This window comes from Mercenaria mercenaria, chromosome 16 (assembly GCF_021730395.1).
Source record: "Mercenaria mercenaria strain notata chromosome 16, MADL_Memer_1, whole genome shotgun sequence".
Classification (NCBI taxonomy): Eukaryota; Metazoa; Mollusca; class Bivalvia; order Venerida; family Veneridae; genus Mercenaria; species Mercenaria mercenaria.
The window spans coordinates 49193112-49265200 of record NC_069376.1 but is presented as its reverse complement, the minus strand read 5'-3'; the positions used below and the strand labels follow the sequence as shown (position 1 = coordinate 49265200).

Sequence of the window (72089 nt, the reverse complement as noted above, 5' to 3'; positions counted from 1 at the left end):
CTCAAAAACTAATGCAGATATTGAATTGAAACTTCGCATGTCTTCGGGGTTATAAAACTAGTTGATAGCACCAAGTCCCATACCTCTGACCTTCATTTTGGCCAAATTATGTTCCCTTTTAATGCAGATATGGAATTGAAACTTAACATGTTTCTTCGGGATTATACAACTAGTTGATAGCATCAAGTCCCATAACTCTGATATGCATTTTGGTCAAATTATGTCCCCTTTGGAACTTAAAACTCTTTTGATATTTTACATTTCGGGTAATATTTTCCTGCTTCTGTGACAATATTTCGAATAGTCGAGCTTGGCTGTCTTACGGACAGCTCTTGTTTGTTTTAGTGTTTAATCGAAAATGTATTACACTGAGTAAACACTGTAAATGAATATTTTCATGAGTGACACAACCACAAGTGAAAATGTAAGTTATGTTTTTCATGAGTGAAATATATATTAGATTTTACACTGTCACTAAGAAATTTTCTATATATATTCTGTATTTCTACTGTTTTTTAACAAAATTATATCCAGTTTCTCAGTGTTATGTGCATTGTTATGTAAATATTTATGATCATTTTATTATTTCTATACATCTATACATTAACTGGGGAATATTTTGCAAGGAATTTATTACTTTGCATTCGAATGAAGTTCTGTACTAGTGAAGAATATAATTGAAATTTCAATGTTTGAAACAGTGAAATTTTCAATTTTATTTCACTGATAAGCATAAGTTAAAGTTCAGTATTTTAAAAGGGTCAACTGGAACGGTCTGTGTTGAGGAAGGTACTGCCAACTGTGAGGACAGTAATCAGGATAGAGCCAGTGCCGATGACAAAGATGAGAAGACGTATAAGCTTAGAGGAATGAGGAGGCTGAATGTAAGATGTGATCATACTTAGATTTATAAGGCATTGGTGTTTATATGAAAATCCAGTTTCATCGAATTAGTTCCTTTAATTTAGCAGAATCTCACAATTTTTGATAGAAATGACAATAATAAGTTTTAGATACATTCATTCCTTTGAAGGACGGATTACAGCAAACCGGAAGTGACTACTCAGTGTTACATGTGAAGTAGTCCAAAATGTAGTTCCATGCTATGGATGAAATCTGGTATAATGAGTAACATGAGGAGGTGACAGTTAAATTTTTGGCTTATGTTTATTGCTTATAGTATTGAGAATAGATCTAGACCATTTTCACTGTAAATTTCTTGGAATAAGTTTTATTTTTTGCGAAAAATGTCTACCTACGCGTAATTGCTAAACGGCTGTTTTCTTTGGGGCATTTTTAGAGGGTGATGTTTGTCAGAACAGATTATTTTTCTTATATACAACATAACATGTCAATATTTTTCTATTTTTGATAAGAAGACATGTTATACTAAATGCCCATATATGGTTTTCATATCATTGACATACTGTAAAGTGCTGAAAATGAGGTCTGAATGTTTTGTTATTAATATGAAATAAATAAGGAATTGAATTGGTAGAATGTAACCTATAAGTTGTGCAGGGGTAAAAATTGAAACTTATTTAGATGTGGCTGTAAATAGGCTTGTTTGGCCAGATTATGATAGAAATGACAATTTCAGTGCAATTTAGCAGAGAAAAAGAAGAAAAACTAAAAATATTTCAAAATCACTGTTTTGGGTGTATTTTTTTTTCAAAAAATGCATATTTATTGACTAAATATTGATAAGTTTTAGGTGTCAGGGGTGAGTTTGGGTATATTTTACAGTAACAGTGTATGATTTGAGTGCAGTTTATGGTAAAACTTGATAAAATATGGCAAAAATAAGCTCAAGCAAGGAAAAGTGGTCAAAAATGATGTCGCGACAGCTTTTTTTCAGGAAATTTGGCGCGCTAGCATGTTACTGAAAAAGCCATAAAACCTTGAAAATTGATTGTATCAAACTGAAACTGGTATTTTTTTCATGCATTTAGGTTACTGGTACAATTTAAGTGAAAATAACACATTTTGAGTATGAAAATTTTTCCTTTAAGGACGGATTACAGCAAACCGGAAGTGACTACTCAGTGTTACATGTGAAGTAGTCCAAAATATAGTTCCATGCTATGGATGAAATCTGGTATAATGAGTAACATGAGGAGGTGATAGTTAAATTTTTGGCTTATGTTTATTGCTTATAGTATTGAGAATAGATCTAGAACATTTTCATTGTAAATTTCTTGGAATAAGTTTTATTCTTTGCGAAAAATGTCTACCTACGCGTAATTGCTAAACGCCTGTTTTCTTGGGGGCATTTTTAGAGGGTGATGTTTGTCAGAACAGATTATTTTTCTTATATACAACATAACATGTCAATATTTTTCTATTTTTGATAAGAAGACATTTTATACTAAATGCCCATATATGGTTTTCATATCATTGAAATGCTGTAAAGTGCTGAAAATGAGGTCTGAATGTTTTGTTATTAATATGAAATAAATAAGGAATTGAATTGGTAGAATGTAACCTTTGAAGTACTTCATTGATATTTAAAATTTTAATCCAAAGAAAGTATGTTTCGTTACAGTCTTACTTTATTCTTCCTTATTTATGGTGGGATCATTAATGTCACAATGTATTATTTCTTGACAGTATTTTTGATGAGCTTTCTGTAGATTCCAGTGCTTTGATTTCAATTGCACTTGCACATAATGTTGCCAGGTGGCTAAGTAGTCTTAACAAATACCTTTTGAAGTGTGATTGAAGTAGTAGTAAGTCATTGGCTGCAAAGAAAGTTTCTTCATGAAGTGTTGTTATCTATCAGCAAATATGTGATTGACTGAATCAACTTAATGTTAGTGTAAACATAGTGCCTCAGTACCACCCTAGTTCATAAAACAGCATACAAAGGCAACACATATTATGAAAACAAATTTGGATAGTACAAAATTAATAACAACATGCTTTAACATAAGGCGACTAAAATGAAATGAGCAGCTTTTTCAGCAATAAGCCTTTGAAATAATTCGTTCTGCTCTATATTTCAGCGTAAAAGGTAAAGTTTTGTGTACCCTGAGGTGAGGGTTGAACTGAAAAAGATAAAACTGTATTGCTTGTGCCAGCAGACGAATGATAAGCAGTAAAAGTATTTCCTGTTGTGTCAGCAAAGTTGTTATTTTATTTAAACATAACACATTCAATACGGATTGACCCAGTTATATTAGTTATTAAGGTTGTGTGGCAATTGTAACTGCCAAACTGAGACTTTCAAGGGACAGTGTCTTGTTAACTTACTATTTAAGCTGGGTTGACAGAGACACTTGTGACATTAGGTGTCTTTTTAAAGAACACACCTTAAGTTGCATGACAGGGCATGGAACCATTATCTTCTAGTTTAATATGTGAACGCTGAAACCAACACATCACCGAGGTAAACATAATGTGGTTAGGTATGGTATCCAATTACGTTCTGTAATATAAAGTGCATAGCAGAAACCTTTTTTACGACTTCCAGCCAGTTTTGTACCTGTATACAATGTAGTCTTCATGTCATGGATATTTAGGATGTGAAAGTGCATTTCTGTTACAGGAGATTATGATTGATTTAAGATTTGCCATAAATCAAATTTTACAGTGTATTTGCTATGAATCAGCTCTTACTTGAAATGTGTAATGATTCAATTCTTACTTTGAAGTTTGTTGATCTGTTTCTCATTGTGCTTTCAGGAGATTTATGATATTCTGCGACTTTTATTTGGAGTGGTTCCATTTAGAATGTCTTGGTATAGAGAAAAAAGACATCCCAAAGAAAGGCATGCCCTTCATATGCAAACAATGTTCAGTCTTCTCTGTTCCTGATGTATTGAAGGTGGGTATAATTTGAAGTTAAATGCTTTCTTGTGTTTTAAATAAACAGAGACCAGCTACATAAATTATTCTTGGTTACACTGAGAGTGATAGTAAATACATTTAACATGTATTTTTAAACCATACCCTGTTTCACATAGACTTACTTGTATATAAAAAGGAAGTATTAAAAATCTGTTTGTCTAAAAAAACTCAAGCACTAGAGCTCCAGTATTTGTCATGCACCTTTGTGTAGTCATCCAAAATTTGTTTAAATCAAAAGGGGGCATTTGGCCTCTTTTGCGTGCTGCTATACCTAAAAACATATAACTTTTAAACAACTTCCTATTAACCACTTGATGGATCTTCACCAGACAAGGTGTGTAGTATCAATGGCATATGACTTACAACATATCTTAGAATAGCTTGTCATGACCATCCTCATCTTCCTTTTGAAGCAAGCTAATTTAAATGTAAATATGTGAATTAAATGCAATTTTTATGCATTTATATGGGTATAAACCACACTTTAACTTTCTGCAAATTTTGCAAGAATTTGCTAGCGCTGTTCATGGATTTGCAAGGATTTACACTTTTGTTTATACCTATAATAACAAAGAAGAAGCTTTTTTTTCTTAAGTACACAAAATATCATGCCCAAATACAATACATATTGGGAATGTCATTGATGGTATTAACGTCTGTTGGTTCGTCTGTCCAGAAGCATTATTCTTAACTGTACATTGCATTTACATTTCTTCATTTTTAAAGGCGTGTTTGTCATATATAGTGCTGTTCATTTAACAGCCTTCACCTGATGATGATGAAGAGGAAGAGGAGCTGGAGACCAACTTTTTCATAGATACAAACACGCTCTGCAAACATGTAAGCTCATTATTTTGTAGATTCTTTAATCTTAATACCTAATAATTAAAGTGACATTAAATGTAAATGCTCATGGTGGGTTTTTGTAACTCTGCATCATCAGTCATCCGTCAAACATTTATAAAAAAATCTTCCTTCAAAACCACTGGGTATATGTAAACAAAATGCACAGGAATGAACCTTAGGTGACACCCCTTTCAAAATTATTTCAAAGAATTGAATTCCATGCAGAAGTCTGTTGGCCTTGGGACCCAAAAGGAAAAACTTAAGAAATCTTACTGTCCAAAACCATAAGAGGTAGAGTCTTAAGATTTGGCATTTGACATCATCTTATGGTCCTCTATGAAAATTGTTCAAAATAAGCCCCCTGGATATAAAAGGCCCCGCCCTGTGGCAGGGTCTCAAGCTGTACATACATATAGACTTATGTTGGAAACAACTTAAAAATCTTCTGTGAAACCACTAGACCTAGGCCTTTGATATTTTGTCTGTAGCATTGTGCTGTGGTCCCCAGCTAAGACTGTTCAAATTATATGAAAAGATGCCACACCTCAGGGTTCAGAAGTTTTACCTAGAGTTATATAGGAAACAACTATAAAATCCTTCTTGTCTGAAATTGCAAGGCCTAGGCTTTTCATATTTTGTATGTTGCTTTGCCTGTTGTTTTGAAAGACTTTGAAGGCTTTGAATAGTTGACTATGCTGTCTACTGAGATATTGTTTTATTGATATAATGGTGTTCTTGTCGGTAATGTACAGTTTTAATCTCAATATTTTTTTCAGATGTCAGCAGCAGTAATCAGGGTGAAGTGCATTGTTAGCAATAAAAGCCAAAAGATGTACTTTCTTGATTTGTGTGCCAACCATTATTGTTAGTCTAATTTCTGAAATAAATATACAAGAGATAGTTGACATAAGATTCGGCATTTTCAGCTCACATGACACGATGGCTCATGTTGAGCTTTGTAACCGCTATATGTCCGTCAACCATTGTCAGTTGTCGATGTGCATTGTAAGTTGTCCATCCAACAACATTTTCTACAAAAATATTCTTGAAAATAACTGGCCAGAATTGCACCAGACAAAGCTGGAATGATCCTCGGGTGCCATCCTTTCAAATTTTTTTTAAAGGAATTGACTTCCAAGCAGAACTCATGTTGACATAGCAACTGGAAGGAAAAACTTTAAAAATCTTCTTGTCCAAAACCACATGGTATAGAGCCTTAACACTTAACATGTGACATCTTCTAATAGTCCTATATGAAAATTGTTTAAATTTTGACCCTAAGGTGAAGATGCCCTGCTCTAGAGGTCACAAGTTTTGCATGGACTTATATAACAAAAAAACCCTTTAAAAATCTTTTGTTTTAAAAACACAACACCTAAGACTTTGATGTTTGGTATGTATCATTGTCTTGTGGTCCTTCATCAAAATTGTTCCAATTATAACCCTGGGTAGAAAAGAGGCCCTGGCCCACGGGGCCTCAAATTTTACAAAGACTTATATAGGAAAAAACTATGAGAATATTCTTGCCAGAAGTGCAAAGTCTAGCCTTTTGATATTTGGTAAATGTTGTGTTTCCTTGTGATTCTCTAATCATATTGTTCAAATTTTGCCCGTGGGATGATATAAAACCCTTCCATATGGGTTCAAAATTGAACAAACATATAGGTAAAGAAATAAAAATATTATTTGAAAGTTCAAGGCCTAGTCCTTTGATGTTTGTTTGGTAGCATTGCCTTTTGGATCTCCAATAAGATTGTTCAAATTATGCACCAGCGGTGAAAGAGGCCCAATCCTGGGCCCTTCGGTTACATGAGTCATATAGGAATAAACTAAAAAAGTATCGGATCAACTGTTTCATTATGATTACCTGATGACCCGAAGCAATTACGGGGTCACTTGACCGTGACATTGACCTGTCTTGCTTTCATGTTCAGGATACAGCTAGGTAAATTTTGATAAGATGTATAGTTTTGCACACTGATCTTACAATTGACTTTCAGTGAACATGAATGTGATCTACTTTTCATAAATTGTGTCGGTGTGACTCTAAACCCAACAAAATGTTTTATGAAAGAAACCATGATTAATTTGATTTTAACCCGTACTGAATCAGAATGGCCTGTCAGTTTTACAATGGGGCAACTGGGTCCTATAGATACAGTTTATAATTTGCATATGCATTTTATTGTGCTTGACTTAAAGCTGTTTGAATAACAAACTTCTCTGTTCTTTATCTCAAGAGTAACAGAAAATATACCCTTGGTGGAGACCTTAAGAGATGGTTCATTACCAATTATTTAACAGTCAATGGCTTCAGACAATTTTCAAATTAAATCTAGTGATGTTTGATTGAGCAACTTTATTAATGTCCAAGAATTTTTATATTTCCAGGAAGGAACCATGGATGGCTCGGCATTTGTTGTACAGAAATGGAAAAATGACAAAGAGTAATGGCTATGGCTATGCGGTTTTTAGTCAGCGGGTAATTCATCAGCAATAGGGTCATGACATTTATAGTACAAGAATAACAAAGTGGCCAAATGTTGATCAGATTTTTAACACATTACATGCTAAGTATTTCCTCATGAAAACAGACTCATTATATCAATTACCTAGTTCACCAGTTTCTAAATTATTTTCTTTCCACAAGGACAAACAGGCTTATTGAAACAACCATCTTGTGGATGATATATATCTATGTTTACAACCTCGTGAGGAGCATTCCAAACTGAATTAAAACTGCATCTTTTATCTACTTTACATTTCAGGCTGTAGAGTGTGCCAGATTTTTTCTAAAGAAGATGTTCCTGAAAAACGAATACCGGTATTTTAAAATTGTTATAGCAGGAGGGGTACATTTATTATATCCCTAGATACAATGTATATGCAGGCTACATTGGATTCACATGTCATTTGGTCCGTCTGTCAATAGGCTGAACACAACTAAATCTAGCTCTTCTTTATTTCATATAAAATCCACTTACTTCATAACGGTTTTTCGACATTTTCTAGCATATCAGATTTTCAGAGACTTATATTCCCATAAAGAACGAGATCTCTACTTTATAAAAACAAAAAGAAAAGTGGGTATTAACTTTTATATAAGAAAACTACAGTTCGGTAAATACAACCTGCTGAATTTACTCCTTTTCGCTTCTTTCAATTTCTCTTTTCGAGACATTAAATTCTTACGCCGCCATTTTTACCCAGCATGCGATAGGAACATGCCGATTTCAAAAGAATGCAAAGTGATACATACTGAAACACGGTAGGGTAAAAGTAAGCACGTTGCTGTCGAGAAAATGCACTAGGAAAGGAAAAAAGATTAGTACTATTTATATTTGGATTACTTGTGACTAGACCTGCGGAGGCTTACTTTCCATTTGGTAGTGATGAGCCTCAATTTTCCTGTCTAATCCATATTTTCTTAACCAAAATGTTAACTTCGTTAGGAAGACTTGCTGAGTTCAAGATTAAACTTGGAGATCAAGTGTCACATACAAGAACTTGGTGTCTGCTCCATATCTTGTGAACTGCTTATAAGTTTTTCATAAAACTGGCATCAGTTTGTATTGCCTGCACAAAAAAGGTCACACTTAGAGGTCAAAGTTAAATAGGTTAAATTTGTGCTTGCTCCATATCATAACCACTGGAAGGATTTTCATAAAAATAGCATCATTTGCTAACCTCATCAAGAGGTATTGACTGGGAGACAAGGTCAAAATATAAGGTCATATTCGAAGAGATCAAAGGTCTTCATCACAACATTTTACTTCCACTTGTATATCAAAGCAGCATCTTGGTGTATTAATCGCCTTTAGTGAGAGTTCTAGTTAATTCAATATTCAGTGTCACAGGTTTAGATCTGTTGTCAAGAATAATACACATTATAAAATATTGTATTATTAAATCATTTAGTGTAGGCTATAAGCCGAAAGATTGTGCACATTTTAGAAGAGTTTTAGTTTTGTATGATTCTTGCATATTATATCATAATATTAAAATTCTGATGTAGAACCCATCGCCGCATGAAGTATTTAACAGAATATAGGCCGACTTTTATGAAACTTTACCAGTGGAGATTTTCATTTTACTTGTCATAACTTTTTTATTTTTTGTTTAATTCTAAAAATATTTTGTACAAATATTTGTCTTTTAGCTGCTGACGCGATAGATATATTTATTTGGTGTTTGTGGCAAAATTACTGGAGCGTGTCGAACTTTATTGATTTCAGCAACTCTGCATGTAAAACATGTATACATTGACCTACTTTGTAAAAATTCAGGTAAAGGATAAGGTTGGAGCCGTGCCAATTAGAATGGATATAAAAATGGATATAATGTCAATGTAGGAGTGATTAGATTGATCTGAAACTTTTTTAGTTGACATTTTCATTGCAATTTTCTCATACAATGTTCAGAAGCTTATGATAAAAACCATTGGACCGTGACAAATTGTATTCATTGCTAGTATGTCCGTATTTGTTTGTAAATATTGAAAAATACTTTAAAAAAAACATGCAGATGATAGCCAATAGGACGTTCATATGAAATAAGGCAAAGCTTGACGACTGTCACAAGGAAGCTATTTACTACTAAAAAAAAGCGGCACCAGGTTCTTGTGAAAGTATTTAAATAAGGAACGGAGGTAGTAATTCGCCGATTCTGCCTCTGTGGTCACGCCGAAAGTAGTCCATGTTAGTATATAGTGATATTTTCCCGCCTAGTAAATGTAATTTTCATGCCAGATATAAGCTGTATTGATACTTTATAGTAAAGAAGAATGTATGTGGATGATGTAAAGCTACGTTAAGTTTTATCGTTCAATGTTTGTGTAGAATCTGCTGGGTAGAATGAAAGTGAATGTAGGTACCTGCTGATGTCTTCCTACGCAATATTATTGTTTTATCATGTATTTCTGTCACGTGACCATGGTTTCATTGCATTATGGAAAACCCAATATTTTTGTTTTTTATTGTCTATAGACAGACCTTCAAGACAAAGGCTATCTCGCAAGAAGTGAAAGGCTGGACATGCTGACATAAATGCTATGCATTGTCATTTTACATTGAAAATAGTAGCAGAGACAGTACATTCTAACCTACAAAGAAACAAGAGATCACAGAGTGATCTTGGCGCCCACCAATGTGCCATTTTTGAGTGTTCCAAATTTCAAGACTTATTGACTAGCTCAAGGTCAAATTTCATTTCCGTACACAACACTGTGCATGTGGTCAATTTCAATGACAAAGTTCTTTGTACACAAAACTATGCACGTGTATCAAGTTTGAAGGCTGTAGTTTGAGAAATTTGAAAGTAGGTCACTAGGTCAATCTTAAGGTCAAAGTTTATTTCGGTACACAAAACTATGCAAGTGGTCCAAATTTGAAGGCTGTAGCTTGAGAAATGTAAAAGTAGGTCACTTGGTCAAAATCAAGGTCAAATTACACTTCAGAACACAAATCTATGCATGTGGTCCAAATTTAAAGCCTGTACCTTCAAAAATGTGAAAGTAGGTCACTAGGGTCACTATGTGGTCTAATGTGAAGGCTGTAGCTACAGAAATATGAAAGTAGGTCACTAGGTCAATGTAAAGGTCAAAGTTTATTTCGGTACACAAAACTATGCATGTGGTCCAAATTTGAAGGCTGTAGCTTGAGAAATGTAAAAGTAGGTCACTAGGTCAAAATCAAGGTCAAATTTCATTTCGGAAAACGAAACTATGCATGTGGTCCAAATTTGAAGCATGTACCTTCAAAAATGTGAAAGTAGGTCACTAGGTCAATGTCAAGGTCAACATTTTTTTCAGTGGACAAAACTATGCAAGTGGTCCAAATTTGAAGGCTGTAGTTACAGAAATGTGAAAGTAGGTCACTAGGTCAAAATCAAGGTCAACTCACGTCAAGGTTCATCTTGCCACTCAAAACCATACATGTGGTCCAAATTTGAATGTTGTAGGTTATTGACAAGAAGATTTTAAAAGCTTTTCCCTATATAAGTCTATATGAACCATGTGACCCCCAGGGTGGGGCCATATTTGACACTAGGGGGATAATTTGAACAATATTAGTAGAAGACCACTAGATGATGTCACATACAAAATATCAAAGCCCTAGGCCCTGTGGTTTTAAACAAGAGGTTTTTCAAAGTTTTTCCCTATATAAGTCTATGTAAACCATGTGACCCCCGGGGCGGGGCCATATTAGACCCTAGGGAAATAATTTGAATCATCTTGGTAGAGGACCACTAGATGATGCTTCATACCAAATATCAAAGGCCTAAGCTCTGTGGTTTTGGACAAGAAGATTTTCAAAGTTTTTCCTTATATAAATCTATGTAAATTATAGAAATAAACAAAGGGCCATAACTTACTAAAAAATTGTTGAACCAGTCTGATTTTCAGGGGGACACAACTAGGGTACCAAAACATCATTCTGACAAAGTTTGGTCAAAATCCCCCTGGTAGTTTCTGAGGAGATGCGATAACGAGAAATTGTTAACGAACGGAAGGACGACGGACCACGGACGCAGAGTGATTTGAATAGCCCACCATCTGATGATGGTGGGCTAAAAACCGTTGCCATTTCTTACAGGTACAAAGGTAGTAATTTGCTAGATATGTACCTGGAGAGTCGATTACACCGTGACGTTATTTGCCATCCGTCGCGTTTGTGGCATCCTTTTCCAATTTCATTCTAGAATATTTCTTTGAAAATGTTATCATTTTTTTTCATCTAGCTGGAAACTTTGATAAGTAATTGATAAGTAACGTATATTATTATTATCATTATTATTACACAGAGCGATCTGACCAGAGGGATAGAGTGAAAAAAGGCCCCCAGAAGAGAGAGAGAGAGAGATCTCTTTTAGATACAGGCCTGTCCGGCTACCTTAGCATAGCTCTTTGCGAATAGACAGAAAGTTTTAGAATCCATCAAATACATGAACGTTACTCGAGCTCTCTGTTGAATACGAATTTAAAGTATCTTTCTGTTGCGTTCTATGTATCTTTATCAGTTTCGTTTTGTCTCGTTGGGCGCATACCAAAACAACACATACACTTTCAAAATTTTATTATGGTGTGTTGGCGTGTGTGCCAGGTCGACACAAAGAAACGTGTTTCATAAACCGCGCGCAAGCCAATGCAACATCACCAAATATCCTAAATTAGCTATAGATAAACCAACGACAGCATTTACACCTGACGACATACTGAAATTATTACGTATATCGCAGAATATTTGAAGACAAGTTTCAGATGTTATTATCGACGAAATGAAATTGTTTAACAGGCTGAATACAAAAAAGACAAGTTTTAAATGAAAAGGTATACATCAGATGACATTTTCGCGGCAATGCTTTTCACATGTTTTATTCATGATTTTTTTATATAAAAGTATAGGTCATTTATTGACATTTTAATGCAATTAAGTTTGCCGAAACGGAGCGCAGCGTAGTGAAGGCAAAACTTAAAGCATTGGAATGTCAATAAGTGGATCTATAACCGACATGTAGTTAAAATGCCCCTTTTTGTCAACATCTCCGTCTCACATAGGGAACCCTTCTTTGAAATAACCTTTAATCAGTAGAAAGATATCCTAAAAGGCTTTTGAAAATTTGTACATAGTGACTTTTTGCAATATCTTATTAAAATCGGTTTCTGTTTTATTTTGCAAAGGTGATTTCGTGGATAAAAGTTTAAGATTTGAATTTGAATTTCCCTGGGAGGTTTGGCCAACATTGTCTGTACACAAAATCATGCGGGTGACGTAGATCTAATTATAAATACAGTAGACGACTCACTTATCGAGTAGTTTGTAGAACACAATATTACATTCTTATCCAATGAAAATATGATATGCAGGTTTAACTTTAGGCACGCTGGTTTATTTTAGATTATTAGAGGTTAATTGACCTCCGGTTTACATTTGAATTTAATGAACAATAGGAAAATTTATATATATATATAAATAGCAACAATTAGTGCACTTCCAGGTTTAAATCGTGGAGGTAATACAAAGAGTGAAAGGCGCAGAAAGGTAAAACTTGAACTACAAAAGTACAGCTTGCATTATAAAGATAAAAGAAGAAAGAACAACACAATTTGATATCATACTGATATAGACATATTGTTTCTTGAATGCAGTTCCTGTTTTGGCAGTTGCTCCGCTTCCTGAATGTGGGAAATCCATAGTAGGCGGAACAATGAATACTCTTTATTTTTGTACCACTTCAAGATTTTTCAGTTATGAAATAATATGAAAATAAGTTGGTTACATTGGATGAACAAGATGTTTGAACTATAATGTAAGGGTAAAGGTCTTGTTCATCATAGTGTCTTCCCTTTTGACAGGGCCAACCAATTTGGTTTATGAGACACCTTTATTGTGCGTACCAATTACCTCCCAACTCCTACCACTATACCAGGCGCCAGGCGGATAGAAGTCCGTAACCATTCATTTAACTAGATCGCGGCTCACAAACCGGCCCTTTCGGACAAACATCCCCCGGACGACCGCTCCCTATGGGGCTCGAACCTTCAACCTCCCGATCCCGAGGCGGACGCCTTAACCACCGTGAAACGGTGACCGATTATAAGTGACAATAACATATAAAGAACATGAAAACGTGAATAATACAAGGGCCATAACTCCCCACTAATCACCTGACAACTCGTTTTGTAGATTCTCATTGACACTTGTTTTAAATTTAGCTCAATATTTGCATGCATGGAGACAAATGTTTTGACATCTTCTTTTATAACAAGACATTTTAGACTTTGCATTTGCGGATACTACACGATTATTTTTGCTTTTGACTCCTGATTAACTTGAATTTCAAATGCCACGTGTATAATATTACTTTGTTTAATGGCTAAATCTTATTAAAATCATGTCCTGCAAACGATAAGCTTACATTAAGGGAACATCTTAAAGCTTTTGTAATGATGACAAACTTGTGGCTAATAATTATGTTTATATAATTTTAATATTTATTGTCCTTTATTCACATCTGACCTTGATCTGAAGGTTTAAACTTGTTATTGACCCTGAGGACAAATTGTTGGATATTTCTGAAGGAAAGAAAACTGAAATAACGGTGCTGAAGGCAAGAATATGATATTATGTCTCGGACATTGACAGCCTAATGACAATGTATAGAGACCGAAACTATTGGGACATTGTGCACTGAAAGGTTGACATACTGATTTCAAATCAAAATTAAGGCTCATTTACCAGTCATAAATGACCTGTAGATCAAATTTGATTTTAGACCAAAGCATTCTCTTGTTATTTGACAAAATATTTTTACTGTTCTAGGCCAATGTGACATTTTACTTTTGATCTACTGATCTCAAAATCAACAGGGGTCATCTGCTGGTCATGATCAACCACCCTATCAAGTTTCGTTAATTTCGTGATTCTAGCATCCAAGTCAGGATCAAGGACCAAGTTATAATCTCCTGTTATTAATAATAATAATAAAGCCTTATTTAATACCACAGTCACACATACGGCGCGGATATCTACGTTTATCTACGGATAGAAACGTAGTAATCCGTATCGATCCGTACGGATTGGTACGGATTGATACGAGTTACTACTTTAATATACGGCTCAGGTACGGATCGATATGGATTACTTAGTCCTCCACCAGGAAAACTGGTTAGGTTAACTGCCCGCCGTTACATGACTGAAATAATGTAGAAAAACGGCGTTAAACCCAAAACAAACAAACAAAACGGATTACTACGTTTCTATCAGTGACTAGACGTAGCTATCCGGGTCGTATGTGTGACTCGGTATAAAGTAAAACATATTTTAGCCGCGCCATGAGAAAACCAACATATTGCTTTTTTGCGACCAACATGGATCCAGACTAGTAGTCTGCGCATCCGCGGAGTCTGGTCAGGATCCATGTTATTCGCTTTCAAATCCTATTGCAATTATAGAAACCATATTAGTGAACAGCACGGATCCTGACCAGACTGCGCGGATGCGCATGCCTATGAATAATTAAACGGCAAATAAGTATCTATCAACAACAAGCTAGCTTTCTATTATAAAAGTGCACGTTTTAACCTCCAAAAAGTATAGAATCTATTCATTTTCCCGACCATCCACGAGATAAAATGCCATTTAATTGTTATGTTTATAAAAACAAACTAAATGCGCATTAACACTTACCTTATATACAGCAAAAATATCATACAAAAGGCAGCAAATCACTTTTGTGAAAACACTACTAGTTACAACAACTTTTCGTTACAAAAGCGCAAACAGAATGAAAAGAAGGAACTTTTGATATCAACGAAATACCACCCAATGCACAGATCTATATATAAAGCCTATAAAATACTAATAAAGAAGACATTTAGGTATCTTGATGTTAACATTTAAATTTATGTGCTCTTATGTTAAGGCCTCGGTTATAGTAGTAAATTAAGTTTTAGTGTCCTATCAATTTTATTTCATTTATTCTTGCTAAAATGTATAATAGTATACCATGGTATACATTAGCATAGATAACGTATATATAGAATTACACAATGTATTATGAGACTAACGACAGTAGTAGTAGTTACGATATTTAAAAACAAATCAATCAACAAATGAATAAATCAAAATATTTTTATCATTTTTTAACTGTACATACATCAACATTGGAAATGGTTTAATTTCTTTTGCCATGCTAATAATGCATTCATATAATCATTTTGTGGTAGAAAAAACAATGCTTTAATGAACTATTTCTACACTATATACATATATCTGTAAAGATGAATATAAACATATTTTTGTGGAAGTATTAATATAAGTAAATAATATAAGAAAGTAATATGTAAAGAATGCGTGCGTGCGTGCGTGCGTGAATAATCAAATTCAATAATATTCATCACTTGTCTTTTTCTTTTTAAACTGGCATATATTTATTCTGAACTTTAAATCGCAAAAAATATGTCTTTATAGGTATAAGAACCAGGGGTTGTTTCGTTTCAGCTTTGAAATTTCTTTCCTAAATATGATGGTTTATATAACTTTTGATATTAAAAAGATAAGATTTTAACATTTTGTCTGTAGCAAACGACCAGGTTTAACTTACAAAGCAGTCGACAAACTGAATTGTAACGATTTTATAAGGCTGTTCATCAGTCATACATTTAATTACGGCTGTAATGGTATCTAAGCTATTTCTAATCAAACACATTTGCAACACATTATGCTTCTTTAACCTTCCGAAATAAATAAAACATTGCTTCTTTCTGAAGTTTAAACGAGCGCCTGGCTTTCGGTTTTTGCAAACTTTCTTCAACTTGCTTACTATTTAATGGTTTGCCTTCAAGAGTATGGAAGTGTCCTGCAAACTCAGCTTTGTTGGTAAGAAACTGGCTTGTTTCGTTATCATACACTGCAACCAGTTCAAAGTCCGGTCTAAGAAATGTTGTTCGCGCATCAAAATGCGCATCAGAGACAAGAAAATAGCCACCTGGTTTAATATATTTTGAACATGGCTTCGACACAATACCTGCACAAGCTGATATCATTAAATCGAAGGAAGCCAATTTCTCGAAGCCTGAATCGAAATTTTGGCACAGAAACTTTATCTTAGTTTCTTCGCTATACATCTTGTTCTCTTTGACCCATTCAAGAACGCTGTCGTCATTGAAGACTGGTTTTAGTTTCTTGTTGACATCAACATAGACGACAAGTGGAAAGCAAAGAGAAGCAGTCAAGTGTTTGTCGCATCCGGGATACAGTACGTGTTTCGCCTTCGTGTACTGCTGTGTAGCTTGAAATATTGGAATATGCCAGTCGTCTAATCCTTTGTAAACTTTGAGAAACCATTTCAAATTTGCAGCCGATTTCTTTTTTGCACCAGAATTTGAATTGCCTGCACTTGATGCGTTGACTTTAACCGACTTCTCATAAGGTTTCTTTACATTTGTCTGTGTTGTTTTATACCTCTTAGATCTTTTCGTTTTCGGCATAATTTCTACTCTCAATACTGTAATGTAATAGAAATAATTAAGTATCAAATGATAGTCATTGAATTTCTAAAGTAATTTTACTTCAGCAAAATACATTCTCTATCATACATCATGTAGCTCTGCATTTACTGCCTAAGATTTTACCACGGCTGCGTGAGATCTTAGTACATGTGACCTTTGAATAAACGTCTTCTAAATCTTAACACAAGATCTTGAATTATAAACAAACTATTTTACTGTTAAGTATGTATCGATATTCACCGTAGAAGGAAGAAAGACAACTGGAGTATAGCTAGCCAATCAAGCGATACACTACATGCTCTCCCGTTGAAGTATTTGTAATATTATACACAAATAATAAATATTACCAAAATACACGTGTCTGTTTTTGCTTAGCTAGATAGGTAGCTTCTTCAACTGTTTTCCATGTGCTTCTCCCTTAGATCCTGAATTAAGAATCCACTTTACGAAACTGTTTTCGCATTTTACATTAGCGTTGTTTACATGTAGAATCCTTGGCGTTTATCCTTATGACCTTGAGCTAAAAATACATCCACGCATCAGCGCATTATATATAACTCTTAACTATATATATAGTAGTATTCTCCCTTGATACATTTGTAATACTAGCTAAATAATTGGTTATCGATTAGATTTAAATAAAAATGACCAATGTGAAAAAATAGCGCAATGGTTACGTAAACAAATAAATTGATACTACAATTCGTTTTTGTAAACATCATGTTTGGAAACATTAAAGATTGCGTTTTGTAACCTTAACTCCGGCTTCCATATTTTAGTGTTTATAGTATAAGAAAAACGTGAGCTCAAGCTAAGACAAGACATAATCTAAAAGTAGAAAGGTCATTTGTAAGTAGAGAAATTTTGGTGTGAACACGTATGACCTAGTAATCAAACTGTATATGGTGTCACTGACCATTTGAAAAAACAACATGAGATTGAGTACCACTTAAGCCATGTACTTTTATTACATATTTCGATATTTCGGCGAAATTTCTTTGTATCGTCTCTTAAGTTTAGTGTTATAAATCGTTTCCTAAAGTTATAGTTTCGTTTCCTGAAAAAGAGAAAAAGGTTTCCATGCAAAGCAAAGGTAATGAAAATAAATATTGATAAAAAAAACGTGTAAGATTTTCCGATTCGAATATACATGCGACTTTTGTAGCATGCAGGGCATGCTTATTTGATCTTCCATTAAAAAGTCCGTTGGATAATAATTGTCTTTTATAATGCTGCGGGTAGACTTTACCCCAACGATAACTTGATATCTACAAACATGACTATAAATAGATTAAAATGGAACACCGGGAATTGTACATTTTTCTAACATGTTAAAACCTAAATATTTCTAGTTTAAGTACCAATTACAAATTAGTTGAGAGGTAAAGCATACTGTCCATGTTAAACAGATCTTCGAAACTCAGCATCGGCATTTAATTTTTATTTCAGTTTTGCATAAAAAATTAGATTCCTTCATGTGCTCTGTGACAACACGACAGAGAAATATCTAAAGCCGATATGGCAGATTAGATTGTAGGTTTAGCATTATATCAAAAGTGATATTAATCAATTGCATCCACTTAAGCGAATAATGAACATAATATTATGTTATATCAAGATATATATATGCAAACACAAACCATCAAAGAAAGAAACGATAATATGAGATTCAAAAATAAAAAGGAATAAGAAAAAAAAATAAATCCTCAGAAAATTCGAACTCAAAAACGATTTGCTTATACCCAATATTATTGTTGTCTGCATTTTACCCGACTGAGCCATGTTGCCGTATACTTAGTGAATACTTGTAGTTAAAATGAACAAATACTAATATTTAATTGTCAGCTAATGTGCAAGCATTATGAATTGTTATTTTATCAACTTTTATGAAATGGACTCGTCCTCGCGTTTCGGCGGGAATCGTTATGATTCTCCACACCCACAGGCGCGGAGTATTTATGATGGCTTTTGTGAGTGCAGTGTGCAGTGTATGTCGTAAATGACGATTTATTTCCTTTCGATTTGCAAAATTTCAATTTTTCATTTTCATTGTCTGATCTGGCCCATAATAATGGCATCAGATTAAACGACTCAACGAGAAAAATAAGATTCACTAGAAAAAAGAAGCAGGAAAGGAATCAAAGAGCAGAGAAGAAAGCAATCTGTTGAAAGTTCCTTTTGTTTTCAGTTTGATGAATGCTCTAGAAAGAATGTTACCTTTTTCGTGTGTAATAATTTTATTTTTTTTATTTTATCTTAAAGGCCAAGGAAACCCCGACCATAGGTTAACTTGATATGAAAGTCACCCTAAAACCTTTCATAACGCTGAAAGAATTTTTAAAATCAGACCACTATTGAAAAAGATATGGCAGTTTGAAATATTAGAAAAGGGCTGATCATAGAGGTGGCCATTTTAGTAAGTTTATGATGTCATTTACACATTGCTGAATTCTTTATATAGCAAATAATTAATTTCATATGTTCTTGAGTGCAAGATGTAAAAAATGGTATATCTTTCAGTATAGCTGGAAAAAGTAGAGAAATTATTTTACAGAAATAAGTAAATACAATTCCAATACGTATTACGAAATTTAATAAATCCGCCATTTTTTTTTCTTACCATGGAAACAAAATGACCGCAATTTTGATAAAATATTTAAATGCTCATAACTTCCTCATTCTTAAATCGATTTTGAAAATTCTTTCACTTCTTTAAATGATATTAGAATTCCTAGCAGATGGATTTAACATATGAACAGCATTGATTTTTCCTTTAAGTATTGATTTTTTATATTGTAGGCATTGTTATTTGCCACATTTATTTCATATGATATGGGGTATAGGCCTTTTATTCCATTCGAAATTCCGGATTCTGCTTTGTAAAGTTAATTTATATGCTAATTTTTGAACCTTTTTATTGTGTTCCTTTTATTGGTACAGCATATAAGTAAGTTTTATACAACTTCTTCTGTATGATCATTTGTTAAGGAAATATATAATATATAGGAATTCTTGTACATTAGTTAAGGACTGTTGTATGTCGAGTATGTCGTAGTTCTATGTATTAAGTTTGTAATTCACTCTGCAGCTGTTTAAAGGTACAAGGCTGTCATCTTAATTTAGGCTTGCTTATGCCCATTCTCTTTGGGTAATCAACACTAAATTTATTACACAGTATGTACGGCTGGAACAATTATCAATAAACAGTGTCTTATTTTTATTTTTATATTTTGATTATTTTCTTTAATTAAGTATTTATGTGTTTAATGTTTCATATGTATGCATAATTATAGTCAAACCTTTTACAAATGTCACCTAATAATTATAAGGCAAAAACTGGCCTTTGAACCAACGTGACTTGCATTTTAAGGTACGCTTACTCTATGATCTCAATGTAGGTTTCTTACAGGCTGACATTTAGCAATATCAGAACAATGGTCTTTCTTGAGAGGTGTCTGATTGCACAACATTGACCGTTTGTCTTTCCAAAATACCAGTTGATCAGTATATGACTGATATATTGGTAAAAGTGTTCATAGTAGTGAACTGTTTAGTCAGTATTCATTGCTGCGTATTCAGAAGCTGTTCTCCTGAGGAGGAGGTGAAGAAAACAACAACAGCAACAAGAACAACAATACCCTCTAAGTAAATACACCAAAGTAATCGTCAATATATAACACTTTGGTTGTAATTTTCTTGTTTCTTTTAAACTGTGAGTTTTTCGCTCCTAGACGGATCACAATTATGTGTGTTGTGCTTCATACATTGTACATCCTAGTCATTCCTCATCATTTAACTTGAAAGTATCATATAGAGCCCACATTCCTGATTAGACATTTGCAAGAATAATGGTCTTGATAACATCTGAGCTAAGTTTGAAATATAGTCATTTCGGATGAACAACTACGTAAGTCTGAATTTAAGCATAATCTTTTGTAAACAATACATTTCATTCCATACACCGAAACTTAGAGGTCAATTTCGCATATGAGTCATGATCAGTCAATAATTAGGTCTCTAAATACAACAATCAAAATCCTGCTCACACTACAAAGGCAATGTTTTTTCTCCAACATTCATGAAACCGCCATCAGATTGTCTGTTTGACTAGGGTCTACAATAAAGACACAAGTTGTTCTATCAGTACAACGTACACTGCTATGTTTGTCGCGGAGTTTCCTTTTGCTGCATCTTGCCAAAACCTTCGTACTTGTTGGGGATTAGTACTTAGATTTTTAGGTCAGCGATTGTAGTTTTAATAATGGAGCCGTCCGTAATTTAGGTAATAGTAGAGAGTTTGAGATTTCAACCTTCGCCTTCCCCTTCAACGTCTCTCATATATATTTGGGGTAAAACGTCACCGATATGCGTGTATTTTATTTATATCAGACGTTGCTACTAAAGTTTTCCATGTAATATCAAGTAAGCCTAAGACTTCGCTTTATAACTATGTGAAATAAAAAGCTTAGTTTCAGGAATTCTGCTTATTAAGTTATTCGATTATCCATATGTATAACTGGACTAAATTTGATGCGAAACACGATCAACAAGTATAAGAATAATGAAGTTTTGTTTGGCTAATGATTTTAACTAAATACATTGAATTGAACCTGGAAGTATGAAGTTATCTTGACAACTGATTTTGAGAAACTTTGAGATTTTGTTCAAACTTTAACTTGTACGGCATATTTATGTCCTCAGGCGGTATTTATTATACCAGAAGGGCTTTTTTGTCGTAAGAAGTGAAGTTTTGAACGTCCGAAGATGTGATATCACGAAAGTCAAAACTTCAGTCTTTGTACATCTACTAGGTCCACATACTCAGTATCAAAGACTGAAATCTGGATGGAGGCACATGGCATGACAGTCATTTTACTTGAAAAATGAATGATAACACGCGATTATCATTTGGTGGAACATTTTATTTTAACTTCCAAATAAAACCAATCCGTTTCTGTCGGATACTTAATAAGACAATTGCGTTTGTGTGACAATTTTCGTCTCCACCTAGCAGTTCTTGACTGTTTCGCTAGACACATGGTGACTTGGCACGATTATATTGAACTGACTGAGAGTTTGGCATTATACAGAGTCAAACTGAGTGTCATGATGCCAAAACGTATGACATCACGAGAGTATCTTACATTTGTTTCAAATCGCTTTTTAAATGTATTCATAAATTGTGTATATTGGCTCATATTATCAACATATCTTTTAAAAGGTTAGATTTTCAACAGGTACAGTCTACAAGTAAAACGCGTCTTTTAAGGAATTCGATGTAAAAAGTACCAATTCAAAGTAAAAAAAAAACTTTAAGAAAAACTAGGAAATACTAGTCAACAGCCTTTTGTGTTTGCTTTATCTCATATACATTTTGTATTTAACTTAACTTCAAAGTATATCGAGAAATGCATTTGTAGTAGTTAGTGTCTCATGTTTTTGTTTAAAAAATATTAACTGCATCATCTTTCAAGAACACCGTCAACAATAGAATACGTTGATGTGATTATCATTTTTACTTCCTCTCATGTATAATTTACAATCGTGCATTGTATACTGACATCATTTTATATAAAATGATTTTTTTTTATGTAATCGCACTAATATCCATGCGATGATTATGTTAATTGAAATGTTTTTATTTAATTTTCATTTTTAAAACCTCTTGTAAAAGTCCTGCACTTTCGGACAATTGATTGCACGAGAAAAACGATCATAATTACAGATAAATTGAATGGGCAGATTAAGAGAAGTAACGGTTCATTCTAAAGTTTGAAATCTCAAGGAATTTTAATCGAACTTCAACTTCATACGTTTACTTCGCAAGAGACGCAGAAGGGGAAGGCGAAGGTTGAAATCTCAAACTCTCTATTATTCAATACGATACTGGTTGCAAAGTAAAACATGCTGGTCTCCGTAATCGGCAGAAGAGTCTATAAATTGAATTCTCAAACGTCAAAGTCAAACTATATATGTCAGTGCCTCCACTTTTTTGTGTACGTCAATACTTTTGATAAAATCGGTACTACAATTAAAGACCCACCATTACTTTGTGACCTACTCTTTGTTCTCACATGAAATTCGTGAAAATCATTCTTATAACACTGGTATAATACAGCTATACAGTACAAGATGACTGACAGACAATTTAGGCCCTCCCTGAATTAATGTATTTTTATATCTTTATCTGCAAAGTTAACTTGTATCAGTCAGTCTCTTTAGTATAGTTTTAAAAACATAGATAAATAAATGTCTCACCATGTAGAAACAAAGTAAGTTCTAAACCCAATGTAATACATCAAATACTGAGCATACTGCTATATTCATTCAGTAAAACACATTGTCTTTACCTAATATATGTCAATGTCAATATGTAAGGAGATACTTGTATTTCTCAAGGTTCTTTTTCATGCATGTCATGTATATAATTACCTTTATGGAAAAACAAACAAATATTGTTTTCCCGTGAAGCGTCTTTAAGTTTAACATGGTTAAGATTTACGGAAATTAAAAAAAAAGACTCGACTGACGCGCAACCCGAACCAATTCTTATAAAATTATCACCTTCCAAACTACTGTATACATGTTACCTCAGAGTTGTTTGTTTTCTCTAATTGTTATATAGGCTTTGAAAGCGAACAGCATGGATATTGACCAGACTGCGCGGATGTGAAGGTCGTGCCTGTTCAGATTAAACATTGGATTTAAACCACTGCTCTTGGATTTGACAGTATTCAACCAGAAACGAGATAACGAGGTACTCCGATTGAGATTGACATTGCATTTGTGAGTTTTCGTCATTTCTGTTGACTGTAATTTTACATGTAAATGAGTAAAACAGAGTTGGTAAAAATGGCCGTACTCACACAATTTTCATGATCATTATAGAAAAGTTTTACAAGCTGTCTGTAAATACATGTATACCACTTTTGTAGACCTCTGTATGTTACACAGTATTATTTGGAAGCGTGACAAAGAAATAGTTGAAAAGAGTATAAGATACGAAACATACCTCGCTTGCTCCATACAAAATATACCCACAGCTACTTTACATTTTTATGAACGGGCATTTGTTAAAATGTACCGACCAGGCGACAGGAAGTACACAGGAAGAAGTACGGAATAAATAGCATTTAACGTCCCATATTGTCTCTATTCATAGTACCTAACAGATGTCCTCCCGTTTGCTCGGACCAAATGACGAACGGACGGACATGCATGAATCCGATATAACCTCCTATACTTTGCTTCATGGGTTATAAAGGAACAAAAAGCTTGCCATGACCATGGCTGATGACTCAGTAACATGTGTAAGTGAATATATTATGTAAAACATAAGAACATAACGTGTGTTTGACAAATGAACTATGTGGTTTTTAGCTTTAAAGCATCTAATATAAACTTCCCAGCATTGAGACCATTTGTATCTGTTGAAAACAAGGATTTAACCATGTTATTTTCTGGCAATTTTGAAGAATCTATTCCATACATATTGTTGAAAAGAAGAAAACGTCATTTTTCGTACTATAAGTGAAAAATGAAAGTCTGTTTGCACGGGTTATGCCGTTGTAGCGACCAATGTCAATTTCACCTGGCAAAGTACCAGATCTTAACTGAGTAATAACAGACCAGCATCGTGATATTGCATTAAAAACTGAATTTTATATTACACTCTGCACTCACTAATGATGTTCCGGATTTTCAACGATGTTGTGATTAATCAAATGATGGGATATCTTGAATCAGTTGATTTGTGCTGCTTTCCCTGTGCATTCATTTACCATTTTGCTCTTAGCTGCTAACGTATCTTCAGGAATGACGTTGCTTACTATTCACAGTTTGTCTTCCTGTACGAAAATAGGACCCGTTTTACTGCTGTAAAACTATGTAAAAGACCTTACGTGCAAAATGACCAGAAATACAGTTGCAATTCATGGAGTTAAACACTCAAGTATCAAAAAGTACAGCTGTAAAAAATTTACAGTTGAAAGTTACAGCTGTACAACCGGCATGTCTTAAAATTATGCTGTAAATATAGATATTTAGGGAAACATGAGTATTATCAGCCATCTTTAATGCAATGGAATAAGTGTAATTGTTTCAACATCTAACATACTTGTGAAAGGATATGTATTAGCACAGACGTTAACTATTTACAATATATTTTAAGTTGATCAATTTAAAAGAAATATTTACAAGATTATGATATGTTTTCACGAAAAAGAGATTTTTATAAGCACGATCTAACGTATAGTTTCTACTTTGTAACTCTTTCGCAACTGCTATACTGTAAACATATTCCATATTGTTCTTTACTTTATAGGTTATATTTTAAATTGCCTTTTTATAGCAATGGCTAGCCTTTCTAGAGCGTTATAACTCATCGTAATATGTTTTACCTCTGCTTTTGTCTCCTAAAGTAATGCGCCTGTAATATCTCTACAGCTGTAATTTTTAGACATATTTACAGTTTAACTTTTTTATTTTTACAGCTGTTTTTTTTTTTGCAGTTGTATCTAATTTGCATAATTCGAACTGTTTTACAGTCGTTTTACAGCTATAAAGTGAAATATACAACTGTAAAATCAGTAGTATTAACATATAAACCTACAGGTGTAAATTTGAAATAATTATGACTGTGATTTTGAACAAAAAAAAACAGGTCTTTTACAGCTGTAAAAACTATTCATAGAATAGCTCAGAATTATGACTATGAACATTCCTCAAGTTTATTTCTCTCTATAAACACATATATATGAATATGTTTGTACGTGGTCGCAGAGCACTTTTTCTTCTCTGAACATGGAGACTTTATTGTAGCACTGCTGTAAATATTTTACACGTGCATTTTGTAAATAAAACAAATCGTTCGAGACAATCTATTTTCTTTAAAAACTGTCATTCACTAGATTACTTTAACGTAATTACAATAATATGAATTTATTATATTCACCATTCCCTATCAAATTTATCAGCCAGTCTCGTGTTGGTTTCATGTATTTTCAGAGTTTCACACGAACAATGAAGTGCAGGCACCAAATAAAAAATAAACGGGTAGAAACGTTACAAGATAAACGATTTAGGTCATCAAGGATATTGAAAACTCCATCAGGAGATAAAAAAGTTACTTGAACTCCAAATGTAGACCAAAATATACAGAGAGAAGACAAAGTGGAAGAAAAACGTGATATTACTATAGGTTATTAGATTTGTATTGAGAAGATGCACGAGTTCGGCAGGGAAATATTTTACAACTTAGGAGCGCGATATTATTCCAAGAAAGAAAGAGTGCATATTTCTCGAATCAAATCTAATAATCGTTTTACTTACATTCACATTGTTATAAAAATAATACAAGTTAGTTCTATAATTGAAAATATCGTCATTAAAGAACTTTTAACGCAACTGGCGTCACAAATGACTTCACGAACCTGACACGAAAGCCTTTGAACGTCAGTATCGAAAATATTGACATTTCAGGTTCCATTGTAACTTTATAATTGAATGTGTTATAATTAAGAACATTTCTGACAAATGAACAGAGGGTGATAAAGACCTTTTAAAGATTGCAAGTAACAAAAGCATATTCAGTCAAAGCTACAACAGCTTTTATTTTTCTTCTTCTCTAAAATAAAAAAAAAAGTATTCTAGTTGTGTGTCTAGAGACACTGCAGTACTATGGTAGTGATGAATGTTTGGAAAAGTACGAAATATTTTGATGTTGCTTTTTAGATGTCCAGCTCAATCATTGCTATTGTTTAAAACATAATGGATTTTAAGTATTTGAAACGAAATTGTTTATAGAAGGAAAATGATCGAAAAATCTTAAATTTCAACAATATTTAAGACACTCTGGTAACTTTTCTTTCTAATGTCACGTTCAAAGATTAAGATAGTCCTCATGGCCATAGAAATGACATAGCTGGACAGTGCCAACAACATTGAAACATACATGTTTATGTACTGTTTAATTATCTATGAACAAAAGACTATTATGTTTACCATGTTTACAGGATATGTAATTATAAAGTACATTTACAGAACATTTTTTGTGTGAAAATAAATGTAACAAAATACATTACGAATTAGTCTTGCAAAATGAGGAACGGTGTGGTATCCGAATAAATGCATTGTGTAGCGACCCACTTTGAACGACCCACTTTGAACTGTGCTTAAATATTAGCTTATAGCCTTTTATATGAAATACACCTCAATTGTACTTTGCAAAGAAAATGTTTTTGTTTAAGAAATAGCATTTCACATTATCCCGAAAAGCTTATGTATTTAGTGAGATATTTCAAAAAGTGTTTTTCTGTACAAACGGCACACACTGGAATAAATGAATCTCTAAATTTCATAAATGGTATAATGTTTAAATCATACTTACAATGACATCATGACATTTTTTTTTCAATTTATTTTTTCTTCGGCGTAATGTCACCACTCATATATCGCTTAATGATAAATTTCTGCCCAGCAAGTGTTTATATAAGTATATACATTCAATCATAATATGAGCCGTGCCATGTGAAAACCAACATAGTAGCTTTGCGACCAGCATGGATCCAGACGCGGATGCGCAGGCTGGTCCGGATCAATGCTGGTCGCAAAGCCACTATGTTGGTTTTCTCATGGCGTGGCTCATATAAGTTACAACATAACTTAAATATTAGATAGTATTTTTTGCTGTTGATCTGGCAAAACACAGAAGTCATCCGTGCCCATACCTCCCAAAATCAATTTGTTTTTGCTTATATATGAATTTGAAAATGTTTGCACTTTTATCACTTCTATGATTTGATCTTCATTTAGGACACAATTTAATGTAGGACGCAATTTAATGTAACTAGAACATAAACCTTCCTACAGGTAATTACAAATATTTTGATAAGTGCCAAATTAGACATAGAACAATGTGTTCAGGAGTTCATATAAGTGCTTATTAATACAATAGCTGTGTCATTTGACGAATGTCTTAGATTACAGAATACAAGGGCAATTATAGGTTAAACAATACTGTGACTTGAAGCATATCCCGGTAGTTTCATTAAATTATTTGATTGGTCGATTTTTGTCCAATGGGCGATTGAGATTTGAAAAGTATATACAGTATATCTATAGGGTCATCTGAAAAAATGCGGTTGAAGTATGACACGCATATTTCCAAATGAATTTTTGAATATTTATTAACGCTAAGTCTGTGTGTCCTTAATTGAGGTTATGTAAACTTGTTCAAAGCTGTACCGTATTTGAATTCGGTCAGACGTCCTCACCTTTATATTTTCAAGCTAATCATTTTATGACACATGACTTACTATAGAATGTATTACAAAATAATATTATTTTTACAGAATCTTTCATATGAGTTTAGTCTGAAATATTTTAATCCGGTGAACTCTGTTTATTGTATTGTCATTTGATAAACATTTATACTTGTATAATTTAACATATGTAACGGTTTTATTCGTTTATCAAATTTACTATATTCTGTTATAATCAAACTGTAATGCTTCACTTCTGAACTGAATTGAGTTTGTTTTACAACTAACGAATGCATGGCTTATTTTACAAATAACAATAACAGTGTTTATTTTAAAGGTATTACTGTATCTATAAAATGATTTGTTTAACACTTGAAAAAAAAACGATGGTTTACTTTTCAGCTAACAATAACAAGTTTTATTTGCAGCTGTTAAAGGTAGCAATAACATGCCTTTATTTTAGTTAAAAATAATTATAACATGGTATTTTACGTCTACTTGTAACATGGTATATTTAAAAAAGAGAAAATCGGCATTATAACATGCCTTTGGCCATTTACAGTATCTTACTAAGATGGCCAAGACATAGCATACAATCATCAACATACAAACACACGATGTAACACATTCAATATTACACTAAGACGCAGCAATAATAGCAACTTTTTTTTTATTCTTTATACCAGCTTTTGAATGCGTTAGGTGACAATCTGATGTCACAATAATATTTGTTAGTGGCATATTTACTTTCAGGTTAAATGATAGTCATCATTAAGTACGTCCACAATGATCAGTGTATGCAAGATAATGCGCTCGGTTCAAATAGTGTCTTCTTAGTTTTCAAATGAATTATTATAAATCTTATAGCGTTCAAGTGCTAATTCAGTTAACGTTTGGCAATAGAAGCTCCGTTTAATTCAATCATAATGAAAACGGCAAGTTCTAAAACTATACGTTGCTTCGGAATTCATTTATTTCCGTAACAATTATTTTATAAATCTACAAAAAGGATCGTTCTTGTAGTACCTTTATTCCCTGTGCAAAGAACGTTTACAAATTTATGCTTTTAAATAGTCGAATTTTCAAAATACATCTACTGCATATGTAGCTTGCATTAAATTCCAAGTGAGCATAAATATATGTGAATAATCAGATGATTAAAATTCGTACAAATGCATTACATAATCAAAGTCTGATTTGCAGTCTTTAAATTGAAATCAATGTCTGACTTAAAGAGAATTCCTATAGTTTTTTTCCTTTCATAGAAATTTTTTAAATTTACATATATGATAGGAAAATTTGTACTGAAAACAATGAACAAATAAAAAAAAAGGTCACCAGGCTTGTTTTTGTGAAAAATTGTTTTGAACACACCCACTGTTGCTGAAACTGCTAGCGATTTTTCAACATTTTCATAATTTTCTGCCTTTTTATAAATACCAACCAAAATATACATCAAGACAGCACATTAAGGTTTTTTTTCTTTCTACAGATTTTATTATATACTTATTTGATATCATAGTCATATTTGTAATACTCTATCCTTATAATAATGGGTACAAATGAAAAAAAATTGTTTCATATTTACTTTTGTGAACTTTTTTCAGTGAAAAATACCCATAGTGAAGAAACTTTTTTATATTTTGAAAAAAATTCTTTCATAGAATTTTTTCCTGTTTTTCTTGTGTATAGATAATTGTATTGTGAGCATAAAAATGGCTAAAAATGTATGGGTCACCAGGCTAATTTTTATGTTAAGACCGCTAGAATACAATACCTATTCGGACGGAAAATGGCGATAACCTGGCCAAATTGATTACATGTATGTCAGCTAGAAGTTAAAAAAGTTTTAAAAATTCTTTATTCTTTCTATAATTGTATACTAAATAATCTGAAAGGTGATATTGTCTTATCAGTACTAAGTCAAATATCTTACATTATATGAACAACACTGTCTTTGTACTAAAATGCGATGTGAAAACACAACCACAAAAATAGCAAGATACCTGTCAGGCATGATACTTGTCAATACAACATTAACCGGTATCAACATTTGATTACTGATAAAACTTATCAAAAATGTTATTTCATTCAAGATTCCTCATATTTAAGACTGTCGGTAACATGTTTCAACAAATGTTGACTTCAGTTCAGTTTTCCATAGAAGGTGTCGGCTGCGCATGAAGATGCGCATAAAAAACTATATACCTTTAAACTGAAACCAAAGTCTGATCTACAAACCGACCAATATTCCAAACGAGATCGGGGTATATTGGATATATTGTCTGCAATAGTTATTGTAAAGTCAGTGGGGCTGTGGGCCGCTAAGAACAAAAAATGTTAAAGACAATAATAATATGTATTTTTATTGCCGTAATAAGCAGAGATTTTGCTGAATGTAAGCCTCCAAATAGAAACAGCTACATTCTTCATTATTATAATGGAACTTTGGAAGATTCTACATTGTTGGAGTTAAACAGATCTGGTTACAAATTTGTAAAAGAAGTATGTTTTTACTACATGTTTTAAATGATTTATTGAAATGTATTTGAACTCTCTATTGTTTCAAACAATGGGATTTTCATTTGTAATTATTGCCACACTTCGTCTGAAAATATGAATTTTTATATAGTCGGAAATTCTTTCTAAAACTTACATTAATTAAGATACAGATGTATACGAATACCCACAAAGTCTTAAAGATTACGCTCCACGGTGATGTGATTACTGTGTGAAAAAAAAATGTCAGTAAATTATTAAATTGTGAATAATTAGTAATATTTATGGTTCGATATCGAGTTTTATGAAATTTAAGAAGTCGTCAATAATGAAATAGTGGAGTCTCAAAATTCAAAATTTCAATCTTCACGATATCACGCTTAGCGATTTGTACAAATCAGTGAAGCCGTGAAGTTCGATATCGAGTTGCCCATCACGTTTTATAGAGTTTTAAAACATCGTGACGTGTGAAATTGTGGAGTTCTTGATTTTACATTTTACAAAAATCTTAAAAAAATCGTGAAGTTATTAATTGCGGAATCATGAAGGCATCACGGACCATCATAACACCTTTATATGCTTCTTTTATGTTGTTAAAGTAACAAATGGTATATGCATCACCATGTCACACTTTCAATGGACTGTAAATTGCACGTGTCTTATACGACGATGTCGGATTACTTTAGTATTCCGAATTTTGGGCCATGGAAGTTAGAGATAATTGCTGTATAAAGTATGATCGAAGGAAATAGTAAGGCTCTTGAACTGTAAAAGCGATGAAATTCATAGCCATGCAGTGAACACAAAAGACAAAAACTGCTGTTCTTTTATATTGAGAAATCATTGATTATTAAAGTTTATCGAAACTGAGAAATCGTATTTTTTTCAAGATGACATTAAATATGGTGGCGTCACATTTATAGGGGTGGGGGATCTCTTTACGTTAAGATAGCATGCTTCATAAGAAAAAAGTTTGCAACATATTTCACATATGAATTGTTAAGTGAAAACAATGTAGACTGTATAATGTATAATTGCTACATTCAATTGCTGAATTAATGGTAAAATTGAATTTTTTAATGGTTGGCAAGATAATTTTATGTGTGTGGATGATCAAAGAATGTATACGTATATGGAGTTTATAAAGAATACATAACAGTAAACATGCGAAATGAATTTATTTAGCAATTCATTCCGTTTTTAGTACCATAATATTCAATTCGCTAATACGGTCTTAGTACTTAAGGATAACATGGTGTAATAGCCATATTTCATATCTTGTAACTAGATGGTAATATTTTAAATGAAATTTGGTCTCTTTAGAACATTCAAAATTAAAAACGTTTCACCAAGAGATTTTTCAAATTTTGTCATTTTTGGGGGAGATAATCGGTATTAAAGTTAGCATGGATGCCTATGGGAAATATATAATTTCTTTGATTATGAGAATCTGAACTTGAGTTTCGAGAAAATTTTGCGGTAGAAAGTTGCATTATATGATTCTGATACAAATATCAGAAAGAAATCTAAAATTCCTCGTAGGGAAAAGGAGAAAATTACTTTTTTCAAGTTTTCAGGTGAGATAACTCATATAAAACCAAAATTATCAGGGGAGGTAATCTAAAAGAAAATTTTTGAGAACTTCTGTCACTATATAACTTGTTAATATGAACATTATTTCTATTGTTTGACATTTTCAAAGCTTATATTATCAAGTTGTATGTATACGCTTTTGGTGAAATCGAGGCCTATTACAGGTAGTCATCCTTAAGATATTGCGGAAAATGTCTTGGGTTTCGACCATACGTTATTTTTCCACAAATTAGATATATTCGCTAATTTTCTTTATTTTCATAATGAATAATATCAGACAGTATATAAGGTTCATTGATTTTCAGATACTGCTAGTTTTGTCACATAAGCAAGATTATTCATCATATCATTCTAGAAGAGAATTTCAACCAGTCTTAGCCCATGCGGTATCAACATTTTCTCTTTCGAGGCTGTAATATTTCTTTCAACCTGTTTTGATTTCTTAATATACATTGGTATGTTTAGGTCATACATTTAAGTTTTCAAGATGAATTATCTCGTACGCACGACATTTTATCCCGAGCGCACTACATCTTACCTCGTGCGCATGATATCTTATCTCGAGCGTACGCCATATAATCTCTTGTGCTCGACATCTTATCTCGTACGCATGAAATAATATCTCGTGCGCACGACATCTTATCTCTAGCGCACGACATGTTAGCGCGTGAGCTCAACATCTTATCCCGTGCGCGCGACATCTTATCTCGTGCGCACGACATCGTATATCTTGCACACGACATCATATATCGTGCGTTCGACATTTTATCTTGTCGCACGGCATCTTATCTCGAGCTAACGATATCTTATCTCGGGCATTCGACATATCACTCGTGCCTGAAATAATGCACGAAGGGATACCTGGTGTCTCCTCCACCATCAAAAGCTTGAAAGTCGTTCATCCGTCCGTTTAATTTTTGTTCTCAAACATTGGGAAAATACTGCATGTCTTGCCTGATTGAGATGTATTCTTGTGAGCATGAACCTTGTCCATCTCCTTCAGCCAAGTGTGACATTGACCTTTCAGATAGAGATCTTATATTTGCTCTTGTAAAAATCCATCTCGCAGAGTAAAGCTTTAAGTATTTTCCAAATGTACAGAAAGTTATAATCTGGACAAAAAATAAGTGGACGGACGGACGGACTCACACACGCATGCACGGACGGACGGACGCACGCACGCACGTCATGAAAATAAACTTATTATTTAAGTTACACATCGTGTCACTGATGGACTTACTTATGGATTGAATGATGAGGGAGGGATTGGGTCAGGGGAGTTGGGTGAGTGCAGTAACACTTCGTTAGGCATCCACGAATACTTATAAAAAATGAATGCATGTCCTAAACATACCATCATATTGATATTTATAACAAGAGCAGTCTGTTGACAGCGCGCTCGACTACTCGAAGAGTTGATGGACGTATGGGACCAACATATTACCGGAGGTTATCAGACAAAAGAAGAAAAATAGATAAGACAAACAACGTACCTGTATTTGTGGATATGGATAAATCTTGCACTATACAGACATTTGTGTCCATTGTGGTATGCAAGTGTTTCAAAGTGTCATAGCCATGTATCAAACACTTTAGAAAAAATATGGAAACTTAACTAATTCTGCAATAGGACCATAACTGAGCTGAAGTCTTTGTCCTAGTTATATAAACTTACCTACATATGTAGACTAAGATGGTAAACAAGTGGTCAAAGTTTCAAAGTCATATGACAAACGGGCATGGCAAAATATGGACTGATATGAAATAATTAACTGATTTCCAAGTCCAAAAAGGGCCATAATTCAGCCAGAATAGTTGACATAGTTATGTACTCTTGCCTACAAATGGAGATCATAACGATAAACAAGTGTCCAAAGTTTCAAAACCACAAATAGTTTTGACAAAACGTTGACTTGTACGACATCTGAACCAATTTCCAAGTCCAAAAAAGGCCATTATTTAGCCAAAATAGTTGACAGAGTTAAGTACTCTTGCCTACAGGTATAAACTGTTATAATAAACAAGGGTACAAAGTGTGTTTCAAAGCCACATATCAAATAGTTTTTACAAAACATGGACTTGCACGAAATCTGAACCAATATCCAAGTCCAAAAAGAGGGGCATAATATTCTTCCAAAATGCTTGAAAGAGATATGTACTCTTGCCTACAGGTTAAGACTGTTATAATATATAAGTGTTCCAAGTTTAAAGTAATTTTTTTTGATAGTATACAAGATATTACCATTTCATAAAAACTTTAACCAACGCCGACCTCGGGGTGAGAAGTATAGCTCTCCATATTCTTTGAATAGTCGAGGTAAAATGTGTTGCGTTTTCGCTTTTTGCATACATTTAAAGTTGTAAAATCATCATAGTTTTCAACGTCTTCTTGAAATAAAATGTACGTCGTTAGTCAAAATGGTATGCAGTTCTTACATTGACCGAATCTTCTGTTAAATTAGTCTACATAAACACAAAGACAAAGACTAATTAGGAATAGCCATGTTTCAAGAACACAGCCTCCCAAAACATATCCCTGCAACAGTGTATGCATGCATATGTAAATGATAGACATATACACATTAAACAAGGACAAAATATAAAAGAATATGATGATAAAATAAGTACGTCAACGAACACTAAGGGATACCGTTTTGGAATTGTAAGTCAATATTTCCAGTGGGGAGCTTAAACTTGTTAATTGTGCGCAACCCCTTACATACTTAGTACGGAATTCCGTTACGGCCAACGCCTATGAATGTGTTGATCTGAAACGCGATACTCGATAGTACGATGATGAAAACGCGAAATCATGAAACTACGATAGCGAAAACGCGACTACACGATGATGATAACGCGAAAACGCCTTCAGTAGACATATGTATCTTTTGAAGGGGCCAGTATTTCACTACATATTTTTCATTTTGGACTCATGTAAGATGAAAACAAGGGTTTTTATCAGTCTGGCCATATTTTTTGTCCCAGGTCCGATACTCGTGCCTGTGATTTATACTTGTGCATATATATATTTTTGGACTGGAAATTGTACATTTTCGAGGTAAAAAGGCCTTATCTTATATCGTTCTCTATGTATGTATAAAACTTGACAAGCTATGTAAACGAGTTTTTAATTTAGCTGTGTTATCTATTGGATGTCAAGCATCATTGATTTTTACCTTTGGTAAAATACTTGCTTACAATTTTGACAGCTGTCATCTGTCATTCGCGTTGATAACATGATATGCAATGTATTTGTTAAATCATTATTATAAATTTTCATAACTTTATTTGTAGGATGATGAAACTATGATGTCATTATGATGCCATTGTGATGATGCTTTTTATGATACATGATTATGATGACATTATTATAGTCTGCAAACAAATTTTTGTCAACGTCCTTTCAAAAAGGAACCCATACCCTATAACACCTTTAAACGTCCTTTCAAAAAGGAACCCATACCCTATAACATCTTTAAACGTCCTTTCAAAAAGGAACCCATACCCTATAACATCTTTAAACGAAAGAGAACAGAGCATAATAGCTAGTCGGAAATAAATCTCAAGATGAAGTAAAATCAAATCAATTAACAAACTATGAAATTAAAGAAGGGCGGTGATATTATCATCAACGTACTGTCGCGTTATCACCATCGTGCTGTCGCGTTATCACCATCGTACTGTCGTGTTATCACCATCGTGCTGTCGCGTTATCACCATCGTACTGTCGCGTTATCATCATGGTACTGCCGAGTTATCACCATCGTACTATCGCGTTATCATCATCGTACTTTCGCCCTCCGATGCCAATGCGCATAGAAGAATTTAAGCATTGTTAAAATTCAAAATGATTTTATTGCTTGTTCATGGGATATACAACTCTGCAGGTCAGTCATTTTGAGGTTTTATATAATATCAGATTAATAACAACAAAAGAGAATGTCATATTGTATCATGATCAGAGCTTTTTTTTTTTTTTTTTGTGACATAAATATTTTCACAAATATAATTATGATTTTTTTACAAATATGGTGATTTTTATTTCTGCACTGAAAATTGAAGCAACTGCATGTCTGGTAAAGCTCAAGTTATCGATGTTGAATTCCAGACGCATATATAATCACACTGAAATCGGAGCGTCGCAAGACACCGTTCGAAAAATATTTTTTGCAGATTGCATGGCATATATTTTCATTTTAATGCATAAAAGTCTGGCAATTTTCTGCTAAAATAGATAGCATTTCTTTTCTATTTTCACATGTCAAAATAAAGAGTAAAGCGGTTTCCCACCAAGTGACAGAATTAACGCCCCTTTACTCAGAAATTTTATTTATGATTTTACAGGAATGAGAAATGCTGTAAAATTATATCTGCACAGCATTTTGAACCTGTTCAACATCCCACACGCTTCGCGTTATTTTCTCTAAATGTCTCTTAATTAACTTGACGATAGCTTAAAAAGGCATACAAAATGGTTAAATATGTTGCTTTTGGCTAACTAGCAGCTGAAGCTATAGGAGGATCATCAATAAAATTATGATTTTCACACACAAGTTGTAGTTATAAAAGCATAACTTCTAACCTTCTGATTTTGAGCATGCACATGCGCACCGGAAGGCGATGGTGCGATAATGATAATGCGACAGTACGATAATGATAACACGACAGTACGATGGTGATCACGCGAAATCACGATACTACGATAACGAAAACGCGACAGAACGATGGTGATAACGCGGATGTTTCGCGTTATCATCATCGTGAATTCGCGTTTTCATCATCGTACTTTCGGGCATCGCGTTTCAGATCAACACACTCAAAGGCGATGGCCCTAACGGAATTCCGTGGCATAGTTGATCGGAAATCGTGGGGGCATATCAACCTTCCGAATGCTGCTGAAAACATACGGCATAATGAAAACATTGTCGTATTTTACAGGTTTCAGTCAGTACCGACATATTTGCAAACTGGCGGTTTCGTTGCTGACTAGGGCAACCTAAAGAACTTAAAACAGTTGCATTGGTTATTTCTTTACTATTTTTTCTTTGATTATGCATGTAAACTTGTATAGAAACTCCGGCGTTTAATAACTGTAATAAATGGATATAATTTACAAGAGATCTATTATCATAAAAGAACAGATATACGATATTACACTAAAACAATTCCTAGGTGCGAAGTATGACGCATGTTTGCATGCACATAAAAGGTACTTAATATTTAACTTATATAAATCATATCTAACTTGTACACTGCTGACCTAATTGGCAAACTTAATACTGTTTAAACTGATTATCGCTTGATACGGTCATGTTAGGTTTATAATTCGCATGTTAAACCAGTGCAGACGCAGTAGTCAAGTGGTAACACTGTCTGACTACGAAACTAGAGGTTGTGAGCTCTAGCTCCAGCTCCGCCAACAGAAAAAATAAACTGACATTGCAAAAGGAGCCCCGTCTATGGGCGCTTTACACCTGACTCACTGAAGGACCAGGGAAGCTTCCGGAATTGGAGCTTCTTCTGTATCTTGCACTTTCCTCCCACTTACATAACTAACAGTCTTCTTGAGGAGTCGCCCATATGGGTTACCGGTGGTGACTATAAATAAGCTTGTATGCAAAAAAAAAAATAAAAAATATATATATATATATCCAGTTAACCAGTTTGGCTAGGGAATACTGAGTACGAACTGATCTGGTGTGAAGAAAATGCATCTCTTTACATTTACTTTTTTCCTGGAACATTGTTATTTACAAAATATATATTTTCGCCATACAGTACTTAGATATCGAGTCTCGAAAACAAAATACATATACTAAATCCGACTCTGATTATTTATGAGTGAAAATGACATGTGCAAGGCCCATAGCATAGGATAACACACATTCAGTATATAACCACTTCAGGCAATGTAGGAGGCACATGCCTTGTTGACTAATTTAGAGTGGTTTGTTTTGCATTACTTATGCGGACTTATGTCTTTACAAAATGTGATGTGCGTATAAATATTTTAATGCATTTCAAAAGACACATACTCAGAATGAAAAACACAATTCACTTCGTTTATACCTCCCAGAGGTGTTCTCACCACTGATCCTTCCAAGTTTCCGTTATGTGTGGAATGTAGATCAACCAAATTTGTTAAAACTGTTATATTAATCTTATATAAAAACGCATTTTTACATTTTATTTAACAGTTAGATGTGATATTTATACATTGTTTATTGTTTAGCAGAAAATAGCATTGTTAACTGGTTATTATATATGTATTTATGTCGAAAGACAATGGTTTTCTTTTCAGATCCTTCCAGGATACATTAAATTTGTTGCAGACGACAAGTTAACACGTGCTACTGTAAAGACAGCAAAAGTGAAAAATGAAGATTTGAAGAAAATTGATAACAAGGTAAATTCAGAATAATATTACCTTATCGTCACGAAAAACATATGCATGTTTACATGTCAGCTATAGGGGGAGTAAATGTCGCCTAATAAGGGGAAACAATCTATTTCATATAAAGACGCGTACAATTATTTTACTGCTGTGCATTAATTACACGATAAACTTGAAACCAAAGTCAGACATTACAGTTAATCAGCTACTGGATATCCCAGTGTGCGACTTAAGTTTACCTTATTGTACCAAAACAAGTCCGGACATTTACTTTTTAGGTTGTACTATTATTCTCAGGGGGTAGGACGTAAATGGGGTCTTTCGGTGGTTTAAGTGACAAAATTGTGTCTAACAGGTAAATATGGCGGATTTTGTTGACAAATTATTACCCTAGGGCAGATATTTTGCCAAGTATGTGAGTTTTTCTTTTACTTTAGAAACAATTCATGAGTGCATTCTGTGACCACGCTATTTATCTCTACCCAACAATTTACCCTGATTCTGTACCTTGCGCCGTAAAAATGTTATGGAATACTTAATACAGAGACAAATAATTCAAGTCCTGCTAAGGTCCACTTTTCCAATGATTTTTGTGAAAAAAAAACAGTACACTTTCGACCAAATTTATGATAGCCAAGGCTTTATAATTCTTACTTACGACTGCATAGCATAAGTGCAAGAACCTTTCGGTTCGGCTTTCCAAATGTTTTGTGGCGACTTTCCTTGTACATTGGAATGGTATCAAACGAGTACCTCATACACAGTACAGTGTGACCTGAATAGAAACCAAATTGTTTTAAAGTTCCCCATAAGATACTGAAATCGGTTTGAACAAGAAAAAATCGGCAATGAAAGGTTCTTGCACTTGTGCTGTCGTAAATAAGAACAAATAATTCTAAAGCCTTGGCTATCATACATTTGGTCGAATTCGTACTTTTTTTTTTACAAAAAGCGTTGGAAAAGTGGGCTTGAACAGGACATGAACCATTTATCTCCGTATAAAGCGTTCAATAACATTTTTACGGCGCAAGGTATAGACTCAGGGTAAATTGTTGGGAAGAGATAAATAGCGGGGTCACAGAATGCACGCATGCAATGTTTCAAAAGTAAAAGAAAAACTCGCATACTCGATAAAATACATGTATCGACCCTAGGGTGACGATTTGTCAACAAAGTCCGTCATATTTACCCGATAGACACAATTTTCTTCCTTAAACCACCGAAAGACACTATTTACGTCCTACCATTGATTCTGATTTTTCTCGATACAATACATTAACAAATTCCCATCAACATTTATCTCTACATACCATATCTGTAAGAGAATAATCGCGTGAACAGTTCAATCATATGCTATTACACGTTTTACTGATTTATCTTTCAATTATGAAAACTATAACAATTTAGACCTACTGTTGTTTTCAATCAAGTTTACGAAATTTCATAATTGCGCACTTGCTCTTTCCCTTTCAAAGGGGGTAAATCACATTTGATGACATTTTTCAGTTTTAATATATATTCTCTTAGAGATTTATTTAGGGAACAAAAAGACCCATTACAAAAATATTCAATGTCTGCTCGAAATGTAGATTTTATTACTTTTCATGAAATTTTGTAATTACCTCCCTTTAATATAAAATATTTTAAAAAGTGGACTATTTCTTTGATGTCAATATAATTTTTAGTTTTATATTTGCATTTGATAAATATTGTGATATTTTAACTACCTGAAACAAAAGACAATGTTTAAAACAGCATGAAGATTTAGAATTCATCTATTTTCGATATATCTTGGTTGCGCAACCGATATAGACAAAGGAAGGTGAAAGTGATTTTATAAACTTGCATTTCTAATGAATTTTGTGAAAATATATACTTGTTAATGCAAATCTTGACAACTTTAATACAATAGTGCTTACATTCTATTATTATTAAGGCAAAATATGTTTATCAAATTTAAACTTACGCTAAAATAACACCATCTGAGTTTGGCAACTATGACAGGAAAATCTTATTTTAAAACAAACTTGCAGTGAAAATCTAACATGTAATAATAAATCAGTGTATATCTATTAGTTGACCAAAATCTGATTAATCAACTTAAACAGGGAGCTTACGCTCACATTTTTGTGTGAAATAATCGTTGTTCATTGATGGCTGATTGGTGTGCGATTCGTGCTTTCGTCAAGCTTTAAAATAAGATCAAAATAAGAATACAAAATCTATTATTTAAGTTCAGTACAATCATGCACCCCCCGCCTCTCGACCCCACCCCCCCCCCCTCCCCCGCCCGTGAAATTGCTGTTTCCATTAAACTAATTTAATGTCCACGAATCTATTGATAACTTTCAATTGTTATTGTTTTAGGTTTTATCGTTCGAGCCGGAAGAGATATATTACCGATCAAAGCGTTCGGTACCAATGAATCGCAAGCGGCGAGCAGTCACAGTATCAGACGCCAACTGGTCCGACCAATGGCACTTGGTATTTGAATTCTTTTTCAGTCTATCTAAAACATTAATGAAATTACACTCTATATGACAGTTATTTGGCCGATTGAAAATCATCATATATTGAAAAATAAAATCCGCAATTAAAAACTAATTTCTTTCAGACTATCAAATTAAATGATACAAATAATAATATATTTACCACCTGACAGTGTCACATGTTCAGTTTTCAATTAATCTCGGGTACTTAATTGATTAGTTTGAGCTCCAACTACACCTCAGGAAGAACATTTAAGGGTTGATATGCATTGATATACTTTGACTTTAAATGATTTGTTCATTGATGGACATGCACGATTTTGAAACTCAGTTTTATAGGTCGAAAACGCTGTTTGCTCAATGTTTTACTTTTTGGAACTTTGTAGATCTCGTTTATTTTATAGTCTTTAATTTGTGAATATACTTTTGCAAAAGAAATTCAAAGAGCAGCTTATTCATGACAATTTTGGAAATAATATCATGTTTATATGTGAGTGATTTTTAATGGCCTTGTTATTATGTCTCAGACAAATAAAGGCAAATGCGAGGTACTTACTAAAAAAACTCTCTTTAGTACTTCATCCTTATCTATTCTTCATTCGCATATTAATTTTTCATTGATCTTTTTTTCTTTTAACTTAACATGTAACTTAATCAGTGCCGTAATAAGTCGAGGACCCCATTGGAAATAAGTGTACTTCAAGCAACTTTCATGGGTTGTCCTTGGTATAAGATCAGCGGAGAATAATTTATGAAGCAGAACTAAACTTGAAATAACTTTTATATAATTTTTATTATTATAAAATCATTGTCATTTTTATCACGTTCTGAAAACTATCTATTCGTTTTTTATCTATGTGATGCAATATTATGTGAATGTAAGTCACATGTTAGTTTTAGAAATTGTTTGCTTAATCTATCTATCTATCTATCTATCTATCTGTCTGTCTGTCTGTCTGTCTGTCTCTCTGTCTATCTATCAGACAAAGCCATTATGAAATCATTATGGCACCGGAATTTTATTAATTAACTAAAACACATGTAATGCATGTTGTTTTACATGAAAATAACTAATACTTTATTTTCCTTTTTAATATATCAATGAAAACTCCATCATAGTTTATAGTCATAATTACGTCCAAATGACGACATTCAAAGAAGAAGCTATAGCTACCTTTACTCTTTGACTTCCTTTCGGTATAAAACGTTGCTGCCATTCATGTACATGTCATGCAGACGCAATAACTAAAATCAAACTTGCAGACAAAACCAAAACAAACACATGTGTACCCTCTTTCTATTTTTGGTACTCTGTATTTATCAGGCCAATATCAATTTAGCTACAATTCTTTCAAAATAAATATCTTAAGTCCTCATATTCCAGAAGAAAAATGCTTATTTTATGTTTGTAAGCTAAATGTCTGACTTCCACGAAACGTAATAAATGCGGTGTCTGATTACAACAGCAACTTGTAATAACAGCTAAGGTCAGAAGATGCTATATTTATTCTACCGTGACTATCGATAAATGATCGAAAAGAAAAAATATAATTATAATAAAAATTAAGGGTTTCGTTAGGAGAATTTTTTAGCTTTTAGCCAGTCAAACGTTTCGAATCTCATATGGGATGAGTTTTGTTTTGTGGGATCAACATTGGTATAACTATTTTGGACTGAGTCAAAAACTCCTATCAGTCAGCAATAAACTAATTAGAGATTCAGTTGTTTAATATGAGAAATTGACATTTGAATTACATCAAACCCCAAAAGTGAAACTGACGATGAAAGACATTTTGCATTTCTTCAGAAAATAAGCCAGGTTTAAATGCCAACCTGTTGTAGCATTTGATGTCAGTTTCTTTAAACAAATCCATCAACTTTGACCAAGGTATTATTCTAGTTTATTTGATTACAGGACTGTAAGCCCTTTTTTTCAGCCAACTAAACTAAATTATTGCATGTACATGTTACGGGGTGCATCAGCGCTATATTAATAATAATAGTACAAGGCCCTAAGGGTCTATGAGTTCGATTAGTGTCCACTTGTGTAATTGGATGGTACTGATATACGATAATAAGACTAGGTCAAACTCTTCTATATCCAATTTATTCTAACCGTTTACTAAAGTAATACAGCAACACATTCTGAAAACAAAGGTTAAAAGACAGTCAATACATGGTCAATCACAATAAAAGCAATACACAATACATAATACATATGTTCTCGTAAGTACCGTACATTCGCATTTAGAACAAATCAACAAACGCGTCTAGTGGTCAAATAACCTATTTGTCCTATAACGTATAGAATACTTATTAACACATAGTTACACATATAGTTACACATAACATATATTACATCTTTCAACTTACCATCTAAGGGACGAATGATCTGTAACTGTTTTCTCACAGAGGCTTCATTCACACCAGTAACTGTTACTTGATACTGCAAAGTTAAATATTAGCAGTGAATAAAGGAGAGAAATGTGATTGCAGAACTACAAGTGTCATTCTGAAACTCACTTCTTTGTAAATCATGAAATTCACAATTCTAAAGTTACTAAACTCAAAGTGAACCTAATACAAAGACTTAATTCCCTGTACTATATATCAATCAGTAAGCAATAACAGGACAAATATAAACCATTGGAATTACATTTTCTGACCACAGGTAAAAACACATCTTTCCAACAAAGACTAAAATGGCTGACTGACCAGTATTTTCAAAGAGGTCACAGGTCAATTGAAAACCACCAAACCGCGGTAAAACAGATAACTCTTGACAGGTTAGAGATACAAGGTGGACAAGGTTGACGGAGTTGTCTCCCTTATGAAATCTTAAGTTTTAATAGAAAACTGACCCTGTTACGTACATCTTCAAAACTATGTTTAAGTTCGTAAGTCAGTCATATATCATTGACTTGTACGTTTGCATTTTCGTCAGTTCTTTCTGAAGTTTCTGGTCTGCAACCTAAATATTTCTTTTAAAGGATCCAAGTCATACGCCGTCGATGGGTGTCTACAATGTTTGGGATAAAGGATTTACAGGACAAGGTGTTACTGTAGGAATAATTGACGATGGAATTGACGTTACTCACGTTGACCTTGTTGATAATTACGTAAGATAGTATTTTAGTAATTTAGCCATCAAAACAAATATTCCAGGTGATATCGCCCCAAACAATGCTAAATGACTTTAAAAAGCAGTGTTTTAAGCAGTAGGCGAACACGTAATTGTAGTTTTTTTTTTTATAAATTTAATGAATACTAGATTCTTGAAAAAAACTGCCTATAGAATGTCCACTACAGAAATCTGAAATTTATGTTAGAAAATTAAGCACCTAAGACACATTTGAAAAATATAACGTAAATGTCATCAATAGTATCTTTTTTTTGTTACAGGACGCCTCTTTAAGCTACGACTACATTTATGGCGTAAATGATCCGTCTCATGTATATGCAAGTGAAGGGTAAATATATTTTACATTTTTCTTAAGCTGTATTTCTGTCATTATTGTCAGTGTCTGATCATAATATACTTGTACTAACCAGTATTGTTGCTAGGAATACATAAGAAAATTGTTGGAAGGAAAAGTTGTGATTAGAAAATTCATTGATGTCCGCTAATTATTTTCAAAATGAATATAAATTAAGTTGTTAGCTCAAGGCTTTTAAACATCAGATTTAGATTGTTGGCGTGAAAGGCTTCACTGAGCAAACATATTCTACAAGTATCCGTACAAAATCGCGACCACGAAATAACTTATAGCCGCGTTTTAACATTACTGAGTACAAACCCGCCGTCTTAATATAAATAATCTCCACCATTAAAAGCCAGACTGTTCAAAATAGAACACAAAATAAAACAAAGCCAGAACTGGGTACTCCTTTATACAGAAGAACTCTAAACTGTTTCATACGATATGACAAATATTTATGAAAACTGTCAACAAGGTCGTGACATAAATATACTTCAGGCATGGTACAAATTGCGCTGGCATTGTTGCAGCAGCCAAAAACGGACAGTGTGTCATAGGAATAGCGTACGGAGCCAAAATACCAGGTAGGCGTCATCCGAGAAACATTTGTTAAAACCAGTTTACAATTTGGCATGCAATTTCTGACAATTTCTAGGTTCAGCCGCGAAGCGGTTGAACCTATTATAACCGTATTCTAGAAACTGCAAGAATTCAAGTTTCTCTTCAATAATGAAACTGAAGGAGATTAATCCGCCGTTCTATTTTCGCACTTTTATTGTTTATTTACGAATATACCGACCGCTTTTCTGTCTACATAATTTCTATGTAAAAGTTCCTAGTCAGGTGTAATAATCATTTCAATGCACATGATTAAAGAAAATATATTATATATTTATGAAAAGCTCAGATCACAAGCTTTCTAATGGTGTATAACTTTAGAAAATCGAAAGAAACTATGACACACTGGCAGTTTAAAAATAGCATTTTCTATAGATTTTTAATGTAAAGTAACGTTTATATCTTCTTGTAACTGTTAAATGTTTATTTGAATGAAAAAGACACGGATGATATTTCTATTATCTATATCCTCTTTGTGAATATTTGTATTTTTAATGAAACAGACACTGTATTTCTCATTGGTATCATAATAGGCAATTTTTATTAGGCCGGTGAAGGGTTTGCCTTACCCAGCTCGTCAGTATGTTTCAAGACACTTGATGGTTGTAATCAGATTAGAATTTTTTTCCTATAATGTAACTTGGATGCAAATGGTTTGAATGTTATACTGTTCATGGAAGTGTTGCACATCAAATGCGGGTTTCAACCTGATGTTTATGTTAGTAATGCAAATCTGCGCATGAAACAACAGTATTGCTTTGTTACTAAAACGTCTGTCAACTAGCAAATGAAAATTCTTATATTCACACTTTAAGGTCAACACATTAGCATATAATTCCATAATTGAACGAAAAGGTATATCGGGTATTTTCTGTTAATACAGTGCCTAGATAAACGATTGACGTGCAATACTTTATATATGCCAAGATAAATGATTGACGTGCAATACGTTACGTTTATGTTATAATTGCATGTATTATAAAGCCTTATATCATTACCGCTCTAGCAATTCGACTTTTGGATAGTGTATATGGGTCCACAGCATCAGACGAAGCATCTGCACTTATTCACAGGCTAGAAAATATAGATATATACAGTAACAGCTGGGGTCCTCCAGATGACGGTGCTGGTTATGACTCCACAGACGGTATCTCCTCAATACAAGAGGCAGCATTGCTGAAAGGAGTTACCGAGGTGTATTTCGTAACATAATTTTATTAATGTTTCCCATCTTTCTTTTTTCAAATAAATGAAAAGTCATCTTAGATTAGCAATTTATTTTGATTTTTTTCTGTAGGACTGGTTCCATGTTTTATGTAGTTAGGTAGATTGTTTTAGAAGATAGTAATGAAGCTTCAATGATACATTTGTTCCTTGCACAAATTTTCGTTATATATTCTACAGCACAAAACATAATATTCTTTTTGACGGCAAATAAAACCTTTTGGAAAAGGCCATAATCCACCAACATACGTATGTTGTTTATTCATTGCTGTTATCAAATTAGAAATACAAGATCAGCATGCGATTTCTTTTACCAACAAACATAAATTCAAAGGAGTAAAAATTAATATTTAAGGTATTGGGCCCGTAATAGAGTACCTCCTTTTTGAAGAGGGTTCAATTTCTATCACATTCGAGTCAATAAGGCTTTTCATCATTGATCATGTGACTACATCTAGACCAATTGAAAGGACTATATATATATATATACTATCTTCTAAAACAATCTACTTAACTACATAAATAATGGAAGATTGATAGCTTCTCATTTTTTTTCATTATAACAAACACAGGGTCGAAACGGCAAAGGAGCTATATATACCTGGGCAGCAGGTAATGGGGGTGGCAACTTTGATGATTGTAACGTTGATGGATATTCCAACACAATCTATACCATATCTGTCAACTCGCTGGCGCCGGACACAGCACCTGCATGGTATGCTGAGGAATGTACAGCAATTCTGGCAGCAGCGTACGGCGGAGACGACACACAAGACAGAATTGTAGGTATTAAGTGGAAACGTTTTCTGAGACAGGATGATACTGTAAGAAATAAAGTATGCTGGCATTTAGATTTTCTTGTAGAGAATAATTAGAAACTTTCTTAGATTAAATGAACACATGAGTGCAAGATTTCAAACTAAGTGTTTAATGATCTCACCCATTTCTACCTGGTGATAAAAAGTTTTGTTTTATTGAGCATGTAATTAATGTAACTGTTTTTCGTAAAAAATGATATTTGATGCAAACAGTAGTTCGTGTTTTACGTATTTGTATCTTTCTCAGCCACTTAACAGGCGTAATGTCTATTGATGATAGAACTTTCATTGTGACTGCCTCGGTCGCCTACTAATAGGAAGCAACAATTCCGTGTGCGGGAATTTGTGGGTTCGCTCCTAAGCGGATGGTATTAGAATGATTAGAAATAAGTTCTAACACAAGTGTTAAGTCATACACCTGGATTAGTAAGACAAGAATCAGCTATACCGATATAATGCTTAGAACTATGGATTTAACAAACACTTAGTACTTTGTGCACTATTACATTTATTATATACTGGCTGGCTTAAATAAGATATAACAATATATATTCTATAAGCTTAAGTTAAAGATTAAAAATTTTTCTAAGAGTGATGTTAACAAAATCGTTTCTAACACGGTACAAATGTCCAATTTTCCCTAATTCTTAATTTCTAATACAATGTCCTACTTAATATCAATTCAAATTCAAGGCAACCACCGACCCTGGTAACCAGTGTATAGACAATTTTCAAGGGACTTCTGCTTCGTGTCCTGTTGCTGCAGGTATCATCGCTCTTGTCCTACAAGCAAAGTAAGTACTTACTTTGATCTGTCTACCTATCTTTCAATAAAGTCAAAACCCCTCAAGGGGACGTAGATATTTGGCGCCGCGAACTACAAAAAGTATTAATAGTGAAATGTTAGCAAGAACAATAGCTTGCTTAGAAGTAAAGGTATAAAAACAGTTATCAGGCAATTAGGGTTAGACATAATCAGGGCCGCAAACTGCTGCATTGAACTGCTCAGGGGCTGGAAGGTTGGCAACCATAGAAGGGAGTTCAAATGATATATTTTTCTGCGGAAGGAAGAATACGTCAAGTAACATGTAGTTCCTGTGAAAATCTTGTAACTAAGTGAGTGGAAGTTATGTGTTGAGCGGATGAGAAGAATAAAGTAGCTTTCTTTTGGAAAGTGACTGTAACTTCTTTGTAACTCTGGAAGTTTGATGGAAGTCAACTTTAATGCAGCGGGCTGCCCGTCTCTGAACACCCTCTATCTGTATAAATGTTGTAGTATATGATTACTACACTTCAAAGTCATATTCCAGGTGGGGTCTAACAAGTGTCTGGTAAGCCATTGACTTAAGGGGTTCAGATTTGATCTTTATTTTTCTGTGCAGAAACCCTAATGTTTAATTTAATTTCTTTGATGTCCTATTGATGTGAACGTCCAACGGCAGATTTTCTGATATATCCACGCCAAGGTAATTGGCTGACGTGACTGATTCGTGTAAGAATCCCTAATGGTAGTTATTGGCGGGAATAGGTTGTTTCCTTCACATTGATGGTTTTATGTTGAATTCCATATCCAACTCTTAATCCCACTCTACTAACATATTGAGATCATCTTCAAAGTGGCGAATTAATAACTTACTGTTTTTTGGGTGATCATTTATATAGGCTGAAAATAGCAGAGGCACAATAATGGAATCCAACTGGAATATCAGATTGAACTGGAATGGCATCTGACATGGTGCCATTCAGGACATCTGATTGGACTCTGTTACTAAGGATTTTTTATGCACTTTAGAGTTTGATCTCTTAGCCAAATGTGCAATTTCAATAGGCCATTCTGTAGCCTTTCTGAAATTTATTAGTAAGAGATCTACTTGTTGTTTTTTTTTCATATCATACACTGAGGTAACCAGTTTATTTACTAGTTGGGTGACACATGACATGTTTTATAGGTGGTAGAGGATAATCTTGCTGGTGAAATGTTTTACTTTTGAGAAGGAGTCTGTATGTTCTAGTACTTCACATAGAACACATGTTAAAGAAACAGGGCTATAGTTAGCGGGATTTGACCTTTAAAAGTGCTTTGTAAACACGAGCAAACTTTGCTGACTTTAAATTGAATGGTGGGGTTCCTTTAAAGGATTTCTGGAATAAAACTACAAGAATTTGGCTACGTTCTTTAGATTATGATTTAAAAATTTAATTGAACTGGGCCAGTAGCCTTTTGAAGTTTTAAATTATTGAGACAAAGTCTCTATCCCAAAGGAGCTAACCTTAGTATCTAGCGTGTTGGGGATGAATTTACTATTTTGATTAACTAATATATCTTGTAATTTCAAATTTCATTTTACAAGGTAAAGCTAGTTTCAGTGGAGATTCGGGGCTGAAAACAAACTGAAACTGCTTGTTCAGTACCGTGGCCTTGGTGTTATCCTTATGATTGAGCTTCTTTTCATAATTTAGGGTGGTATGGAAGAAGAGTCTTGTTTGGAATGTTTTATAAATGTAAAGAGTTACTTTGAATTTGCTATACTTAAAATATTTGCATCAGTACAATGTAGATTTAGGATGTTTAAAAGATCTTTGTGATAAGCCTCTTTGACTTATTTTCTACACTAAAAGTTTTAGTTCTAGGAACTACTTGTGATCAAAAGACTTGTTTCACTTCCTCGCTTTTTTAAAAGTCTTTTTGGCTTACCTTTCACGTAGTCATCAACCTTCGTCACAATTTCTTGTGAACACGATAGAGGCCACATTTTGCAAGCAATTTTGATAAAACTTGTATTGGCATGATATCTTGGTTCCTTTTGAAAGCTGGCCAGATCCCATCATGGGTTCTAGAGTTATTGCCTCTTAGAAAGCAAGAATTTAATATTGTGCTTGCGTGAACAATTTCTTGTCTGCACGATAATGGTTTCATTTATGATTTATTTTAACCAAACTTGCACACATTTTGTATCACCATAAGATCTTGGTTCCTTTCTTGACCTGGTCAGATCTCGTCATAGGTTCCAGAGAAGGGCACTGAAAGGGCAAGAATTAGCTATTTTGACCTTGTCTGCACAATAGCAGCTTTATTTATCATTTGATTTTTATCAAACTTGCACACAACTTGTATCAACAAAAGATTTTGATTCTTTTTTTGAACTGGCCAGATTCCGTTATGGGTTCCAGAGTTATGACCCCTAAACTGGCCAGAATTAGCTATTTTGAGCATGTCTGCAAATAGCAGCTTCATTTACTTTTTTATTTTAACCAGACTTTCACACAACTTGTGTCACCATAAGATCTTATTTCCATGTTTGAACTGGCCAGATTCCATTATGGGTTCCAGAGTTATGGCCCCAGAAAGGGCCAGAATTAGCTATTTTGACATTGTCTGCACAATAGCAGCTTCACTTATAATTTTATTTTAACCAAACTTGCCCACAACTTGTATCACCATAAGATCTTTGCTCCTCTTTGGAACTGGCCAGATTCTATAATGGATTCCAGAGTGATAGCCGCTGAAAGGGCCAGAATTAGCTATTTTGACCTTGTCTGCACAATAGCAGCTTCGTTTATGATTTGAATTTTAACCAAACTTGCATAAAACTTGTTTCAGCATAAGATCTCAATTCCTTTCTTCAATGATCAGATTCCATTATGTTCTCCAGAGTAATGGCCCCTGAAATGGTCAAAATGAACTATTTTGATATTGTCTGCACAATAGCAGCTTTATTTATGATTTGATTTTACCCAAACTTGCACAAATCTTGTATCACCATAAGATCTTGGTTCCGTGTTTGCATTGGCCAGATTCCTTTATGGGTTACAGAGTTATGGCCCTTGATAGAGCCAGCATTGGCTATTTTGACCTTGTCTGCACAATAGCAGCTTCATTTATGATTTGAATTTTAAACAAACTTGCACTTGTATCACCATAAGATCTAGATCTTTTTATACGCCCGAAGGGACGTATTATGTTATCGCGTGGTGTCCATCTGTCTGTCTGTAGTTTTGTTAGCAATGACCCTTTCGCCCTGTAACTCTTCAGCCCCTTGAAGGATTTCAAAGAAACCTGACACAAATGTTCACCTCATTAAAACGACGTGCAGAGTGCATGTTTCGGATGGCTCACTTGAAGGTCAAGGTCACACTAAGGGGTCAAAAGGCATATTCCTTTGTTTTGTGTGTATGTTGCTGTGCATTTGCGTTGCATTGCAGTGCTATTGTTTCTGTTTGGCAGATCCTTCTTTGGTTCACTTACATTTCTTTAATTACTTCCCTTTTATGTTACTATAAATAGCTTATTTAGTAATTATTTCATGATTGGCCGTAGGGAAAAACCGAGACCACTTTTCTTTGGTACAACATGAATGGTACCTCCAATTTTTAGGTGTATTTTTACACATCTTTTTATATTTTCTCATAATTCTTTTGAATGATCTTGATTATGACTTTTTGACCTTCTTGTCCTTAAGTGCAATGATAACAGGTGAGCAATATAGAGCCATTATGGCCCTCGTGTTATATCTTCTAATCAATTTTGTTGACCCAGGGAGGATGATTTCTTACTGACGACTGTTTGGATGGAATCCATTTTTCTGTCAGTCAGCTCTTTCGTAAGATCATTACAAATGAAACCAGTTATACTACAACTAGCCCTTTCAAACGTTAACGTTTCTAGGACATAGAAACTTACTTGTAAGGCTTTCGCTGGATGGATACTTTCTGTACAAAATATTGATTTATGCAAATATTTCATAAAACAGAAAAGTGAAAACAATAAAATAGTTTTTCTAGAAGTCATTCATCTCTATTTTATTTAAAAAAAATAATTCCTGTCTTGATGGATTGTTCACATTAATTTTGATAAGTATACAGTTGGGACTCAGTATCGTGAATTTCAGGGGACTTGGCCGTATTCCCGTACGGTTTATTCTAGAAATAAAGCATAATATAGAAGAGAAATTAAGTATTAAAAATAAGCAAAAGGCAACATTTTAGAACAGTACGTCCATGTATAACATTCATGTTGTTTACGTTTCTCTTTAGTCCTCAACTATCATGGAGAGATATACAGCATATGATTGTGGAGTATTCTACAAATATCGGTCTCAAGAATTCTAACTTCTACTCTAACGCTGCTGGAAAGAAAGGTATGCAAGAAACGGCATTACATTCATAATTATGAAACATGTTTTATTGAACATTTCTTCTAAGGGTTATAAGTTGTTCCCTTAAAAATATTATATTCCTCTACAAATGTTTGACAAGTATGTATTTCAGAAAATTAACCCATTTGACGCATGAAACTACTGCATACAAAATACACAAAGGCCTCATTGAATAACGATTTCGTCTCTTTACAAAAAGGGGAAAATGTTACACTCTTGCCTATGTTAATTTTTAAAATGGTTTGCTGTCTTCGGCCGGTTTTATATTGCTATGTCCATCTGACCATAAAGATATCGGTGTCTTTTTCAAGTTAAGTGTACCCAAAACGGTTTCGGTTGTCAGTGGGTTCGAGTGGCTTACATATTTAGTTTATAAAACGATCAAATAAATCTAACCGGAATATGATTTACCCCTTTCTTCCGACTGTATAGATTTGCTGTAGTACAGGGCATTATTCAGGTTTGGCATACATGATATATTGAGAAAAATTTTAAATTTGTCTTTCTTTCGCAGTGAGTCTGAGCCATGGCTTTGGATTACTCAATGCTGAGGCAATGGTGGACGCCGCTTCTACATGGCACACTGTACCTACTCAAGTAATCTGTGAAGGGGCCCGTCAAAACGTATATAGGTATAGTTAACATACTACTATTTTCCATAAGGCGCCTCGGTGACCGAGTATTGGTTCGATTGCCTCACTAGAGACGCATGTTCTAACCAAGTGCCCTCTCGGGATGAAATAATGCACAGAAGGCACATGGTTTCTTCCCCCATCAAAGCCGAAGAATCACCATATGACCTATAATTGTGTCAATGTGACTTTAAACCCTACAAAACAAAACACAAAACTATTTTACATATGTAAAATGATTTCATTTGGCTGATTTGTTTTATCAATTCAAGTCATAATGCTTAGCAAATTAGATTGTAAGGCGTATTGGTTTTGCTTTCAATAGTGCATAAGACACACAGCTTGACACTCAATAAGTTATAGAAGTAAATCCATTTGAATCTTATATCTCTACCAAGAACATTTAGTGCAGGACAAATTTGATTTATTGTGTTTATAAGAGGTTATTGAATGTGCTTCATCCATTAAGACCTTTGGCATCAGTTAAAAAAAAGAGCTCTACTTTAAATAAAGAAAAATGAAATAGAATCCACCACCCTGAAGGATCAGAAACATTAACACTAACACTACGCAGTACAACATTTTTTTTTCGGTTTAGTTTTGGAACCTGAATATATAGGAAGATCTTTGAAAGCTTGCAAATCAAGTAAAGTATTTCCACTTATCTATTTTCACTTTAGCTAATCAGATGACTCGTTTCAATCAGCGTTTGCCTTTACCTTCTAAAGTACTTCGACTAATGGAGACGACCTGAATATATTCTTTCAATATCAGAAAAAGCAACTTTGACATTCAAAATGTTGAAAGCAAGCTCTGATTGGCAAGTTCATCTGGACATGGCGCTCTGTCGGTTGTCGTAGCGTTAAAAGAAAATTGTTTTAATAATTGATTAAAATGCGTAATGGGCTTAAAGCTTTTACAAACACACATCTATTTATTTAATCATCACGCCCGGGGAAAATAATAGTTAGATAGCCAACTGGTCACTTTTTCAAGTAACATATCACAAGACATATAAAACTGAGTAATATATCCTCAAGGTACAACAGGTGGCTTTTAAAAGATTCATAAGAGCTCTTAACCCTGCAAAAACTACTAGACAAAAATGGTTAAGATATACATAAAGTCTAGCTGCTGACAATGTAAATTCTGAGAAAGGAGCCAATGTTTTCTATGTAGCAAAATATTTTTATCTTTCGCTATCGGCATTTTTTTTTCTGTTTTCAACAGCCTTTTGTATAGGCTGTATTAACTTCTCCGTGCGATTGCAATCTTTACATGAAAAGTTTTTTTGCAAACCCGCAGGTCGTCGACAGGTTTAACATCAATTGTAAGCACATGGACAAATGATGATTGTTCTGTCAAATACCTCGAGCATGTGTACATCAGCATTAATTTCCAGTCACTACACATACAGAACACAGCAATATACCTTGTGTCCCCAGAGGGTACAGAAAGTAGGATACTTCGAGAGAGATCCAATGACAGATCATCAGATGCTGTTTCATGGAAATTTATGTCAGTTCACACATGGCGTGAAAACCCTTCCGGAACGTGGACATTAAGGATGGATTCTTCGATATCAAGTAACTGTAAGGGAACTTAATTGTCATGAATATAGTAATCATACGTTATTATGCCTCCCCTAACACACAAACACATATATAGTACGGAGAGACATACTTTTTAGCCCTGTCCGTACGTAGGTTCAGTCCGTCATATTTCAGTTTTGATCTATTAATGGTAAACCATTTATTCTAGAACCTTCAAACTTCTTACGACGGTAGGGCTAATGAATAAGACGACCCCTATAGAATTAGGGGTTAATCAATCAAAGGTCAAGGTCACAGGAACCATAACATGCAAACTTGTTTCCGATCAATAGTTTGACAACCACTTGTGCCAGAACCTTCAACCTTCATAGGGTGATAGGACAAACAGAGTTGTGGGGTCATCAGAGACTTGCGGCTGATTGCATGTGTCTGTAATCGATTGCATTGCAATTACGTTATTATTGTCTAATTACGATAACACTAGATTACTCTTAATTTGCACCAGCAATTATTTACATTACATTACTTACACTCAAGTAATCGTGATTACGTTTGGAAACTTTCAATATTACCATTTGTTTTGACGACAGACATACATACATGTATTGCTAAATATATGGTTTTTAACTTTATTTACAGATTTGATTATGCAATAATTAATGATTCATTCATCCGGAAATCCAGAAATTTCATTTTGGCATTGTATCTCAATGTAGGGTATCACTGTATTTAATCATCATTAACTTGTGAAATGTATTGCATTTATTTAACCATCATTGAAAGTTATGACAAACAAACTAAAACAAAATTTCTATTTACTGATATTCAGTATTTATGCTTTCAAAAGTGTAAAGAGTGTGGAAAAACTTACCATCAAATGGATTGAAAAGTTAGATATTAACAATGTACCCAAAGAAGTTATTGATGTTGACATAGTACTAGAGATAAACGGCACACATATTAATCATTTCCTGCATTTACTTTACTGTACACATGCATGGCAAAAGTTAATAGGAATAAAAAAGTAAATGTATAATTAAAAACTTAATGATTAGTCATTTTATTTTAATGTTAATTTTCATGGTAAATAATGAAGAGTTTACTCTGGTTTTATATATGATGTGTAATACGGTACAAATAACATTTTATCTAAATTCCAGCTTAAATAGTGAATCTGAAGTTATTTTATTAGAGTTAAAACATTTCCTGACATTACATTTTAATCATGTATTTTGACAACTTTTTGGCATTGAGATAAGTTCTTCCCGCAGTAATCCAGGTATAATTGAGGATTAAATATTTATTAATAACTTGATAAGTAGGACCATCTGCAGGAGAAGCTACATGGAAATTAAAAAGGAAGTTTCAGTAAATCTTCAAAATGGCTTCAAAATGATTAAATCAAGACTTAAGTATTATATTCAGTCTTAAATGTACATACATGCAACAAGCATTATTTTTTAAATTGTTTTGCATAATATAAAAATTTAGGAATTATGTATAATGGATGGCCATTGAGCACATTTTACATTTGGCTTTTTGTACCTAAAACAACCCTTGGGCACATCGAAATAACCCAGCACCCACTGGAAATCTTTCAATAAAGTGTTAAAATAACTTTTTTATTGCATTAATATTATGCAGAGAAGGAACTGCTCAGAAAATCACGTATTTTGAAGGATAACTTAGCCTTAATCTAATGATCACATTCTGATTTCAATTCAGGCATGTCATGTTAGCATTACCTGCTAGGGTTGCAATACCTAGGGAGATAGTGTCAAATGTTGTATATCAACAGTTACTACTGAATGTTAACCCACAATAGATAATGTAGGTGACACATTGGATTATTGGTCCTAAAGGGTCCAGGTCACGGACCTGTTTTAAATCTATAGCTTGAGAACCACGTGGCCAATAACATTGAAATTTCATAGGATAATTGGACATGCTGAGTAGATAATCTCTATTGCATTTTAGTCACTAAGCTATCCACCAGTGTCTCTTTGACTTTTGCTCCTTTCCCCGATTGACTTCTAGCCTATTATTACTACCATGTTTTGGGGAAGACATGCGCTTTTCTATGATAAAAACGTTTTGAAAATTTGCCCGATTACCTGAAATAAATACGGAAATCGAAATTAGGAGTTTTGCGAGACGTGCTACAATATTGTCATCTTAATAAAAGACATAAACTTTTGCACTGGTTTGTTCATTTGTCAGTGTTAGTTTGGAATGAAAATTATATGAGTCAATCAAGGTGCATGAAGTTGGCAGTAGATTAGAGGTGCGTGAAGATGGCAGTGGGTTACTAGTGTCTATACAGATAGGCATTCGCACCGATATTTTGGAATGTCTATACGATTGTCGAATGTCTATACATATAGGCATTCGCATCGGTTAAATGTCAATAGGAATATATATGCGATTGTCTAATGTCTATACAGAGAGATATTCGCAGCAGTTGTTTTTAATGTCTATACGAATGTCAAATGTCTATACAGACGGGTATTTGCCTCAATTTTTGAATGTCTATATGAATGTCAAATGTCCATACAAATAGGCATTCACCTTGATTTGTTAATGTATATACGAATGTTTAATGTCTCGACAGGCATTATCATTATTTTTTTGAATGCACGGAGGGGCACTTAGGGTCTTCTTCCACCATTGAAGCTGGAAAGTCGCCATATGACCTATCATGTGTCAGTGCGATGTTAAATCCAAAACAGAAATTAATTTTTTGAATGTCTATACGAATGTCTAATGTCTATGCAGATAGCATTCATATCGATTTTTTTATGTGTATAGGAATGTATATACAAATAGGCATTCGCAGCATTTTTCTGAATGTCTATACGAGTGTCTAATGTCTAACCCACTGCTAAATTCACGCACCTTATCAATCACAGATTATTTACTTGACTGGAATTTTTATATGAAATAATATTATCTGAACGGAATTTATAAAGATGTTGTTAACTTTTTTTCTATGTTACTTTTAAGTTTGTGAATTTAGTAATGCCGTCCAAATTTGTAGTTTTGCGTTCGTGGTAACTGGATAAATATTTACTTTGTTATTCAAACGTTACTTCCTTATATGTCGCATGTTTTAACTTACTTTAACAATATAGAACATTGATTACTTATTTTTTTTTACTCGTACAGCAATGAGTCTTAATACCTGGTCACTCACATTTTACGGAACAGAAACAGATCCACTGCAGCAGGAAGGTAATGTATTTGCATCAATCAACCTAAATGTCCTTTTAACGGCTACTTTAATTAACACTTAAAGCGATTTACTTTGAATAGACTTGGTACTTTGGCGATTAACTTTAAATTAGACTCGGTACTTTTCTGTTAGAATGAGAAACAGCATACGACTTTTAACTCTGTTGAGAAATGTAACTTTCATGACAACTACATCTAACGTAATTTTGCACGTTTGATAAGGTAAACGTAATGGCATAACGTCACTTATTAGGCTAGCATAGAAAAAAAACTGAACTTACATACTTGCATACGGAAATGAAAACCATTTTATGCATTAATGGTAACCCGTGAGTAAATGTGTTAAAAAGACAACTTCACTATCATTCTGAAAAAAAAAAAAGAAATAAAAAAAGTTTGATACTATAAATAATTCAAAACAGTTTTAAATGTGCTGATGTTTTTAATCATGGGCAATTATCTAAATACCAAAACAAGGTTCCATGCATTTATTTTCACAATAAATATATATATCTGAACGTGAAAAACTGCCTTAAATATGTTTTTCTGCGGAGAAAACGGAAGGGATTAATCAAAATATTTCTGCATTTAGAAATAAAAGGACTGAACTGAAACGTGTGTAATGAACGCACACACCTAACTAACGTCATAAAACATTCATTGATTTTTAACATCTCACCTCTTACACATACTAGCTTACATAGTGAAATACTACAAGAAGGATACGACTTCGTTATTTGAGAAGGACGGCGTTTTATGCTCTGTTGTTTAAGGCCACGATGTTACTTGGAAGTCCGAATCTTTTAAGAAAGTGATAACAAGTTTACAAATAAAGATAATGAAAGGCAATTCATATGCAGAGAGGGAAAATTGTTAACAGAAATCATTCTTAGGATTTTTCAAATGATGCTTTGTTTAAACATCTTAAAAACTGTCATGCAAGAAATAAGAATGTTATCACTCCATAGTAATATGTATATTTTACTTTATAACCAATGCAGACGGAAAGGACAATACGGCTGTTATTGTTGGTGCAACGATAGGAGCAATCATTAGTGTGGCCGTCATAGTCGCTTGTGTTTATTTCTTCCTGATCAAGAAAGGTACATCATCTGTGGCACCAGCAACGACCGGACAAACACAAGCTGTATCGTCAGTATCCTAACGTCTTGAACGAGGGCCATAAAATGAAACATACGAATATAACATGTTTACATAATCTCAAAATCTCATTCAATCGCTGGTGTCTAGATTGAAATGAGCACATTTTACAACGCAATGAGATTACATAAAATTACATAGAACAAATTTATATGTAATTAAGCCATTTTATCGTATCATCATATCTGATGCTTGTCAATATCGACGGCTCATTTGTAATTAGGTTTGAATAAGAATCCGCGAGATAAATACTGTGCCCTCACCATTGTTCGGAATAGCATTATTTTGAAACAAATTAGTTTGTTATGTCAAATACATCTATAAAGTCTGCCTAACATCATACGAACTATGTGTATATCCTATGCTTAGCAACTCCCTGTTTCTCCTTATTAATAAATACTATATTTGATTTGTCTGTGATGTATTCCGATATATAAACTGTTTTTGCACTCTTTATTCTTTTTCTTTATTATTTGTTGACTTATATTTTTCCTTTGATTAAGAATGACGAATACATAAATTGAAAGTATAAAACTGTTATTTTTCAACGTCTCACAAAAATATAGTAGTGTTGTTATTTTCAGTTTCTGTGCCTTAGAATTCCATCACGTTGTCGCACAAAAACTATTCATGATTATGTTTTTGTAGCTTAGTATTGGACTGCATAAACCAGATCAGTAGGTCAACAGTCAAGGTTACAACAAGGTCAAATCTGTCCAGAGCATAAATTCATAATCATTCAAGGTATTGACTTCGAACTTTATTTTGTGTGAGGAGCAAAACTTTAAAACTTTTCAGGGTGTTGACTTTTAACTTTGAATAAAGGTGAGTGGTGATGTGATGATTTGAGAAGAGCATCAATCAAAATTACCCCCTCTCCCTTATACATACACATACGTTAACCACTTCCTCCCTTGCCAAAAGAAAAGAGAAGAAAAGATTCATTTTCAGTTTCCTGTGCCCTTGTATTCAATCACGTAGCTGCACGAACCCACCCCAACCCCCATTCACCGCCACATCAAACTCCCTTCCCACATACACCCAATAAAAATTGTTTAAATTTACCTCCTCCTCCTCCTCCTCTGGTCTAAACTTCAGGCGTATATTGCCCCGCTTTTCGGAGCTCTTGAGTTTACATTATTTATGCTTTTGTAATTGTTTGATTATAGTATTTATTTACCCATTCATTATATTTTTGGAACATTATATAACAACATATTAATGCTTATAAACAACACGATTCCTCTATCGGGTCACTGACTTGTGTATGGATGATTTCCCAGAAATACAGAGCGTACTATGAGTGTGTTAATTATATGTACATTGGTAACATATAAATGTTTCATTATCCAGGAGTAAATGAATGACGGCCGATCTCGGTTATAACAGATTGACAGTGAATGCTTATGAATTTGTGTGTCGCAGAGGATCTTGAAATCCTATCGAAACTCGTAAACCCATTGCTGAAATGTGGACAAAGCCGTTTCGCCTGCTGCTTAAATGGTGAATAAAAAATCGGTGTAAGTTTTATTTCACGGGTACAATCAGTAAGTACGTTCACATCCTAGAAAAAACACAAACTTGGACAGTATAGACCGACTTAACATGTTGGTAAAACTAGATTATCATTTTTTGTTAATACGAAAATTGACGTAAACTAACAAAGTAAATACACCGATGATTCGACATACTCGTACTCTGAACATCTCATTGTCACAGAATTATTCCAGTTAATGTAATCTGGTAGGGCATCAATGTGCCTTTCGCTGCCTGGTTATAAGAACCTGCTGTAGAGTGTACGCTATGGGTATGAGAGACGTTGGTTTTAAGTCATGGTCAAGGTTAAAATATTTGCAATCTGCTTTAGCATATATTCTAAGGATATCGGACTGTTCTACTGCTCTGTATTTTAGCGAAATATATACTGGATCATGTGTTAGCAATTTAGATCACTGCTGAAAGTAAAATGAAAAACACCAAATTGAAAATGTGCAGCTTTATTTTACATCTGATGAAAACACCCTACTTCGATCTAAAAATTATAGAATGCCTAAAACTTTTACTATTCTGAAACCAATCCATAGTACGTACGTTTTATGAATTGATTTTCACATATCATAGAACGTACTACGAGCTGATTTTGATGAAACTGTCAGCAATCTGCGAGTGCGTATTTGCTGTTTTGTATCATAAACTTCGAAACATGAATATTAATGAGACAATAATGCTATTGACGTGTAAGAGATTATATTTCAATATTCACTCAATAGCAAAACAAATAAACTCGTACCCACTTTCCTATTAATCTATCCATCTGGCTTACGGAAGGTCGGTGTTTCTACCCAGGTGCCGGCTCGTGATGAAAAAATGCACAGAGGGGCACCTGGGGTCTTCCTCCACCATTAAAGCTGGAAAGTCGCCATATGACCTATCATGTGTCGGTGCGACGTTAAATTCAACAAAAAAATGTCAATCTCCAAGTACCTGCTCAAACTACATACAGAGAATGACACTAAACATAGGTTACTCCCGTTAATGTACTGCAAGCAGTTAATCTCATGGCCTCTTTAATATCTACCTTATAGAGAAATAAAAATAAAGTGCAAATGCTCGTTAATTCGACTGATAAAAATTCCTTTAATATGAACACTCCACATTCAAGAATTATAATTATTAACAGACACACAGTCTGTTTAAGAAAAATAATTTAGGGTATACAAAAGTAAAAATAACGAATAATGCGTGAAATTGCATAGGTTTAATACGCAGCTTGCTGATTGCCATTAGCAGTCCAGAGTTTAAAGGTGGATTCAGGAATTTGGTTTAGACTTTTATATTAGAGGGTTCGAAAATGATAGTTGGATCTGTGGACATACAATTCTGGAAAAATTGTTCGCAAATAGACAAACGGTTCGAGCTGATATATATTTTTGCCTAACAACCTAACAATGGGCCTATCTTTGGTTTGCGAGCAGAGAGCATATATGATCCACACCATGAGATAACCAACATAGTGGCTTTGCGACCAGCATGGATCCAGACCAGGTCAGGGTCTATGCTGTTCGCCTTCACAGTCTATTGCAATTAGAGAATCCGTTCGCGAACAGCATGGATACTGATCAAACTGCGCGGATGCGCAGGCTGGTCTGGATCCATGCTGGTCGCAAAGCCACTCTGTATGTTTCTCATGGCACTGCTCATATTGAATGATATATGTCTCAACATAAGACTATGAAAAGGTATGTCATACCAGATTTTAGAATGGGTTCAACCTCTTCTCTGGATCCGCCCTTGGGTTCTACTACTTTAGAGAAAGAAACTTGGATACTTGACCAAGGCATGACCATGTATAGATAGGTCAAAAGAAAATGGTGCCTATTTCAGATCGATTCGAACATTCTCACTGATACAAATTTGTGTCGTACACAAATGTTTTAGGCTCGTTAACTATGCGATGTACATATGTATGATTATTTAAATGCAGTATATATTTACAGATAATCTATTAATTTACAAATATTTCACCCAGGTCAAGTGTATGAAAATTGCTAAAATTACATAATCCTCAAAATCACAGGATGAATTTAATTGTTTTACTTAAGGTTTTATAAACAAAAAGCATTTATGAGTTTCAATCATTTCTGTTTACTTTGATTCTACTAAAAAAGCCAACAGAAATGACTGAAACACAGAAAAGACCTTTGTTTAAGCATACTATATGTACTACTATTACAAATTCATTAAATCCAGCGAAATTGGGAACAAACGTCATTATAACATGTTTCCTACAAACAGTCTGTAAATTGATGTATTGAAAGTAAAAATAGTACTTTAGTTTCCTCGCTTGGAAAACAAACGTCATTACAGCAGGTTTCTTGCAAGCTGTCTTTAAATTGATATAATGAATATATATACGTAGAAATGGCACTAGTAGTTTCCTCGCTTCTGTCGTTTACATGACTGTAAAATGTTGAAAAGACGATAACTAGTTTAGTTATTTCATCACGGGTGGACACCTTGGTATAACCACCGACCTTCTGTAAGCCAGTTGGATAGCTTCATCGCATGAAGAATTAAACGATTTTAGGGAGGCTCGAACCCTAATCGATGAGGGACAGGTGATTTAAAATCAGCGGCCTTAACCACTCGGCCACGGTAACCCCAAAGGTTATCTGTAAATATACCACTTTCTTACTTCTAATAGGGCTTGATTAGGTTGCAGTCCTTTACCCTGGTACAGTACATATTTCGTCCCCGGTAGCCTATCTGTTTGTTTAGTCATTTTAACACAATACTATTTTCATGACATTGGAGTTCCGGTAACTAGTCTTAGTTACTCCCCTTTGTTACAGATACGCAATTTACAGTGAATTGTGAATATTAAATGGTCTATAGAATGCTGCTATGGCTGTTAACTTCAACCAAAAGTCAGTATATAGATCTACTACTGATAAAGCAATCCAAATACATTCCAAGACTAAAGCAACCTCCGACAAATAACTTGACTGAAATCGAAGAATGAATTTTTATTTCTATCTAAGATTTGCACGCTCTGAAAATTACCATGGCCGCGATATGTAAATACAGATGTGCTTATTTGAAAACTGTCCTGTTATTTTCCAGTAACATGTCTTGTCAATTTAAGAACCTGATAACTTGATTTAAATACCAATTTAGCAAATATTAGTTGTCGATGTAAATACTTCTTTCGAAAAAGCGTGATTCGTACGTTGTAAATTCGCCGCCCAGGATAGACAAGATGACAGAGATCATGTCTTGCGAAAGCCACAGTAAGTAGAAGTCTTTGCAGTTTTGGTTTTGATTTTCTTTATGAAATAAAATAAGTACTGTATATGATTGACGTGATGTTTAGTGGTTTATCATATTTATTTGTGTATAGCTGTTACTCGCTAAATAAGCAGATCACAGTGATATTCAAGAACATGAACTTGCAGGAGTAGAGTATAAACTATAATATGATGTAAGCTGTCTTCAACCAAGGTCAGGTAGTGGACCCATAATTTGATTTCAGCGTTGTTATGTCCAGCTCGGTTGTAAATGTAGTACGCGGCATAGCTTTCCTATCTATCTCTTCGAATACTGTTACGTTCTCAAATTCAGGTATTATAATTATTAACACAAATGCAGTTAGTGCAAGAAAAATAATTTACAGTTATTTAGTATAAAAAAGGTAAAAAACGGAGAATGTGTGAAATTGCACACACGTAATACGTAGCTTGTCGGTTGTCATTACGAACCAATTTAAGACAAGGAGTGAATTGTTGCATGATACTAGTTCCATGTGATATTGATATCATCACCAGTCCAGTAGATATAGAAATTAGTAAACTAGTATTTATCGAATAAAATGTGAACTCATATACAAGTATATATCGTGTAAATAATACAAATTTATGTTAATATTCTTCATAGTAAATAACGTACATGCATTTGTATGAATATTTATATGCACGTACCTTATGTACATGTTACAAGATTTGAAATATTGCTTTTATGTTTAACAACTGAATCGAAATATAGCAAGAGATTACACACATACATGTATAGGTTCTGCATAGTTATACACATATAACATGTGATTGTATTTTCGGGTACCAAATAAGCTTTAGTGACATTATATTATTGTATATATGTATTATATATATGTTGTACACAATAAGTACTTTGATTTATTTCACTTTGGTTCCAGTCATTGTCATTGTGATGTATCATGTGCAAATAACTGTTGATATGGGCCGGAGGCTTAGTGTGTGAGTGTGTGTGTGTGTTCGGGTTTAACGTCTTTTTCAACAATTTTTCAGTCATATAAACGACGGTGTCTACGTGTAGCAGTGATCACACTGCCCAACTTTACAGTGCTGCCTCACTGAAAAATCACGCCGTAGACACGTGACATGATACCCCACCCTGTCACATTATACTGACACCGGGCTGACCAGTCCTAGCACTACCCTCTTAATTCTGAGCGCCAAGCAAGGGAGCTGCTAGTACCATTTGTTTACCATTTGTTTGGTATGACGCGGCCGGGAATCGAACCCACGACCTCCCGCACTCGAAGTGGACACTCTACCACTAGGCTACTGAGGCGATATATTTTTGACAAGATGCGGCCTTACAATCTAAATTTTGTAACTGAGAAGATATATTCACATATTTTGTATTCATTTATGTATTTTTTATATTTGTTTATCTTAATCTTTATTTAAGGAATGTCCGTAAGCTTCTTGTAAATACTTACAGACAATAAATACTGCACAAAAAAGGCTAATCCGCCATTTGATTTGCCGTTGCCATTATCATGATAAATTCTGAATATTTCTTGTGGTAATCCAACAAATGTTTAGACCAACATGTCAATATCTCAAATATATCGATTAATGCAAAATATGATTTTCTTTATTTTACTATCACACATCGTTTTTAAAAGTCACATTTAATTTTGTTGGTATGAAACTTCGTGCTTTTGTGCAAAACGGTAGAACGTTGGGAAGTTATTTCAATGACTTCAACGTATGAACAATAAAAACATGGCAATTCTTTGTTCTTTATCGTTAAGTGTCTGTATTTGACTCAATCACGAAAATTATAATGAAAAGCACAACTCTTGTAAGCAAAGCATTGGACACAATCATCACATAGTCTATTTACATGTGTATACAATTTTATTGTGTTTGTATGGACTATTTTATTTATAATATTTGAAAAAAGATATAACAATATTAAAAAACATACATCTCAAACACAATTTATATATATATATATATCTTGAAAGAATATATGAATTCCTTTAACACAAAGATATAGTAACAGATTAAAACACTAAAATAGGTATAGTGATGCTGATTGGGTATCGAAACCACACTTACAACAACACAAATGTAACACGTACGTGTACTGTCACTTCTATTGATACGATACATTGTTGTGGTGTATTGAATCATACTGATTTGTAAACATTACTTATATAACAGACCGTTCCATTATTAAAAGTACAAAAGCATTGCTGACCTCAAAATTAATTATTATATCCGTTTTTATTTTCAAAAGATGGTCCCAAAATTATTTTGAAAAGTGTGTATCCAAAGTCAAATATACAATCGCGCTAATGGCCATATGTTATACTTTAATTGGAACATACAGTCTACTGTTGTATTCAGATCATTCTTATATGCAGGTTTACGGCGGATGACAACAGGCACTCACACTGGCATAAATAAGAAAAAGATTATGTTTTAAAACTTTTAATATATGCGCACATAAAAAAGCTATAGGTTATAACATTAACCTATTTGTTTAAGCAATAGTCATATTAAAGGAATGTCGGATATTGACTCGGGATGTTCATTTTTGCCGAGAAAGTATAGAGCTGCTCTCTTCAAGAGACGCCTACTTTGTGGTCCGGAGATGTACACAATGGGCATTATATGGACATGATGTACACGACATCCCTATCACATAAAGGTATAAAACCTTTTTGAAATATTTGTTATAAAAATTGTTAAAGTTGAACAAATTTCAATCAAGAAGAAGTATTCCCTATCTCCATTATTTTATATTCTATTCTAAACTAACCATATAGTTTTATAGCGTGTGCTTCACTCCTTTTTCATCACCTTTAAATATTTACCATTGCTACCCATTGAAAATGTCTTAAATTCATGTCCATAGTTAGTGCAGATCATTTTACTAAAATATGTTTTGCTGCAATATGTAAAATTAAATAACGGTTTGTGTCGGTGAAAAACATCGTTCATTATGGCCTTATTATTTTGTCTGATCTAAACGATCGGAAAGTTGACATAACATATTCCGCAGCCCATTTCATTAAACTAGAGTCCGTAGTCAATAAGCAAGTAGAAATGATAAACAACAATAGTGATTTGGAATACATGTTAATGACAGGAAATTGCTGAGGTCACGGAAATCGGGAAAATTTAAATACTAAGGAAAGAAAGCGATATATCATCCATCGGATGAAACTGTTTTTATTGGCAATATAATGCTCTTTTCTTGAATATATAAAAACAATATTGTAAGATGAAGCATTAGTCCCATTTTAATTTTGTGAAAACTGGTTCGGAATACTCAAGAGCACAATTCAAGACAGAAGCAACCATTAAGTAGTACTTTGTGTTGTACTTCATTAATATCTCCATGTTTATAAAGGTAAAACTGACATGGTAAAACTGTATACGCACAAAATATGACAAGTCATCCTTAAGTTCTAGTGTACTTGATTATATATTTCTCTCAGTAAATGTTTGATACGGATAGTGAAGCAAAATTCTTTCTTTGTAAAATATACAGATCATCTGCATTTGAGCACTTTATTCGACCGAAGATATAAAACAGCAATTATATTTTCTATTCTTGTTTCTCTGTCTGCTTTTCAAAAGAAAGAACTTAAATAATTAGGATAACACGAAGTGTTTTGATGAATGGATTAATGGACTTTCTTTCCAAATGGCGTCTCTTTTCACCTTATCATTAGAAGTGTGACACGTTGGTCTATAGGTATCACGCATGGCTTTCGGACCAGAAGTCCGGGGTTCGATAATTTTGAATATATTTTCACTTTTCAAAAGAAAAGTCTTTATCGTAATTTTAAAACAGTTATATTCCCCGACGTGCCTGTAGTTATAAGCACGTCATTCTGTCTATCAAAATATAATACGCTATTGTCCGCTTCACAGTCTAATTTGTTCTTTATTGTTCCGATCTTCTGTTTACCATCAGAGCTTATTTGCAATATATTGGTTGAATTGATGCCGCAAACCAAGACATGACCTTTACTATCTACACATACACCCCATGTTTCATTGAGTTCTGCATCAAATGTTGTGTTCATGTAATTTCCTGAAGAGTCAACAGTGACAAGTCCACTATTTAAATCTGTGATGTACATTTTACCACCGTCATCACTTACCGCAATATGCCGAAACAGAGAATTATCAGACTGGTGTGTGTACAGGACATTTTGCAATGTTCCATCAGTATTGTATATATAAACCGACCTATCGTCTATTACATACAGATGGTTATTGTTATAGGCCAGTCCAGAACAATCATGTTTTATATCAAGTGATCTTGTCAGGTTCATTTTATCTGTAGCATCCACAAACTGTAATTTTCTTCCGGGTAGAGCTACAACACATTCACTGTCACCTACGTAACACAGATCGAATGGCCAGTCGTTGAGATCTAGTACTCTTATCACCTGGTAACTGTTGTCAAGTTTCTTTAACTTCTTGTTGATGCGGTCTGCTAGCAGAATCTCAGTCGGAGATATTCGACAGCATGTAAAGAAAGAATTTCGAGTAGAATCCCCCTCCACTCTGACGCTGCAGTGGTGCGTCTGAATAACAGACCAAATATGTCTGTGATTTCGATCAATTCCAGGTGGACTGCAACATAACGATGCTGCCTCAGAGTTACTGTAAAGAATGTAATGCTTTATATCATACATAACTTTATCTGATGTTTTAAAAGTCTTATAACTACGTATACTTGTCGGGCATTTTTAATTGTAATTTAAATAGTTCATACATGAAAACAGACCTACTTTTTAAAAAATGTTTTCAAATCTTATAGAAAAAGCAAATCGTATTGGTGCCAATATTTACCTGGCTTCTAGTACTTGGTTTGTAGACATCTTGTAGTCTGAAAATACAAATGGTATCAATTTTACTATAATGAGTCCAGTTTTTTCTTTTCTAAGGAAGAAAAGACAAGGATAACAAACCTTAAAACATTTTATTTTAGACAATTCATGACTTGTGTTGGGGCATAACAGGTGTTGTGGTTTGCGGAGCTGTCTTTAGCTATAATTTCTATACTTTTTGCTATTTTGATCATTTGGATTTTTTAACTATTTTTACGTAATACGTATACTTTATTTGTAATTATCCAAGATATATATCGTAATCGTTTAAAATTTATTGTACATCCCTATTCAATGTGTATTTGTGTAAAATTATAGGCGGTAATCAAACAAAGCAGTGCCCGTTTCCAAACAGAAAAAAACGTTGTTTCACGAACGTAACCCTCTGAATTGGTGGCCTCGTGAAAATGTTCGAGACGTTATGCATATGATACGACGTAGCATCATCTCCAAAGCAGATTAAAACACTGTTTCTGAATTTCAATTAAATAGAATATTCACTCTGACACAGATTTTCTACAAATTGTTTAGACTGGTTTTAAGTCTTCTGCCACGCCGAACTAAATAAAATCATGTTGTGTTTGGTCATAACGTGTGTTGTATATTGGAACTTTTACAGTTATCTAAAAGCAGCTCTTAACAGCCTGTGACAACTGACTTTCAATTTTTACCGGATGGTTAGTTTAACATAATTCTAGTGTTTATACAAGTCATCACCAAAAACAAAGAAAAAGTTAATATTTTCTTTCACATGATTACAGACCTATAGCATACAAGTGTACGCTGAAGGCGACTCTCCTGTCGGTACCGTGTCACACCTAACGGAAGATCTGCCAAATGACTTTCAAAGCTTAACGTCTTGATGTAAATTTCAAAGATTCGACACTATTTAAATGAAAATATATATGATTACTAGATACACATGTAATATTATCCGAGTATGAATAGATTTCTTACCTTCAGCGTTAGCATCGTTGTTAACAGAGTTAGCTTCAAGGTCGTGGTTTGCAGGGTTGTCCTCAAGATCTTCGTTTACAGACTTGTCCTCAAGATCTTGGTTTAGGGACTTGTCCTCAAGATCGTGGCTTACAAAGTTGTCCTCAAGATCTTGGTCAACAGACTTGTCCTCGAGATCTTGGGTTAGAGACTTGTCCTCAAGATCTTGGTTTACAGAGTTGTCATCTTCCTTTGTCTAAAATAAAATCGTCGCTATATCAAATATTTTCAACATGTACTTGCTTAATTAAAAAACAAGGAAGAATATCCAACAGGGAAAGCCACGTTCAAAAAACGCAGCCTCCCCAAAGGCACACACGAACAACTTGAACACCATACACAAACACAAAAGGACAAAACAGACAAATACAGGAACACAGTGGGACACCGCCTTGGAACGGTCAGTGGCAAAACCACCACTGGGGAGCTTAAACCGGTTTATGGTGCACCTAACCTCACTCTTACCCCCACCATGTTCCAAAGTCACAAGACAGTGTAAATAAAAGTAATCCCCGCCAGGTTAAACCCTAACATACGTAAAGGCAACAGAAGGTATGTAATGTAAAACACAAAGATGCCCTTGTAGATATAATATAAAAATGCAATCCTTAAGAACCTAAAACGCATGTACTCCATGCCTTTGCAGAAGACAGAGCAACAAGGGAAACACCCTTAAGGGCCCGACGGAACAGGCCAGAAGACGGAAATCAAAATAGCTCAGTCCTGGTGGGATTTAAGAACTACTAATCATAGAGTCCTCCACCTGATCCGCCAGACACAATCAAAGAGGAAAGCGTAGCGTCCAACTGTAGAAGGGTTGAACACCAAACATGCGGTGTGTCTCAAAACAGTTGTGTCATAACCTCTTTTCATAAAACGTTTAATTACTTTACTAAATACAATTGGAAAATTGCCATGACCCAAAATCTTACGAACTTTGTAAACCACATCCCCATAAAAAGCGGGTTTTGATATACCTTCCCGCAGAAGTGATTTTAAATTGCTATTGTATTTTAAAACCAAATCTGAACTACGATAGTAAAAATTAGAAAAGCATTTTCGTAATTTATAATAACGGTAGCCCTGTTGAAGAAGCTTATTCGTAATAAATAAGTTACGTTCATTGAAATCTTCAACATGACTACACGCTCTTGCAAACCGAATTAACTGAGAAATATGTACCCCATAAGATGTAGCCTGGGGTACATCTCCATCCAAATGTGGGAAATTTACAACACTGAAATTAAAATCATCCCTCTTGTCATAAATTTTGGTATGTATGAAATTGTCGTAAATAGAGAGATGTAAATCTAGAAATGAAGTAGTATTATCCGAGTTGTTAGTTTTATTTAACTGCAGCTATTTAACTAAACCATAACTGACTAAAATATTATTGTTTTTGATTACCCATGTCTCATCATAAGTTCTTAACTTGTATTACTCCAGAATGTGTTCAGTAATGGATTCCGAATTATGTATTAAAATAGATGTAATAATACATGAAGTTAATCTTTTTCGCATTGGTAAGCTTTCTGAAAGTGTTTTTACATTTAGGTCTGCTTATAACGTATAAACGGCAGTTACTGCAAAAGTATATAAAAACCAATCAATTATTACACCAGTCAGTGAAATGCATTTTAAGGCAGTGTAGTCCAAAGTTTAATAGCATCCTCTAAATCATCATTCAGCGCCATGTATTTCGAAGATATTATCAAAATTTTGAGTCATCCTTTTTAAGGTGGTGTCAATTAGATATTTATCAAGTAATTGGCTTGTTTTGTTGTTGTTCTTTTTGTTAGGTTTAACGTCGCACCGACACACTTTTAGGTCATATGGCGACTTTCCAGTTTTGATGGAGGAAGAATACCCCAGGTACCCTTCCTTGCATTTTTCATCACGGGCGGGCACTTTGTTAGAACCACCGACTTTCCGTAAGTCAGCTGGATGGCTTGCTCACATAAACAATTCATGCCCCGGTAGAGGCTCGAACCCAAATCGGGGAGGGCCAAGTGATTTGAAGTCTGCGACCTTAAGCCTCAGCGGGAACTTAAATACCTACGTTCATTGAGCGCTTTCGAGTGGAGGTAATTTTGATTATTCTGGTTGTATAACCAAGATAGAGATTTAAGTATAATTTTATAATATATCATAGAAAAAATATTTATATATAAAAACGATCGCTGTGAAATATTTACATCGAAAAGTGTGCGTCTAGCTGTAATTTACTTGAAAGGAAAGTATGTAAAACATATGTTACTTCCAATTTGCATGTTTTGGTTGTGCAACTAAGACGGATCGGGAATAAACAAATTCTTGAGCTACATGCGTTTTAGTTACTTTGCCCTATAGCCTTTTAATGAAACTTAATGTAACGTTATTTACTATATTATGAGTGCAAGGGTTGTGTATACGCTTTACTTTTGAAGCAGATGGTGTGATAGTCCAAGCTCACGTCCCGGAGCACAAGACTGTCACAGGTTCATTTACGGCGACACTGTCCTTCCGGCAGTGGTGCACCACCATTCGAAGACCCGTTCAAAAACCATGGTGCGTGGCTTGATGCTTCTTCACGACAATGCCCTGACTCCTGATTCTGCG

The 72089-nt window shown here is 34.0% G+C and overlaps 3 protein-coding genes across 8 annotated transcripts in view; 1 reads left to right on the top strand and 2 right to left on the bottom strand.

The window, feature by feature from the left end:
* Window positions 1–15155: 15155 nt before the first annotated feature.
* LOC123539599 (uncharacterized) lies at window positions 15156–27406 on the bottom strand. Of its 2 annotated transcripts, XR_006684017.2 has the most exons (3): window positions 27093–27406; window positions 17053–17225; window positions 15156–16701 (listed from the first exon to the last, which is right to left on the bottom strand). XR_006684017.2 is itself a non-coding variant. In XM_053527014.1 (2 exons), the coding sequence occupies exon 2, from the start codon at window positions 16682–16684 to the stop codon at window positions 15914–15916; it is 771 nt and encodes a 256-aa protein (XP_053382989.1). In that variant the 5' UTR covers window positions 16685–16701; window positions 27093–27405; the 3' UTR covers window positions 15156–15913. The 2 variants fall into 2 exon arrangements, 1 of the variants encoding a protein (XP_053382989.1); XM_053527014.1 differs by lacking the exon at window positions 17053–17225 and having other exon boundaries at window positions 27093–27405.
* On the top strand, window positions 18414–59269 carry LOC123539595 (furin-1-like). Of its 2 annotated transcripts, none has more exons than XM_053527013.1 (14): window positions 18414–23462; window positions 38360–38464; window positions 40820–40936; window positions 43932–44060; window positions 44344–44411; window positions 44919–45004; window positions 46045–46232; window positions 46835–47044; window positions 47774–47874; window positions 52115–52218; window positions 52751–52868; window positions 54174–54460; window positions 57587–57652; window positions 58654–59269. In XM_053527013.1, exons 3-14 carry the CDS (start codon window positions 40874–40876, stop codon window positions 58815–58817), a joined length of 1584 nt encoding a protein of 527 aa, XP_053382988.1. In that variant the 5' UTR covers window positions 18414–23462; window positions 38360–38464; window positions 40820–40873; the 3' UTR covers window positions 58818–59269. The 2 variants fall into 2 exon arrangements, with proteins under 2 accessions (XP_053382988.1, XP_053382987.1); XM_053527012.1 differs by lacking the exon at window positions 18414–23462 and adding an exon at window positions 30204–30471.
* A 7878-nt stretch (window positions 59270–67147) lies between these two features.
* The window catches only part of LOC123539594 (uncharacterized), a 22675-nt gene continuing 17733 nt past the window's right edge, over window positions 67148–72089 (bottom strand). For all 4 annotated transcript variants that reach the window (XM_053527008.1, XM_053527011.1, XM_053527009.1 and 1 more), the window contains 3 exons: window positions 69453–69687; window positions 68458–68494; window positions 67148–68268 (listed from right to left, as the gene is read on the bottom strand). In XM_053527008.1, the coding sequence (XP_053382983.1) occupies window positions 67428–68268; window positions 68458–68494; window positions 69453–69687 (1113 nt within the window). In that variant the 3' untranslated portion in view covers window positions 67148–67427. The remainder of the gene's footprint in view (window positions 68269–68457; window positions 68495–69452; window positions 69688–72089) is intronic.

Bases quoted from the DNA above. Each gene is read 5' to 3' on its own strand.
- LOC123539599 (XM_053527014.1), bottom strand. From the start codon at position 16,684: ATGCCGAAAACGAAAAGATCTAAGAGGTATAAAACAACACAGACAAAT.
- LOC123539595 (XM_053527012.1), top strand. From the start codon at position 30,304: ATGTTAAAGACAATAATAATATGTATTTTTATTGCCGTAATAAGCAGA. The intron at 38,465-40,819 runs GTAAATTCAGAA...TTATTGTTTTAG, and splicing joins TGAAGAAAATTGATAACAAG to GTTTTATCGTTCGAGCCGGA. The intron at 54,461-57,586 runs GTAAGGGAACTT...TTACTCGTACAG, and splicing joins TTCTTCGATATCAAGTAACT to CAATGAGTCTTAATACCTGG.